The sequence below is a fragment of the Anastrepha ludens genome, chromosome 6 (genome assembly GCF_028408465.1).
Source record: "Anastrepha ludens isolate Willacy chromosome 6, idAnaLude1.1, whole genome shotgun sequence".
NCBI lineage: Eukaryota > Metazoa > Arthropoda > Insecta > Diptera > Tephritidae > Anastrepha > Anastrepha ludens.
In genome coordinates this window covers 58,358,499-58,419,476 of record NC_071502.1, presented here as the reverse complement: position 1 = coordinate 58,419,476, position 60,978 = coordinate 58,358,499, and the positions used below count along the sequence as shown (strand labels likewise).

The 60,978-nt window shown below is 37.3% G+C and overlaps 1 protein-coding gene across 1 annotated transcript; it reads right to left on the bottom strand.

Moving 5' to 3' along the window:
* Nucleotides 1–1,036: 1,036 nt before the first annotated feature.
* On the bottom strand, nt 1,037–27,234 carry LOC128867080 (uncharacterized). The gene is made up of 5 exons (XM_054108177.1): nt 27,142–27,234; nt 26,950–27,069; nt 26,758–26,892; nt 7,747–7,852; nt 1,037–1,263 (listed from the first exon to the last, which is right to left on the bottom strand). Exons 1-5 carry the CDS (start codon nt 27,232–27,234, stop codon nt 1,037–1,039), a joined length of 681 nt encoding a protein of 226 aa, XP_053964152.1.
* Nucleotides 27,235–60,978: the final 33,744 nt, after the last annotated feature.

The window sequence follows — 60,978 nt, the reverse complement described above, 5'->3', positions numbered from 1 at the left end:
TTGTTCATAAATCTTATATCACTAGATATTAGAAAGACTATTCTCTCCATTACTTTCTTTTTCGACCTAATAAATTATTGATGGGGAGGCTACTCGAGAGAATCAATCTCAATATTTCTCAGCGAAGTTTACGGAATCATGATTTTTTCTGGTTAGGCATGGTTAAAACTAATTATGCTTCCAATGCTCCGATTTCTAGAACTCAGGGTGATTTTAATTCACTTTCAAATCACACTGGCCTGAATTTTTCATCCACAAAGAATCACTTCAAATTGGTTCTATATGAATCGTTGAACTAAATTCTTAGTATTATCTAATAATCTTCCTCTGTAAATTATAAGAAATGTTATCTTTTTTTTTCATTCATTACAATTGAAACTAGTTAATTATAAGTTTAATTTTACTATGACTAATTTATTTAGCATTAATCTGTTTTCATAGTCTGTAATAAAAAATATATTTCCAAACGAATTCTTCGCACCGAAAAATCTCCAAGTGTAAGCTTGTAAAAAAATATTCATGTGTTTGTTGAGTTGATGCTAATCTTCATATTAATTTCGTAATAATTAAAAATTGTTTTTTTTATATTTTGAGCGGTTTTATATTTGGGACCCTTTTTCTTATAATTCTATGTAGAAAATTTGATTTCGGGAAAAATTGACCATCCCTAATATCCATAAATACATATGCATGGCCATCGATATATACAGCGCCTTACAGTTTCAAAATAATGACATCGTTCCAAAAATGTCCAACAAAGAAACCCAAAACCGAATTGTAAATCATGCCTTTGGATTAAGACGTTTTTGCGTTGTTTTTTCACGCTGTTGCATTATTTTATTCTTAATTTTTAGTTTTTTATTCTTTTTTTTTTTTTTTTTGATGACTTTTTGCTGTAGTGCAACTTAATCTGCAAGCCGGCCACAAGCAAACGCTCGCATTACACCCACATACGAGCAAAACTAAATGCTGGCGCACAAACTCAACGCCGTCGCGCCTGCGCAAACGCACCAAAACAGTTTTGCGCACCTACACTTTACTGTGATGCAGCACAGCGATAATATATATGGCTTTTGGTGATGTTGATGCTGCTGCCGCCGCTGCTGATAAAGACACTTTTTGCCTTTGCTTCGGTTTTTTTTGTCTGGTGTTTTCTTTGGCCTGCATACAACTGCACTTGTTTTTGTTGTTCTTCTGCTATGCCAACGTAATGTTGTTGTTGTGTCGGTGTTGGTGGTGGCATTTTATGTGTGAATTTTATGGCTGCATTAAGCGGTGATGCGTGTAAATTCGGGATTAGCGTGGCAAAAGCAACACAAAACCAAAAAAAAGCCAAAGCAACAAAGTGAATTTTTTTTATAAAAAGAGTTTAACGCAAAAATTGTGCACCTAACGCCAACCTGGTCAATCGCCCAAAACGTGTGTTTTAACGATAAATATTGTAAATAAATAATAAAAAGAATAATGCGTGAGCAATAAACTTTTGAAAGAATTGAAGCGAATGGAATTTAAGTCAGTTGCTTTTTATGGCACTGCAAGCGGGAGGGGTATAATGGGGCATTTTCTTTTTAGCTGCAATAAAATTATAAAATACACAAATTGCTGGAGATAAGAATTTTAATGTCAATTTTATTTACTAAAGGGGTGAGATAGGTTTCCTAGATGTACGAGTACACAAGTACATATATATGAGTAAGTGTAAATTGAGTCAGTCAGGTTGAGGCTATGTATGTATGAATGTACATTGGGCTGCGAACACTAAATGAGTAAGAATAGTAGGTATTTTAGACACGGTTGAGAGAATAAAGAAGATTGCGTATTTCGCTATGTGTAGCACTCGGTTCTAAGTGAATTTGGTAGAATCAGCCTTACAGTTCATGTAATTATATATTTAAAACTTTTTTTATTTACAAACAGCTTTTCTCTTTCTTTTCTCCTTTCTGTTAACTTCTCTATTTATAAGAACCTTAACTAACTTTGAGAAATCTTCGCCATTCACCCCCTGTTTCGGCAGTCTATCAGCTGGATCTGTCAAATTTGCTGATAGCCAGTTAAATGTCTGATAATTGCCAGACCTCTGACATCTTTTCACTATGATTTCGACACTTTCCTCTTTGTCCATTTCTTTATTGTCTACAATGATATCAGATTTTCTGTCATTTTTATTGTATTATGGACGTAAAAGTCGAAGATGATCTCCGTTATCTGGCAGATAAGACACGGTTGCATCGAGCGGACTGTTCCCGCTTCATTTGTGTAATTCGAGGGATTTTAGATCTTTGGCAGCAATCATTTTTGATGTGTAATTTTTTTTTTTTTTTGCTTCAGTCTTTCACAAGCTTAGTCATGGAGCGATACTCAGTTGAACAATGCGTAAAAGTGATCCAAATGTTTTGTGAAAGTGGTTGTTCTACAAAAAGTGTATTTCACGTAATATGGGATTGCACGCTCAGGCCCATTTTCACTTAAACGTATACGTGAACAAGCAAAACTGCCGCTTGTGGGGTACTGAAAATTTACATGAAACACTATGCACTCTCAACCACACACTGGTTGGTGTAGTTTTCCAGCTGGCAAAATCGTTGGACCGTGCTCCTTTGTAAATGATGTCGTTGTCGTGACAGGATGGCAAAATTTTTTATGACCTGAAATAGATGAAATTGACTTGGATAACAGGACAGTGCCACTGACCAACTATCGCATGAAACAGTGTCCCTATTGCGAATTTTCTCTCGAAACAACGAGGTCAAATGACCGCTGAGATCTTGGAATTTAACTCCATTGAACTTCTTGTGACCTCAATAATCCCGTAACGATTCCCGAGTTGAAAAATGAAATTATACTCGTTATAAATGATATACAGCCCGAACTATGCCGAAAAGTCATGGATAAACTTGATACACAGGATGCATAGTGTTGGAAGAAGAGTCGTAGAGGGCATATAATAGGCATGGTGTTTCACATATAAACCATGCACTAAAAAATATGACGAAACAAAGCCAAAAAAAGAGGTAATTTCAACGAATTTTGCTTTGTTTTATTTATAAAAGAAAATGTACGATCTTATTGAATCTCCCTGTAGGAGTATACCAACCTGAGTATATGCGTCATTTAGTATCAACCGTCTTCCAGAGATTCAAATGGGCTCTATGGCCAAATGCAATTTTTTATCTCCATCTTCGGCATTTCTTTTTCAGAAATATTGAGAAATTTGTACCCTTAAGAAATCGATCTCTGCAGCTATTTATCTTATACCGTCTTGTCAACAAAACTAATATAGTAAATCATCACTTAGAGGTATTAACCCTTAGCCCTAGCCTGCCAGTGCACTTGGGCAGATCGTTGAGTGCAAACTGTCATGTCTTACTACTGTGCGGGACTTATTTCCCTTTCTTTCGAGTTATAGGCCCTGATAGTAAAATCTCCTTCTTGTATTAGTTTTAATATTATGTATGTATATATTCTTCTTTTTGATTAGCGCGATAGCCGCTTAAGCGATTTTGCTCGAGTTTAATAAAGCGCCAGTGGGACACACCAAATTAAGCCAAGTCCACCTCCACCTGATCTTTTCAATGCAGCGGAGACCTTCCTCTTTTTCTGATACCACCAGTTGTTACCTCATCGAATACTTTCACAGCTGGAGCGTTTGTATGCATTCGGACGACTGGATCTTTAATAGCAGCGCAATGTCTATGGCGTTGTAAAGCTCATACAGCTCATCGTTCCATCGCCTGCGATATTCGCCGTTGCCAAAGTGCAAAGGTCCAAAAATCTTCCGCAGAATTTTTCTCTCAAACATTCCAAGTAACGCCTCATCGGTTATTGTCATCGTCTAAGCTTCTAAGCCATACATTCGTATACCTACAGTTTTAACCCAACTCCGAACGGCAGATATTTTTTTTTATGAGGAGCTTTTTCATAGTAGAAAGACACTCGGAGCTTTGCCACTGCCTGCCGAGAGGCGACCGCTATTAGAAAAAACGTTTTCTTTATTTTGATCTTCGACCGATATTACAACCTACGTTGTCTCTAAATTTCGAATGGTAGTCACGCACCAACCCATTCGGCTACGGCGGCCGAATATTACTTACTTTTAATAAACAAATAAATGATACTGCCATGGCCAGAACAGCTGGAACATCTACTTACTCAACAATCTTTGGAGGTAGTGTGAAGCAGAAATTCGCTCAGCACGAGAAGCAAAAAAATTAATATTAAATCTAAGCTGTGCTTTTTAGATTCTTGTATATTTGTTTTCACAGCTCTTTTCTATCTAGATGAAAGGTCAGGATGAGTGACACATCTCTTTTTAGTGAACATTTTGGTTTTAAATCCGTTACAAGCTTTGTGTAGTTTCACCCCACCATCGACTCTCTTCAGTGCAGGGCTTGAGATAAATATAGAGTTCAGCACAACAGAATCTGGTAAGTTGATGATTTCCAATGGAATTTAGTGCAAGTTACGGTGAAGTAAACATTTACTTCGACAGTCAAGGGGCAATTAGGGCTATGAACTTGTTGCGGGTGTGCTCAAAATTACTCAGGAAACGCTTGACTGCTCTCTCCCCTTCATCCAAATACTTCGATATCAGGCTCAATTGGGTTTATGGTCACAGCAAAATAGCGGGAAATTGCTGGGTGGATGAGCTAGCTAGATAGAGGACCTATGAGGTGGTACCAAATGGTCCACGTTTCGAGATATTTGGACAATCGTAAGTCTCGAGGGAACTTCCAAGGTAAATAAAGTGCCGCTCCTCTGGAATTTTAAAAGTGGCCCTTCCTGCCATTGCAGGTTAGGTATTAACCCGGTGAGATTTGGTGTTATTTTGAGTCGTTTCCACAGCAGCTGTCTGGAGAATGAGGTTTTATCATCTTAGCACCTTATTTTACATAAAAATAAAATAAATACATAAATAATTGGCGCGTGCATGTCTGTTAGGTATTTGGTCGAGCCCCTTTTACTATTTGTGGCATGCATACTGATGTTGTTCCCCAAATGGAGATGCCTACAGTTTTAAGCCGACTCCGTATGGCAAATGTTTTTTATGAGGAGCTTTTTCATGGCAGGAATGCCATCGCGTTCCGAAGAGCGAGCGCTATTAGAAAAACACCTTTTTCTCCATTCCGATGTTCCATGCACGGAGATTCGAACCTACGCACTCCTGAATGGTGGCCACGCACCGAATCGAATGGTATCGTCTCCTAAGGGTGATCAGTTTTGCGGTACCTCATATGAAGCAGTTAAAGCAATCGTAAATAGTTCTCGTTCATTATTCTTAAGTTCTCATACATAACCACTATCGCTGATCCTTTCTTTACTGTCTTTTTCTCCTTTTGTATCGCAAAGACTGAAAGTTGAATTTTCCGTCCAAGTGGGTCCTCGTATGGGCAACTATAAAGCTTAAGCCTGGAGTAAGTGACTTGAAAATCAATCGTAAAACAACTTTTGACAACGAAAGCTATATCTCATGCGATCTAAATCCAACTCCTCCAAGTCTCTTTTACAAATAAAAAATAGGGAGTTTGCTGGCCAAGTGACGCAATCTAGCCAATAACTCCTGACAGAAATTATGAAGTAAAACCATTGGAATAAACAACAACAGCAATTAGCAATGGTTTTACAATCCCTTTATGTTCAGACACTGTTAGTAAATGATTAATGCCCATACGCGGGACCAAACTGGCAGGGCAAAGAGTTGAGACCAAAACTTACCATGGCGGTACTTTACATCCCAAGAACGTTGGTGAATTGTCTAAATTCTGGGAATATGCAGCAGGGCATATCGCACCCAGCGTAAATGATGCAGACGCAACGAGAGAAGTTGTAACGTGTGATCGCCGCACACAGTTACATGACAAGCGCGAGTGGGATTTTAGGTATGAATGTTTATATGTATGTATGTAAGTACACCTTTATACGCGTACGAGTATACTGCTATATGGAAATGTATGCAATACTCCAGTGCGCATACAATAAATCTATGCGTTGACACTTAACTGCCGTTGGTAAGTCAGTTTGGTATATCGACCGCTGCGTCCCCCACAACAACAATAACAAACCAATAATCATACGGCCTTTGACTGCACTAAGTATGTGTTGGAGTGTGACAGATGAATTACCCCGTTGGGTTGGAATGTATTTTGGTGCGAAATGTGCAGCAGCAGCAGCAGCAGCAGGAGCTCGAACAGTCACGAAAGGAGGCGGCTGACTGTTAGCGGGAAACGTCATAAAATTTGCAAACAAATTGATGTCGTGCATTAAGCAGCCCGCCAGCAGACGAAAGCAAGGACATCAGTGTGCCGGTGAGGGGGAGAAGGCGCGGGCAGCTTGTAAAGTTTTCGGCTTATGCGCCGCACAGCCGAACTTAATCATGGTCAAAATAATGAGATCGACTGGAATGAGTGATGTTTGTGGCCAACAAATGGGCCGACCAACGGCGTAGCAAAAACAATAGCAAACAATCAATTTTTCAAAGGAACGAACGACAATGTCGCATAAGGCACAAAGCAGCAAAAATATTTTCGAATACGAATGCTCGTAAGTTAATGTAAATGAGCGTGTTGGGTTGATGTATGTGGTATGTGTGCGTGTAAATGTATGTATGTATGTTTTGGTTGCTTAAAAGCGATTGTCATAAATCTGCCTTCAAATGGTTGCGCGTATAAATTTTAAATGAAAATGTATGTATGTGCGTTTGTTTGTTTGTTTACGAATATAAATTTGACTGGCCGGTAATTAAGCGTTTCTTTTCGTTTGCTAAGATTTATGGTTAATTAATTTTGCTGTAAGGAAAAATTAAGTTGAAATGATATACAAGGCAAATAAAATGCTGAATAAAGACTGAAATGAATTTTGGAATTTTAGCGCTAAGATGAAAACAAATAAATTGCTTAAAAATTCAATTCAATAGTACGAGTATTGATTTCTTTCCACTCACTATGATTATTATGAAATGTTTTTCGTAATAAAAACTTTCGCAACAACTCGAATTGGAAATCGAGAAATTTTCATATTTATTCGATTCAATTTTTCACCTCACCTGCTCATCTGGTTAATGGCGTGCCTATGTACAAGTATGTATATTAGGGCGGTCCAAAAAAAAAGTTATCTTTATTTAATATTCACCCGTGGTGGGCCCAAAAATGATACCCTACGCTCATTTATTGGGTATGCTGATACTATTTTTGTAAATAAAAAAAAAATAACTATTTTTATAGGCATCCTGAAACTCCGCAGCATGCTACGAAACTGTTCTTTAAAAGAAATTAAAAAAATTAATTAAATAAAAATTAAAAGCACAAATATATTTTCTGGTTTTTGTTCACCTTTTGTAAAACTCTATGGAAAGTAATAAAAAGAAACTAACTGAGAAGATTAAATAATATCGATATGTGTACATATTTTACCAAATTTATTGAACTGTTTTACTAGTTTACAAGTAATCCACAAACAGAATGCTTTTCGCATCCCAAAAAACTGATGCTAACCTTCTTAGCCGAATTCTGGACACGAACTCCTTTCGGAGTCTTTAGCGTTTTGTTTTGATTTAGAATCATGGTGATAGACCCAAGTCTCATCCATAGTGATGCATAGACACACAAAACCCTCTTTATCCTTTCGAAAATGCTCTAAATGTTGCAGATAAAATCGCATTCGAATGTGTTTTTGTTCCGTTGTTAGCGAATGCGGCACCCATTGTGCACACGGCTTTCTGAAACCCAACACTTCAGTCAAAATATTGCTTACACTGTCCAATGCGTTGTATCTTTTCTACTATTTCTGTTGTTGTTGTTGTTTTTGGGCATCCTTGACGTGGATAGTCTACAAGGCTTCTAGGACAACGCACTATGGTCTGAAATTAAAATTTTTTGGCATAAATTCAAAAATTTTTTTTTCTTATTTCAAAAAAATTGGTACGCAGTATTAATTGAGACATTTCAGTGGTCTAAAATATATTGTACAAAAAATTATTTGGATATGGCAACTCTGTTCTAAATATGAGCTTTAAAACATGATGCTTCTGAAGCAACAACAAACTTGTAAACAGTTCTGTAAAATATTGTAAGAAAACAGCTGTTCGATAATAGTTAAACAGGAAAGAAAAGAAATAAATTTATAATGGAAGAATATAAGAAAGGTATCTATTTTTTAACTTAATGAATAAAAATGTGGTTTATTGTGTCATATATGTATAGTGCGGAGTTTTGTTTAATAGCTTTTTTAACCGAAAATTTCGTATTAACCTGTGTTCTGTGGAGTGAAAGTTGTGTGTATTGTCCCGTATTGTTCCAGATTTTTATGTTCGGTGGAAGTTTGAGGTATGTTCTTTAAAATCATGTATGTAACATTTGCCCGTTTTTGCCCCATTTAAGTATATTTGTAATTTTCAGCAACCTTTAAATTCCCAAAGGAAGAAATGCTTGGAGTTTGGATAGAGGGCGATCGCAAAACTAATGTTGTTTTGGATTGGGTTTTTTAAAAAATTAGTCCTAATGAGTTAAGTTTAAAGAAAAAAGATGAAATAAGAAAAAAAATACAAAATTTATTAGCATATGTTGGCGAAAAATTATCAAAATGTAATCGTATGGTTAATAGATTTAAAGAGAAATACCCCCAGTGGGTTTCCGCAACAACTATTATTGAAATTTCTGAAAATGATTTTGAAAAACCCTGTTCAAGTAAAGCAGAACGTTCAAAGGCTAGCTACACAGATGCAAAAGATCGGCTTAAGAGGAAGCTGCCAAGTGATCTTTCTTGTGAAAACAATGACGATGTTGATTTTTTGATTCATGCAGCTACTGTTGCGGCAAAAAAATCAAAACAAAGTGATGTATAATATTATTTTATTATTTATTATTTATTTTAAAGAAAACTGCGCATCAAGCAGAACAAAGCGAAATAAGAAAAGCTGTTACCTCCAAAAATGATTTGCTTGGTACATATAACTTTTTATATTATATTCAAGTGAATTTAATAATTCTGTAACTTCTCTCTCATTTCAGATGTACAGTTAATGTTATTAAAAAAATAATTGTTTCAGTAAAAACATATGTATAAATATTTGGATAATAAAATTATTTGACCACTTTTGCCTATCATATGCAAATTTTTCATTTTATGAAACTAAATTTTTACTATAGGTCCAAGGGAGGTACTCCTAGGGATTGGCCGATTTCCACTATTTTTGGTATCGTCGATGCGTATTACGAGAATAACATATTTACCAATTTTCGTTAAGATATCGCAATTTTTAGAGCTGAAATTCAAAAATTTTTACTATAGGTCCAAGGGAGGTACCCCTGGGGAATGACCGAATTCATCCATTCTTGGAATTTTTCTTAACTAAGTCATTTATAACCTGTGTGCGAAATTTCAATGGCCCAGTACCACTCCTTCTAATTTATGCCAAAAAATTTGAATTTCAGACCATAGTGCAACGTTTAAATTCAGCAACCTATCTTTCTATTGTACTGATTGATGGAAGTCCAATTTCAACATTCCTTCATACATTTCCTTTGCTTTTAAACTTTTCAAAAATAAAAATTCAATCACTTCACGATACTTGATTTTTTCCATTATAGAAAATACTGTGATGACACGTCGATACTAAATGGCTTGTAAACAAAAAATGATTCGACAGATTAAAATGAAACTTCACATACGTTCATACGAAGAGTGGCCAACATAACAAAACATTTTAAAGGTAAATTTAAAATTTAAAACATTTAAGGTAAATTTTCCGAAAAATACTTTTCCATATTCTCTTAATATGGGGCAGCGCGCCAGGAAATGTGCTATGTTTTCAAGCTCGCATAAATTACACATTGACCAAGTTTTATTTTATGTGCCAAATCTGTTGTTATTTAGAGTTACCATGTCACTTCTAGCCCTCATTATCCACATGCTTGATTCTATATCATATTTTTTAAACAAAAATAAAATAAACAACGCGCATCGGTTACGGAATACAGATAAATGTGTATGCATAATTAGTCACTCACAAAACGTTTACTAGACATCAAATATTACTATCTGAAGCCAACTGAGTTTTACTAGGAGCAAAGCAGAAAACTGCGAACTTCGCTTCAAATGCAGCTTTGCAATGCGTGGTGAGCCTTATTAAGCCAAATTACGAGTCAAACACAGGCTAACCATACAAAAAATTTCATTATAGGTAAGAATTTAGTCTTTATTTACCCCGACTTGCTCAGCTTCCCAGCGAATTTACTTATCTCATATCTTTCCCTATCAACCCAAAATATTTTGTTTGAAATCAAATCGTCCATGACGCGAGTCAATTAAATGCGCTCACCAGTGTTATCTACGAGCAGTTTACAAAAATATGTATCTGTATACAACAACAACAAATAGTAATAACTCTTTACAGCTTTAAACACACACGTTTTACGACGCGGACGCTCCAGCGCTCCAGCGCTGGGATGCATTACAAGTGAATGTGCGCAACCGGTCCCCTACACTTCACTTCACTACAATCCATTACACTTCGTTTCGCTTCGGTTCGGTTCGAAGTTCGAAATTAATTTGCAATTTAAATTGTATCGCATTTTAATGAGTTTTAATGATGACCGCGTAGGGTGCGACAGGCACATGCAAATGCGCTCCAAGTAAGCGCTTGCTCAATCAATCCTATGGCACGTATTCATGTGTGTATGTAAGTATGTCTGCTTGTATTTATGTACGTATGTATATATCTATCCAACTATGACTTTCCTGGCGGCCACTTCACACAAGTGCCGTTTTTCCTTTCTTCTACTCCAATGTTCTGTCCGTGGGCCACCCACGTTGAGCTGTTACTGTTGCGCATGTGCAAAACGTTTTGGCAGCCACTCTCAGACGACAATACAGTTGTTGCTTCGTTATTTGTTTTTGTATTATATTTTATGCTCTTCTTTTGTGACAAAATGTTTGAAGTGGCGATCGGCAATGCTGTTGTGGCAGCTTAACTTCATTTTTATGCCTTTCCGTAATTCGACACTGTCTTTGTTGTTGCTGGTAGTGTGTTGGGCTTGTCGCTGTGTTGTGACAGCTCATTACGCCTGCGCAGAAATCATTATGATTATCAATTTAATTAAATTCATCAAGTAGAGCAATACAAACGGAGAATTTCATCGATTCAATCAAACGATTTTAATTAAAATTGCCTGAATTTTCGGGTTAGATTAGCTAATTCAAAATATTATAATTGCAAAAATAAAAAAAATTAAGAGCCAACTTACCATAAGCCACTGAATTGGAATGGTCCAAAAAATGTGTAGCTTGGGCTTTAAGACTTGGAGCTTTTTAAATATACGAATAGCTGTTAGAACATTTTATTTTAATTCCGTAAATAATTATTTACTTTCAACCATTTTAATATACCATACACTCCTCCCTCCTCCATACCTACATAGCAAAAATGAATATTTCATTGTTCGATACAAAGCTGGAAGCCTTTTTCTACGACTTGAATGGAGTAAATATTTTTAAATTCTCATGCAGATTTCATCTTAGGGAGCAGATAGAAGTAGAACGGCGGAATATCTGTCGAATCAAAGGGATGTTCTAACACTGGATGCTGTACTTGGCTATTTTGGCAGACAATCATTAATGAGTCGGGGTATTGCTCTGGTGGATAACCCATGGTATGCCGTTCCACGATTTGAAACATTGTTTCCACGCTCTTTCACAAAGTTCGGCAAGACTAATATTGATGAATTGTTTGAAGGAAAAAATCGAAATCGGAGTCGAAAAATTGCTGGAATAGGAACCCGAAAAAAAATTACATGGAATAGGAAACCAGCGTGAATTGGTTTCAACTTCTACTCACTTTCTTGAAAACGTTTCAAAAACATTTTCCCTTCTCCCAATAAATTATACGTCTCAGAAGCAGTTTCCCAAGAATAATAGAGTAAAAGGTTACGCCATCCCAAGATCATGACATAAGTACACAAAATAAACAAAGAAAATAAGAGGAAGAATAAGAGAAAGTAATGGGAAACACAAGAATGATGGAATAATTCGTGCACACAAAGGTTGTTTATTTTCTATACTGACGGCAATTTTCAAATCGGTCAAAAACAAAGTAGCGGTTTTGTGGATGGCGGCGCCTTGTATTCTCTGATTTTCCAAGGTTCAAGTGAAATTTCACAACTAAAAAAAAAAAAAAATGTAGCACATACAAAAGCTATAATAATCCGAGTATAGATTTTTTTATATAAAAGAGAGGTTCTGCATTCGAAAGGAAAGGTTTTTCTCGCTGACTTGGACTTAGTTGGCAGACTTTGTTTGCTATTAGAGTTTGTGGAAACTTTATTATTTAACGGAAACTTTGGAGCATCTATAAGCATAGACACTTCACAAAGAAACTTTTAAGCTGGTGTGTATCGGAAGGTCTATGATTTTACACGACTTAGCGAACAGCTTCCAGTCAGAAGTCTTTGCCCTCCGATACACTTGTAAATTAGTTCTCTTTTCAGAATGTCACTAGACAGTATTGTTATATTTAATTGAGTAAGCAAATTGGCTCAGTAATGGTAACATCTAGTTCAGCAGTGTGAAGAGTATTTCATGCTGCGGTATTACCTTGATTGTACGAGTAAAGACGGGAGTAGTGTAACCATTAATGGCTGATGAGCTGACCGGATGGAACACACCCACTCTGTATTTCACAGAGTCAGAAGAGATTTTTGCGCCTGTGAATAGATGAAGCAATCGGATCTCTCAACACTAGTTAGGCCAGATTAAATGTAAATGGACTTAATGATAAATCTAATGGCCATAGCTGAAGCACAATATGTTCCCCAGAAGAGAACTGAGAACTTATTTAGCTTCACAGTAATATATTTAGTATCAATATTTTGCAAAAGATGTTTCAATACAAGAACAGTACTCAATAATATAGGAAACATAGAAATTTTAAGTGCATGGTGATCACTACAGTTCACTTTTCGTGGAAGGAAAACTAGAGGAGTTAAAACAATCATTATTACGGAGATGCCGAAAATGGCCTGATAAATTAATTAGTATGTATATCTTTTTATTACAATTTTCGGATAATATTCGAAAGCAGAAACACCATTCTTTTAACTTTTAATTTCCTTGAATGGGGAGACTGTTTGCTTGTGTTCTTGCTAGAAAAGATTATCTGAGTACAAACATGCACCCCCGAAATTTTTGCGAAGACACCAAATATTAACAAGTTTCTTAACTTCAATTATTTTTTATAAAAATATCGTTCAGTAAAGGCATAATAAACCAAGTTTCAAACTTTGTAGAAGAATTAAAAAACTCAGTGAATTGTCATTAAAAAAAATTGGGTACGCAGTTTTATAGCTCATTAAATTTTAGTATTTAAAAAAATTATTAAAATTTGTTGTTATATTTTGATAATATTTTCCTTGACCATGATACGCATTTCCTCCATATAAAAAACATGTCTGCATTCGTTATATGAAGAAAATGCGCACTTCAATGGGAAAAAGTATGAAAAATCTTCGAAAATTTTCGGCTACTTCAAACTTTCATTTTATTATACTGAAATTGAGTGGGCTATAAAACGACGCGCTTAAATTTCTGTCAAATATTCTGATAAATACGTAGATGACATAGCAATTGTCAGCAAAAACATCCACGCCCTAACCAAAACCTTCGCTGATATTGAAATTGTTGCTAGTAAAATTGGTCTTAAAATCAACGAAGATAAGACGAAATATATGATGATGTCCAGACAAAACAAACCAACATCAGGTAAACTGAAAATTGGTGATTTTTCTTTTGAAATCGTTGAATCCTTTACCTATTTAGGCTTTAAACTGAGTAGAGACAATTCAATGAGCCTCACCATCGATGAGAGAATTCTAGCAGCGAACAGACCGTATGCGTCGTTAACGAAACTCTTCAAATCAAAACTACTAAACAGACAATGCAAATTGACTCTGTATGAAACCATCATTAGACCAGTATTATGCTATGCAGCTGAATCGTGGACGCTAATTGAAGCAGATAGAACAAAACTGCAAGCCTTCGAACGAAAAGTACTCAGAAGAATTCTCGGAGCAATCAAAGATCACGGCGAGTGGCGGATAAGATGGAACGACGAGCTAGATCAACTGATAAAGGGAGAAAATGTTATACGTTTCATCAAAGCGCAGCGGTTAAGATGGACGGTACGAGGGCGCAGAAGAAAATCGTAGAAGCCAGAGCGTTCAACACTAGAGCAAGAGGAAGGCCGAGAACAAGATAGACCGACTAAAAAGAGGACGACATCAAGAAACTTAGGATAACGAACTGGAAAAAAGTCGCAAGTGTTTGAGACGTATGCAGCGGGTCAAAGCTCACAAAGAGCTGTAGAGCCAAAAAATGGTTCTTATAAAAAAGTTTGACATTTTGATGAAAATTTTTCCGGGACTGTATAAGTCGTAGTAAAAAGTAAAGATCAAGACGATTTGCTAGGAATGATTTTCACGATAATTACAATTTTCTTATGCAGTTCTTCGTATTCGAATTCAAAAGATCTTATCGAGTTCTCCTTCAAAGGCCTGAAAGGTTCTCCTTTTCAGTTTTTATGTTTTATGAAAGAGACTTCGGGCATGGCTTCTTCCATGACTAAAGTTACACTGCGATATTTCGAAAAGATCTTTGTTATTCAACCTCATGTCCTAGGCAGGAGGAGTATGAGGTTACATCCATGCATTGTACTACGAGGTGTGCTCAACAAATAAGGTGAAATTTTATTTTTCTCAAAAAATATTTATTTATTCATCAATTTCTATTTTATTTAGTTCAAAGTAGTTCCCCTCAGATATAATACACTATTGCCAGCGTTTTTTCCAATCCTCGAAGCAGTTCTGGTATGCACTTTTTGGTATGTCCTTGAGCTCTCTCAACGATTCGGTTTTTATTTCCTCAATTGTGAACGGGAAAAAGTCGCAGGGGGGCAAATCTAGTGAATACGGTGGCAGAAGCATGATAACGTTGCTGTTTTTGGCCAACTAATCTCTTACAGGCAAAGATGAGTAAGCAGGTGCATTATCATGATGCAAAATCAATGCAATTTTTCACACATTTCCAGGCGTATTACTTCACGCAAATGGCCTACAACTTCAACTTATTTACCGTACCACCTTGTGGTAAGAACTCCTGATGTACTACGCCATGGTCATCGAAGAAAACAGTGAGCAAAACCTTGACATTTGATCGAACTTGGCGTGTTTTTTTGGTCTTGGCTCCTCTGGACTCTTCTATTGGGGCGATTGGGCTTTGGTTTCGATGTCACAACCATATATCCATGATTTATCACCAGTTATGACCCTTTTAAACAAATCTGTATCATCGTTGACGTCATTCAACAATTCCTGAGCGTTGCTCATCAGACGTTGTTTTTGCTCAAAATTCCGCCATTTCGAAACGAACTTCGCTGACACACGCTTCATGCCCAAAATTTCCGAAAAGATTGCAGGGCATGAGCCAACCGATATACCAACATCCTCAGCCACTTACCTAATTGTGATTCGACGATACTCCATAACAATTTTCTTCACTTTCTCAACATTTTCATCGGTTGTTTATGAGCTGGGGCGTCCAGACAGAGCGTCGTCATTCCCGACCTTTTGTGAAAAGCTTGTACCACTTCTCAACATTTTTTTGACTCACAGTACCCTCACCATATGCCACTGTCAACATTTGAAGCGTTTTTGAAGTGATCATTTTTTACACAAAATTTTATGTAACTTCTTTTAAACATTTTTTTCGTTAGCAGAAAATCGCCGAACACGCAAAACATTTGTCTTATTTACATCTTTCACAAACAAACTAAACGTGGTAAATTGCTAAAACCGTGAAGATATTTGCGAGACGAATGTACCAACATAAAAAAAAAATTATAATCGAAAGTCGAATGCACGTAGTCCGCGAAATTTGAAAATTCACCCTATTTTTTGAACACACCTCGTATAACATATACAAATTTATAGTAGTGTATCCTTTCTAGTCAATACTTGATCGAAAGATTTGTTCAAGAAAAAGTAAGCATATGAGTAAAAAATAGCAACAAATGCCAGTATTTTTTTAATCGCGGTATAGAGCATTTCTGCGAAAGCTGAAAGTGTTTTCAATTCCAAGGCTACAACTATAAACAATAGTAGATTATTAGGTACGTGAATACCAATACCGCTCATCCTCGTACGCCATCAATGCTATTGTATTTGCATGTGACTATCAATGTGAGCATCCATTTTATTTTTTAATTTGCCGATTCGCCGATTTCCCAATGCAAGTATCCGATTCAGGCTGGACATGGCAAAACATCTCAAATATCCTCGAGTTTATAACAATCCGCGCTTCTCCAATGACTTGACGACATTTTTATTTGTTTTTCAAGATATTAAAGCGTTACATTTTTATTACTATTCGAAAGGAGTGGCGTATGGAAAAAAAGCAAAAGCCAAAAAAAACCGCTAAATATTTCCCAATTTCATGACAATCTATTCACAATGCGGCAATTTTATACCACTACGTTATTATGCGTTAATGTGTCAAAGTGTTATTTGCTTATTTGTTGGTTTGTCAGAGAAAAGGAGTTGAGCTACATAGTTGACAGGCGGTTAAAGAGGGTGGAGTATCACTAAAATTGGTTTCAGCTAAAGGCGTACATTAAAAATTTAACTGGACATGCGTGACGAGTAACATCAGACACACATACACATACACATACAGAGGCACCCATACCCACAATGAGTGGTGACAACAGCTGTTGGCCGAAAAAGTGTTATGAAGAATGGGTTGATGTTTATTGTGTGCATATAGTATGTATGTGTGAGTGTGTGTTTCGTTGCAATTGGAGCTGGCTGGTGGGTTGGTTAATGAATTAAATGTGGGTGAGTTCAGTAGAAAAAGCGTAAAGAACTAAGGTAGGTACGATATTAAAGCATAAATAATTGTATTTAATTTAATAAATCGTTTATAATGAATGTTTATACGTACACACTCAAGGGAATGTCTTGGGAGTGGAAGCGTATTTAGTGACAATTAAGTACCCTGACTCGTTTTCCATTAGCTATCATTTTATTATTATTTGTCACTAAATTTATTACTTGACCTTTTTTAATGTAGAGAAAAAAGCATTAGTTCGAGCTCCTTGAGCATGTCAATTCAAAAAGACTTGCGATATTGGAAAAATTCAGGAGAGCAAATGTTGTGTGAAACTTTAAAGTCACTCTTTGAAAATAATTATGATTTTGAAAGTTGTATAAATGCATAAATGCAGCTGCTGTGTAAAGTGATTGGGTATCCGGCTGGAAGTTTTACAATTAGCATAGCATGGGATTGCCTCAGGTCTGTTCTGTAGAAGCTGTCTTGAGGACGAAATGGAATCATCTCAACACCTTCTTCTCAGCTGTCCTGCTCTCGTCTGGCAAAGACTTAGACATCTGGCCTCTCACTTCTTCGCTACGCCTGCGGATATAGAGGGTGTAAATATCATAAATTTGGTGAAGTTTATCAGTAGCTTGTTGCGGCTAACTACGAACGCAAATCAGCCACCGTCGACGTCGTCGTAAAATGTATGCTCATCATCGTCTCTAATCCCAAGGTTTCTTCTTCCTTCCCTTCTCATTTCTCCTCTCCCATGTATGGCATCACAACGGACGAACTTTCAATATTTATCCAAGTGTGCCCTTAGCTAGGGCAGCCAACCTAACCTAGGTCGATTGGGGAGCCTACTATAATGGAGATATCATCTGTGCTTCTGGGTGAGCTCGTTTAGGAGTTTATCTATTTATTTCAGCTTGGTAGCTCGTAAGGTTTTTTAGCTCACTTTAATCTCAAGCGCCAAATTATAGGAGGATTTATAATTTTTGCAAATGGCGTCGTAGGTCTATCATATTTGACTCTTGTGAACTAGACCGCTGCAATATACAAATATACAAGCAATGGAGCACGTAAAGCACAAAATAGAGACTTCCATCAGTTAAAATTATTTTCTTTATTTGGTCAAAAAAATTAGTTCAAAAGCAAAATCGGATGATTCATTTTGCGTAATTAAGTGTTTTTTTGTTTTGACTGATTTAGAGTCGTTGAACTCAAAAATGAGTTTAATTTCTTTTTCCAAAGACGAGTTTCCGACAAGTAAGCAAAAAATTTGTTTTATTGTTTTTTTGGCTTTATTATCAACAAATGGGTTTATTCATGATTGTAATTCGGTAGGGTTTGGATTCGAAACTCACAGTGGGAATGAAACACCAAAATGTTAGAAAAAGTTTTTTCTAATAGCGGGCGCCCTTCGGCAGGCAATGACAAACTGCTGAGTGTATTTCAAGACCCACGCCACATATTGCAGGAAGAGTTCAGGATGTAAACACGTAACGTAGATTGAACGCGCCAGTTATATAGGTAGGTAGGTGAAATGGTTGAAGTGCCAATTTGGCACTCCTCAAGTAGCACTGAAGCGTCGTTTTGATACCATTATGAGGCCTCGAACAGGCAGATATCTACAGCCAGCGAGATCTGGTGATATAATGGAGAAGATTGATGGGATTTAGGTTGCCGCACTGCTCCAGGTTGTCAAAGAAAGGAGCTCTCAGTGATCTTATTCGTCTAGCTGCCAAACCCGGATATTTACAGAGAAAATGCTCAAACAGTCTCCTTCTTTGAAAGGTCCCCACAGCTTCCGCAATGGGGGTTAAATGGTAAACCCAGCTTTTCCGCGTATGTGCCGATCGTCCAGTGACTGGTAAACACAGCTACGAGTTTGGGAATTGAATGGCGAGGAGTCCAAAGGACTTTCTGGGACCTTCGTATATTGTAGTGGGGCCAAAGGGTTTTCGAAATAGCACATAAAGAAATGGAGCTCCATCTTTTCTGCGCTTTCCTGAGAAATAATTTGTACAGTTCCCCTTTAAGAACTATCAGGGGGATGCCGATGACCGGGTAGGAGGTCTCTGAGGCCAATTCAGTCCCTTCCTGGCAAGCTCATCAGCAATTTCATTTCTCTCTATGTTCCTAGGTCCGAGAACCTAAAATCTACCTCCAAGGAACCAAATCATCAATTCAGGGATATCTGCATACAAATTTATTTAAAATAGTTTCTAGACAAAGCAGTACTTCGACACTTGACAATAGAAAGTCTAAGTAATGTGGCTACCTCACCAGTGTCAGGCTTAAGGCCGGCGGGCCAATTAAAAGGTCAAAAAAATCGATTTTTTTTTTTTTCCTGAAATCAATAGCTTAGATATTCAAGAACATGAGACACAAATTTTCAGAGTTAAATTCCAAGTATTTGCAGAGCTACAGAGCCGAGCGTAGTACGGCGTCGAGCAACCGTGCGCTTATTGTTGTAGTGCTCCGCCCATTGACCATTGACTTTGAAGCGCGTTTTCTCGGCTTTTCATTTTCACGATTTTACCTAATTTATGTACACGATTGCAAAAAAACTAAACGAGCTATCCATTTCATTCAAAATGCGTTATCTTCAGTATTATTTTCTCTTCTATGTGAACTAAAAAAAACATCCAAAAACTTTTTTTAAGCGACTTTTTTACCCAGTTGAAGAGTTTTTTTTTTCCTTGAAAAACCACTTTTTTTTCTACCTTCCCCAAAAAGTCGAATTTTACGTGTTTCTCCCAATTTTCTTAGTTCACATCGAAGATAATTACATCAAAATTAATAATCTTTTTTTTTTTTTTGTTTTCAGATGAAAATTGCAAGTTGTATCTTGTACAGAAGTTGGATACTTCAGTGGCAAGGCGCTCTGGGAATCTATTGATAACTCGGCTTACAATATATTATTGGAGATTGTACAAATTTTTTTTTTTTAGTTCAAATATATATTAAACTATCCCCAAAACTTCATTTGGCTAATTGTTTTTTTTCTCATCCTACAACGCTTCGCGAAAACTACTGAATTTAGGACATCTAATTGGCCCGCCGGCCTTAAAAATCCAAGCTTGAGTGAGATTTCTACAGTTTTTAACATTTAAAATGAACAAAAAGGATTTAAATGTATGCGACAGAACCGTTACAGCCATCAAGAAAGACAAGAATAATATTTCTGGCAGCTTCCGACTTGTTTTGTAAGAGCTTGTGCGAGGCCTTCCGTCATATTTCTAGGAAAATATTCAATTTACGTTGTGTGTGTATGTAAGTGCGCCTTTATGTAAAATATGTTCATGAATGTGTATATAGTCGTACACATACATATCTACTTACAAATGTATACATACATGCAAGTGCATATTTTTTATAGTCAAAATCTTTACATTCATTTGCGCAATTACAACTTAATTAAGCAAAAATTATTAAGAAAACGAATGCATTGCTGTGTTGCTTTGCTGCTTACAAAATTACAACAATGAAACATTAGCACAACAATGGACGTTCATAAGAAGCGACACGAATGGCTGTCTGCACAAGCAATAATTTTGCACACATACATACATAATTATATATGTATAGTACATATGTATGCTATAGAGTATGGCCAGAAATTGCTTGGTTGGCTCTTCAGCGTTTTTTGGTTGCATGTAATTAAAATTTAACGAGCTTGTATAACATGCACTGACGGCAAGAAAAACGAAAAACACACTACTACAAGGCATAATATCCTCTACCTCTACATATATACCTACCTATGTGTATATGGGGTGTGTAGCCAAGTATGCCCCAGCTGGTCATAATGGCCCACCCCGTCGCACGGACGTATGAAACACGTAACACTTGCATATGTATGTACGAATATGTACAAGTGCAATAGGAAATAGGAAAGCCCACATACGTTTGTGTGTATGAATGTATTCCTCAGCAGTTAGTCAGTAATGTGGCGGCCGTTTTGGTTCGACTTTTGCATATTCATGCCAAAGTCATAAAGCAACTTGTTTTGCATGTTAACAAGACACTTTCGGCTCGCGACGTAATGACCAAATACAGCTATGCAACAATGACAACAATGGCAATAATAGCAACAACTACAACTACAATTAAATTACGAAACGAAATTAAACAAAGAAATGGCAATGGTTAGAGGAACATTAAGCGTAAATGAGTGAGTACTGGTGAGCGGCAAATGAGCTCGAAAAGCACATAAAAATTCCTTAATGAAATAAACAAATTTATTAGCAAAAAAACATTACTACCAAAAGAGTATATATCTATAAATAAAAATAAGTGCATTTAAAAAAATGAAAAAAAAATATATTAGTTGAAGTAAATGGCAATAAAAGGAAGAGAATTACATACATACTTATGGGTGCATCCATAGGTAGGTGTGGAAGATGTGCTGTAACTTCGCATTTTACTGTCACATAATTAACCCTTTAATGACCGAATCGAGCACTACCATCCACCCCCTTTTTTAGAAAGCAATGCGCATTACTTTGATAAGCTATTCGTGCGTGCTTCGATGCGCTAATAAAATTTATATATCCTGTACGAAAACCTGGCCGCACCTAAAGTTATATAATATTAGGGGAACTGAGCGTTAAGTACGTACGTAGGTAGTCTAGCTTAAGGCGTTGATCCGTTTTCGTGGGTTACCCCTAAAAAATGTCAACACGATGAAATGTCATTCAATCGCATAATGAGTAAACAAAACGTGCAAATATTGCTTTTAATAGCAAACAAATAGCATCGTAAAGCGCAAATTGACTGTTAATTGAAATTGAAAGGAAGGCATGGAACCTTTCGGAATTTTATTAGCTGCTTTCATTACAAAATGTTGCAGTGAAGTGCGCGTCCTGGTACAAAAGCAACATTCATTTAAAACCTAGGCATTTTTGGAGTATAAATTTTAGTACCGTTGTAATATGGTCCTGGACGCAATGTTACTGCGGAAGGTTGGTGTTCCCACATCAATGCTGATTTTTCGGAACAAACTTCTGACTTGAGATTAGTTTAGATTAGACGGTTGCACTTCATTCCGTTGTGGTATCATTGAAGGAGAAAGTAGAAGCAGGAAAAAAACAAGTTAGAGCGGTGTTTTAATGGTGATTATTGACCCTCTCGCGCTAATGGTAAAATTCAAGGGTAGTAAAAGAATGGGAGTCAAGAGGCCTTAAGGGGGGATTCTACTGTAACAATCAAATTTTCATGGATTTTGTTTTCATACTTGTATTAATTTAATTAGTAAAAAAAAGTTTAGGGTTACATAAACACAGGTCTTGAGTGTACAAAAAAATTTTTTAAATTTATTTTCATTTCAAAATGGCAGCTGTACAGCCGCTCCCCCGAAACGCCTTTTGAAATCTGCCCACACTGTCGCGCATTTAAAAAAAATCTGAAATGAAAAAAACCAAATTTTTTGTATTATATATCATTATTTTTAGTTGTTAAGCCTATTACTTGCAAAAAAAAAAATTTTTTGTAAAATTTTTGAAGTTTTTTAAAAAATCGACATTTTTTTGTTGTCATTTTGTTATTAAAAAAGGGGTTATAAATAATAAATTTTTTCCCACCATAGCTTTAAAAACTAGTAAATATTGTTAAAAATATACTGTCAAAGTTTGAGCTTGATATGTTAATTTTTCACGGAGCTGTGATGTGGGCAATTTTGAAAACGTGGTTTCGAGAAAAACACGCTTAAACAATTTTTCATACTTACAGCTTAATCAGCTAACATAACATTTCGTCTGCTCTTAATATTTCATTATCCTCTTCAAGAAGAGCCTCTGTACGAGCTTTTCGGGCTTCGTGGGTGGATTCAGAGCGACGTTTAACCTTTTTCTTCTCACGACGATTGTGGACGAAAATCGCATATTCATAGCATATGACCGTAAACCGCTCGAGCGCTCAGTTTATACCTGCTTTGCTAAAACTTTTATAACTTGAAAACTATTCAAGATTTCTTTTTAAGATTTTCATGGAACATTCTGGAGTTGTTTCTGAGTATGTTTCAACAAAAAGTAAAAAATCGATTTTTTTTAAGTTTTACAGTAGAGGCCCCCCTTAAAACGAGACGAGAGCAGGCAGTTGAGGAATAAGCGGAGCGCTTATGCCACCTCCTCCGTCAGACAGCAGGAGCCAAAGGGAATTGAATAATACCACGTTCCTAAGTTGGACAATGCTTGGTTACAATCGAGAATTGTAGCTTTGTTAGTCTTAAAAGTTCCCTCCAATGCACGCGCAGCCGGAAGGACTTCACGACCCTGCAAGTTAGTGTTCTTCCTCAGAACTTACTGAGTTAACATTTATGTAGATCACATTTCCAAGAGCAGGCCTCAGGTAACGACCGTCCAATCTTCCATTTGCACGATGAAGCTACCACGCGGACACCTCTGCCTAAACAGCTCAACAGCCAAGCGGTGTTGCTCAACAGCTGCGAATACCACATTTAGATTTGTGTTAAGCATTAGAGTAGTAGTGGCTCAAAGGGCCCCACTGATTCCAATGAGATTGGCACTCCCTCACGGATATTTTTGGATTCCATTGGAAATTTGCCAGAAGGTTCTTCGCACGATGGTAAAGAATAAATCAATGCTGAACTCTATGTTCATGTCAGACGAGGTCTATTTTGAACAAAATAAGTAGTAAGGTATATTAAAAAGCAGAAGTGTCGAATATGGAGTGATTGCAAGTAAACATTTTTTATGAGACAAAATTGCACTGCAACAGATACTGGATACCGTTATTTACAAATGTTAAAATATTTTTGTTTCCAGAACTCTGCAAGTTTATCATAAGCTTGCCTGTATTGTAACGAACATTTCATGATCAAATTATTTCCAAGAACTCCCAACGCAAATAAAAATAACGCTGATTCTCTACATACTTATTATATGGGGCACAAGCTTAGCCGAAGCGGAAGTTTAAGCCAGAAAACTAGACGCGTTATAAAAACCAGGAGCAAAAGAGCCCTGCTAAACTTGGTTTTCGTCCATTAGATAAAAGTTGGACCGAAAAAGAAATAAATCGAATGATCTTCAATCGTTTGAGTCATCAGTCAAAAATAAAGGCTAGTCGCAAAACTAGTGAAGATCTTGAGTATGCCTCAAACTACCCACCTAAAAAGGTATATAGGAAAAAAGTGGTAAAACTACTTTAGGGGTAATTTCTCCTGAATAGACGTTAACCCTTTTAAATCAATCCAAACATAATTCAATTTACGCCATTCAGACGCACACTTCGGTCAGCTCTTCTTTTCGAGGAGGTTTCTTGTTTGCCACCCTTATTCCACGCGAAGTAGTTCTTACTTGCTTGCTACACAAACGTAACTGCATACATACACTCTAGTATTTATGTCAGCCTGTCAGCGAGTGCACTTTATTAGAACGCCACTAAGTCTAACGCTACTTAAGTAAGTCCACCATAACACTTTGTGTGCAGTATCTAAATTTTAATACTACTCAGTGCACACGCACAAGATTACTTACAAGCATAGAAACTTATTTATGTATGTAGGTACAATGTTCTAGTTAGCTCCACTTTGGTGCGGCATGCCACATGCTCGTGCTCGCCCCACCATTGCCACCAATTTATGCGTTTTTGTCACGCGCCAATTCATTCGTATTTTTGTTGTATTTTTTACTAGGAAAAAGTCGCAAGGGGGAACTATTTCAATGTAGCGTAATAAAGGAAAAACTAAGGCATTGAAATTCCAATCATATGTTGGTGCCTCTGAACTACTTCGAAGCTATTTCCTTGATTAGCTAAGGGTAAAGAGGATGAGCTTATCCTTTTCGGAGTTTACTATTGATGGTATTGGTTTGTATTGAACGATTGCTGGTGCTACTTGGTTAATTTAAGAGTTATTTAGAGTGTAAAAAGGTGTATTTTTTTTTAATTACAAAAAAATATTTGTATTACTTTGAGCGAACCGTATAAATGGATAATAATACACAAAGTAGATTCTTCATATCACAGTGAAGCCATTTGGAACAGAAAAATAACTTTCTCAAATCTAGTTTTTTAATTTCCGAAAATCGTGTGGGGAGATGTTTATATAACCTTAACAGATCTAAAGACTTCGACTCCTTCAATTTGTGATCGGCTGTTGCAGCCCAAAAGTCAAATAGAAAGCTCGGCAGCTTACATAAGGTTTCAAGATCGGAGCAATGTTATGTTCAATTAAATAAAGAGAGGAAGTTCTGGAAGGAACACTTCTTTAACTTATTAAATAGCAACTGCAGTGGTAATCGCAGAGTCTATGAATTCTGGTGGAGTAACAATGTAGATGTGGTCTTAATTAGATTGGCCGCTTGAAAGTGGAACCATATAAGAAAATGTCGTTGAAACAGGCGCCTGTGTGCTGTATGCTGACAGTTATGATTTGGAGGTTGTAAGAGACATCTGTTTTTACGAACCAACATTAACACCGATAAAAATGTCATTCTTAAATTCCAACGGAGTGCTACTTTGGACTAAGTAGGGAATTGAGTTGTAAAGTCCTCTCTCGACGAACAAAACTAACACTTTACAAGGCTCTCACCATGCCCATCCTAGCGTATGGTGCAGAAACATGGACGATGACAATATCCGATGAAGCGACGCTTGAAGTGTTTGAGAGAAAGATTCTGCGCAAGATTTTTGGACCTTTTCACGTTGGCAACGGCGAATATCGCAGGAAATCGATGGGACGATGAGCTGTATGAGCTTTACGACGACATATACATAGCGCAGGGAATAAAGATCCAGCGGCCACGTTGGCTGGGTCATGTCGTCCGAATGGATAGAAACGATCCGGCCCTGAAAGTATTCGATGAGGTCCCAGCTGGTGGTAGTAGATCAGGTGGAGAAGGACTTGGCTTCACTTGATCTCTAGCACATAAGATTTGTTAACTTATTGTTAGTTTCTTATTCAAGAAAGATTCCGTAAATAAAGAAAGAAACATAAACTGCCTTATACACAGTAATTCCTGTAAGTTTCATAATGGGATTATAAATCCGTAAAACACTGATCGAGTAAAGCACAAGCATACTTAATCGGCGCTTCAAACGATTTCCATGCGCGTTAAATTTAGTATTTACTATACAGCGCACGCTCGATAACGTGAACTAATTCAAACCAAGGCAGTTCACGTTAACAAAAGTGTTCACGTTTTGGAATAGCCAAAAAGACTAAGTAAATATATTTTTTCACATTTCAATTCACATTTTATTCTTGTTTTCGTTACATATTAATTGAAAATGAAGTCATACGATGGTTTTATTTAAAATAATCAGTCATTTTTTCTTTGTATCTTCTGTTTTTCTAAAACTTAAAGCACAACTTTTTCCCTTAACCGTCTGTGTGTGTCTGAATGTGCTATCATATCATTTTGATGGACGTCTTCATGACCAGCCCATATTAACGCCTTGTTGAAAATGTCAACTGTCTTCGTTTCATTCATGAATGGCTGGTAACGTGAATTCAATCTGAAATTTTTAATAAAAAAAAGTTTTTCAATAACCCACATACTTATCTTTGAGCATATCTGCGAACACGAACGAACCTCAGGATTTAAACTACTAAGGAGATCGACGGTGTTGCTCATCAAGGTGCGAAGTTCAGCTTCCCATTTTTCTTTTAAAACCGCCAACGGAACATTATCTCGGGATCATCATTGTTTACCGCAAAATTTAAAATACTGTTCCAGCACTTAGCTAATGTTGCTTCACCAACACGAAACCAAGCCGCTTCCAAAAGATTTATAGCTGTTTTTAAGCTAATTTTTTTTTTAACGACTAGAGCAAATCATACTTTGTCGCTGCTATTGAAGCTAGAAGGCTGTTTCTGTAATCCAACTTAGTGATTTTTATTGCATTCTGATTCATCGGTTGAATGAGGGGAGTAACGTTTGGTGGCATAAACATTGCGGAAATTTGCCCATTCTCCGTTGTCAGTTCAGCTTCATTTGGGTGAGAAGGAGCGTTGTCGATTAGGAGGAGAGCTTTAACTGGTAAGGCTTTCTCGTTTAACAACGATGTAACCTTAAAAAACAACCAGTTAACCTTAAAAATCGGACAAAACTTAAAAGGAATATTCACCTGTGGAACAAATGACTCATGAAACCATTGCTTGAAAATAGCCGACGTCATCCAGGCGGATTTCGAGCTCTTATAGTCGGTGGAACACTGAAAGTTTTTAAAGCAGCGTGGATTCTTCGCCTTTCCAATTACCAAAAGCTTAAGCTTGTGGAATCCAGTGGCATTTGAACAGCATAAAACGTGATTCGCTACTTCTTGGACTTTACCCAGGGACTCTCTTCTCCAAACTTCACGCGTATGCTTTCTCTGGCAAGAGTCTCCGGAATAACCCCAAATTATCAGCATTATATAACTGATCGTTTCACAACTCCAATTCGGCCATTTTAGCTTTAAGTTTTTCTTTAAACGGATCCACTGAGGTTGCGAAGACAGTTTTTCGCCTGATATTTTAAGAAGACAAATACCGTACCTCGTCTTGAATCCTTGGAGCCATCCATCACTAACGAAGAAGTTTGCATCATTTTCTTTAAATTTTGCATGCAGTGTTTTTGCCTTTTCTTTCAACATTAGAGCACTTACTGGCCAGTTTTTATCTCGCATTCGGATAAACCAACGATAAAGAACTCTCCCCATTTTGGGCAACTCTGAAGAACGAAGTGTTTTTCTATTTCCAGGCCCGCAATACGTCTTGTTTACGCATTTTAAAAGCACTTGCTTTTTCGCTTTAATGTTGATTTAGCAACATTACATATATTTCTTTGCTAAAATCGTCACAAAAGAACCTTTTTTAAAAAGCCGAGAATTTTAGCCTTTTGTTTTAATGTCAAGCACACGGGCTTTTAAGAACTCATTTTCACCAGGAAACATTGGGGGTTTGTTCACGTTTTAAAGTAGTCAATGCACAAATCTGTCCGTTCACGTTTTGGGGTGTTCACGCTTTAGAGCGTTCACGTTATCGAGCGTGCGCTGTAATATTTTATAGCCAGAGAAACTGAAACCTAAGTATCGGAAGACTTTTAATTTGTGCAAATACTATAGCGTCGTATGCCAATTAGAACTGACACTTGTGAACTGGGCAGCTGCAGTATGTAAACAAATAAGCAATGACTCAAAATATTTTTTTATTTAGTAAAAAATTGATTAAAAACAAAATTGGATGATTAATTTTGCGCCGTCTTGTAATATTTATAATAATTTCTAATATAGGCATACATCTACATGCATGTGTAAGTGTGTATGTACACATATGAAATACATATCTTCATACGCAGCCGTTGAGCCCCTTCTTTCTTAGCTCCTTGCCTTTTGAAACATCTGTTGCATTTCCAGAAAAATATTTCTCAATTAGACATGCTACAGCAACGGAGCATAAAAGTATAAAGCGAGCTGTCAAAACATGAAATTGATCACAGCCCATTGGGGATTTGTGGGTGTTTGAAGAAAGCAGTGGAAACAATGTCGTTGTAGGTATGAACGCAGATATGTACATGAAACAAAATCACAAAACTACAAATATTTGTGTGAACCTCACAGTCAATGAGTCAATGAGTAATCGATAAATCGCTGATTTGTACAATCAAAACATTACTAAGCAGAAATTAAATGAAAAAGAAAAATTAATGATTGAGAGCCGCAGAGCGAGAGTGAGAAACTGGCAAATCCGTAAATGTTGGAATTAAAGAAAATAGTTTTCTTGTTGATACTACAGGCATTTCAAGCTACAAAAGGATATACACTAATGTGATAAACAAAAGCAGCCTGCATATTTCTATGTACAAAATGGAATTACAAGGTATAATGAATATTTCTAAAGGGTTTTTCAATTGGCGCGGGTCGATTTTGGCGCCCTGTGGCAGCCATTTTGTTTTGGTGACATCTGTCAAATCTTTTGTTTATTGTTCAGTTGTTTATGCCAAATCATCATGGCAAGTTACACGATTGAACAGCACGTTCAAATGATAAAACTTTATTATCAAAATGAGTGTTCATTAACGCAAACGTTGGGCGCATTGCGCCCATTTTTCGGTAGACATGGTGGCCCTTCCAATTTCTTATGGCCCATATTGAACCATATGGACCTAGACGACATGTGGTTCCAGCAGGACGGCGCTACGTGTCACACAGCAAACGCCACGATTGACATTCTGCATGCATACCCGCCCTTATTGAGAAACCCTTTATATCATTTTACTCACTTGCCACAACTGTACACATTTATTCACGTATGTGGTTCTAGCCCTTCAATATTTATATGACTGCAGGCAAGCAGGAGGCTATTTAATATAATTAATGATGTACCCTTTTTTACAAAGATTCTATGGAAACTGTCTCTAAACGGCTACCAAAATGGTATGTAATTGCAAGTAATGAAATAAAGGATTTCCAACCGCATGAGCCGCTCTTTGTGGCTTTCTTCAACAGATATTCTGCTTTTCTTTCCTTGCTAACATTTTTTACCTTTCTTTATTTTCATTCATTCTCCCTGCTCCGCTACTGTATGCGTGGACATTAATTCAACTCTTACCTGCAACGAAAGTACTGTAGGTTCCTTGTTATAACTATTCAGATCCCTTTTTGGTAGGTATGTATGTATGTATATATTTTCTATGATTAATCACCTGTATTGATCGTCGAGATTAACTAAATGAGACAAATTTAATATTGGTTTTCGGTAAATTGCTTACTTAAAGAAATTATGTGTGATTTGCTGATAAGCTTGATTGTTGGTAAAAATGTATGTATGTATGTATATGCCAACAAACCTAATTTGGTCGATAAGGAAATGAGTACTGGAGTAGAAAATTAAGGTAGAGTAGAAGAGGGAAAAGCGCTAATTAAACAAGAAAAAAAAGAGTTCGAGCACTAGTACAGGGTATGGCAGTAGCACTAAGATGTTTTGAATATATGAAAATAAGGAGCTAATAGTAAAAATATAATAGTGCTACTAATACTAGATTGTTCAATAAGTTTTGCGGTTCGATAAGAAGGGGTATTGCTATTAGCCTACATTTTTTTTGTTATGTTGGCACACTCTTTATATGAACGTATGCGAACTTTCATTTCAATCTCTGAACTCATTCTTTGTTCACAAGCCATTTAGTATCGACGCGTCATCACAGCATTTTCTACAATGGAAAAAATCAAATATCGTGCAGTGATCGAATTTTTATTTTTGGAAAGTTTAAAACCAAAGGAAATTTACGAACGAATGTTGAAATTGGATTTTCCCCATCAATCGGTACAACAAAAAGATGGGTTGCTGAATTTGAACGTTGTCCTAAAAGCCTTGAAAACGATCCGCATCAAGGACGCCCAAAACGGCAACAACAACAACAGAAATCCTAGAAAAAATACAGTATATCGTATTGGAAAATCGTCGAGTGACTGAAGGAGATTTAGTAGAAGCCCTAGGCAACTCATTGGACAGTGTAAGCAATATTTTGACTGAGGTGTTGGGTTTCAGAAAGCCGTGTGCACAATGGGTGCCGCATTCGCTAACAACGGAACAAAAACTCATTCGAATGCGATTTTCTCAGCGACATTTAGAACTTTTTCGAAAGGATAAACTGGAGTTAGTGCGTCGATTCATCACTATGGATGAGATTTGGGTCTATCATTATGATCTTAAATAAAACCAAGAGCGAAGAGTGGTATGAGCCTGGTTCTTCGGCTCCGAAACGAGTTCGTGTCTAGAAATCGGCCAAGAAAGTGCCCAGAACAGCTGTGAATTTTGGTACACGTGTATTTCAAACTATTAGCAACTGTATCAGCATAAAATATATTTTTCAAACTGGGTTGCCACCTTTTAAAAAAGTTAAGGTCATTAAACTAATGAGTCAGAACAAATAAATTGCAATGAGCAATATTACAATATAAAAAAATAATGAATAAAATATATTAATAAATTGTTAAACCAATTTTAACTCGAAAAATATTAATATTTAACAAATATTCTTCATGAACCCAGTTAAGCTAGCCGTTGTATAAATTATATAAATGTATACATATATATATATATGGGGCATTCTTCGCCAACCGGACACCCCCATCTGCCCAGAACAGTTTTTATAAAAAAAAATTTTCCCTATGCCGAAATAAAAGCTTATGTCATGTACTTTAATTTGTCATGTGGCACTTTTTAAATATTCAAGATGGACGACGAATATTGACAAATATGTTGGAAGCTTAACAAAAGATTCGAGTCTGCAGCACCAGTACCAGAAATACTAATATAAAAAGCCATTCCTTCCAAATCTCAAACAAAAAGGAAGTGATTATTAAAAGATTTTCCAATTCTCCAGAAGAAAAAAAGTTTTACTGTGAAAAAAATCCTGTATTATGAAAAAAAAATTCCAATTTCAGCAATTTCCTTCAATATTTATATTCAGCAGCGAACCCAGAAACCCCCGAGCATCATGTCAATATTCGTCGTCCATCTTGAATATTTAAAAAGTGCCACATGACAAATTAAAGTACATGACATAAGCTTTTATTTCGGCATAGGGAAAAATTTTTTTTATAAAAACTGTTCTGGGCAAATGGGGGTGTCCGGTTGGCGAAGAATGTCCCATATATATTTTTTTTTTGTAGAACAAAAACAGATATATATAATATATATATATATATTGATGCCTCGAATTACAGTTATAGCGCGCAAATGGCAGCCCTATTTAAAACAAATCTTGATTTTTTAAACAAAGAAATGTTTAAGGCTGCATCTGACGGCTTCATTTACAAGAAACCTTGAATTTTTAATATGTAGATACATTTTTATAATTTTTATATGGCAACTCTGTTAATAAGAAATACTCTATTTTTCTCAGAAATAAAAATTTAATTTTAAATGGCAACCTTATTAAAAATTACTATTAAAGGAATGATATTTTGTAAAAATTATTTTACTTAGAGTTTCTATTGAAACTTTGATCAAAAAATAAACTAAAATTTTAAATATGTATTTAAAAATATATCTATTTGTAAACAAAAATTTTAATATTTTACTCTTTCATTAGAATCCAAGATAAATGGCAACTCTTTTTATAAATAAATAAAGCATAAAAGGTACAAGGAGAGAAGGAGAGAAGGGTTTGGCAGGGTGCGATAGATTTGAATAATGGGGGATATGTAGGATAAATAAATGGCAATGCCTTCTTAAATAAACTAAACGTAAGTGGGTTATAATCGCCAAATCTTGCTTATGAAAATATAAATAAATTGATATTTGGAATTTTAATTGTTTTATTACAAATTCGCTTGCCAACTCTGTCAATAAAAGTGAAAAGTCAACGTTTAGGAATAAAAAAAATGTTTTTTTAAGTTTTTGTAACTTTCGCATACTTTTCACTGTTTGGGTGTTTGATCGAGTTGTTCCACAAAACAGAGGACCTACGGTTTTAAACCAACTCCGAATGGCAGAAGGTTAGTTTTATATGAGCAGCTTTTTGATAGTAGAAATAGTACAATCGGAGGATTGCCTTTGCCTATCAAGGGGCGACTGTTTCTATCAATTAGTGTTTCGTGGCCGAGGTTTTGCACCTGCGAGCCTCCAAATGGTAGTCCCGCACCAACCCATTAGGCTACGACAGCCGCATAAGTATATGTATTAAAAAACTTAATAATTATTTAACCTACTTCTTTGAACCAGCTCGAAAAAACAAAAAATCAAAACAGGTACCATTAGAGTATTGTTTTTTAGCCCTCTTGACTTTCCATTATTTTTGCACATTTGATCAACGTTTATCCTGTAATATTTTCAATATAAAAAATATTATAAAAAAATCAAAAAACTAAAAAGTACAGCGACTTCTTGGTGGTCCAGTTTATCCATGTCATACACGCATCGGCACACTCACACTTTTCTGCACGAGTACACTAACAAAACAGGGAAGCCAAACAGAAACGGCGAATGAAGGGCATAACGAGCTACCTGTGCAAGGAATTGTAAGTGCCATGAATCGAAAAATAAATAAAAAACAAAAACACAAAAAAAAAATTCAAAGGAAGCAACAAACCACCCCATGTTAAATGAAGCGATGAGCATAAAATATAAATTAAGAAAGTCATAGCGAGTGTGAGGACGTGGGATCACAGCAGCAGCAGCAACAGCGACTTAAAAAAGGAAGCCATCACACGTCGCTTTCTTGAATTGTCTAATGAACCACCAAAAATGTCACCAAAAATTATGAAGGGTCGCATGCCAAACCAACTCCGATGTCCATTGCAGCAATCGCTGTTCGTGGATGATCGCGAGGATCACTCACACGCTGTAGTCATTTGCGTTGGCGTGGCTCGCAGTAAAATGCGTTTTAATTATGCACCACACGTTGCCCCAATTGGCGGCAAGTTGTGTGGTGGTTGCGGTTTAATTGTTGTGGTTGTTGTTCTTGTAGCGCAGCACCAGCTGTCGCTACATGGTGTTCAGGTGGAGGGGTGCACTTTGACTTTGACTTGATGAGCAGGAACACACACGAAATTATTGTAGAAACCGTGGCAACCTTATTACGCGCTGAAATATTGCTCGTTCATATACCTACATTCGAGTATATCGATGGGAAGAATGGCATTAAAAAAATGTTGGTTCCTGTCGCGCACTCTGTGTTGTTGATCCCATTGTTATTGTACGAATGCGCGTTTGCATACTAAACCAAGGAGTAGAAAATGTGGTATAGGAGCGGACAGGAACAAAAGGGTGCATGAAGTGTGGCTAGTGATTCGATGGTTTTGATTCATAACTATTGGCCTTTGGCCAAATAGGGCTGATGGTGGCAGATAGAACTTTTTCTGAGAGGAAGTTAGATAGAATATCATAAAAGACAGTAGGGTATAGGGTGGGATGTGATAGGATATAGACAAAGTGGCATTGGACAAGGGCAGGATAGAGTAAACATGAAAGAGTAGAATGCTTTTAGAGACAACTGTATGAAAAAAATACTGGAAAAAAGCAAGAAATAGGATCAGATACCATAAAACATATATAATATATCCGATAGGATGGGGTATCATAGAAAAAAGGGGATATCAGAGGATAGGATAAGAGAACAGGTAAGAGTAAAGTGGGATTGGAAGGTTAGAACTAATAAGATGCGATAAGATAGCATAGTATAGACTAAAATACGATAAAATATAAAATGTCTATCTTGGTCTTATCCCTAATAAGTCAACGTAACTCAAAATGGCTAGACAAGACTTGATAGATAGAATTAAAATTTGGATTTGTGTATCAAAAGGTTTAAAATAATACTGCCCACAAGTGGATATAGGTCGAAAAATATAATTTATTTTACTTTTACTTAGCAAACTTTCAAATTATTATATATTTAATAGTAACTGTGCGTTGAAATGTTTAAGAGTAGTTTTAATACGAGTTTCCTTTGAAAAGTCTGAGCAAGGCTATTTTTAGTGAGTAGCAACTCCTAGAAGAAGACGCACCAAATTGCAGCGAGGTCGATTTATTTATTTGTATTTATTTATTTATTTCACATTCGTTTGAATCGAGGAAGTCGAGTGATTTTTCTTTTCTATCACGACACCGCACCCGCTCACGCCCCAGCAGTTGTGGTCGCAAACTTAATGGAAATAGGGTTCCAACTCGTTTTACATCCTCACTATTCTCCAGACTTGGCTCCCTCTGGTCTCTTGGACTATTATTTGTTCCCCAATTTGAAAAAATCGCTGGCGAGAAAAAGATGTTATTCAAACGAAGAGGTGATTGCAGAGACGAATGGCTATTTTTCAGACTAGAACAAATCCTATTATTCGGAAGAGATGAATAAATTAGAACAGCGTTGGATGAAGTGTATAAGCCTGAAAGCGGACTATGTCGAAAAACAGAAAATATTCACTGTTCATACCTTTTTGAAATTATTCTGTTACTGGCCGGTTAAAAATTTTTTTGTGCCATTGCCTGCTGGCTCCTCAAAAAACACAGCACCGGACCTAAGACGTTTCTCTGTTTATTTTCTGCATAGAGTAACTCGGATTCGATCATAGGGCTGCGGCTATCAGTAGATAGAATGGGACACAATAAGATAAAGCAAAATAGGGCAGAATTATAAAATAAAATAGGATGCGATAGGATATGATAAAATATATAGATAATAAAGCTTGTGCAAAATAAAAGAGGTAGAAATGGGATGGCATAAAATAGGATATGATAGGATAGGGTAGAATAGGGTAATATAGCATCATATAAAAGGATACGTATAATGGGATAATATAGGACAGGAAACGATAAACACAATTGTTAGGATAGAACTGAATATCATAGAATAGGTTTGGTTTACTTTTCTGGCAGATCCTAAGTCAGGTTTGAAGTCTAAAAGCATAAATGTAGTTGATACGTGCACTTTCGAAAGTTTTAATCAAATTTAATATACTAAGCTTTGTAGAAACAGGAAAGGCAGTTGGCATCAGATAGTCCTTCTCCATTCACTAATTGCTAGCTATTTAATAATTCCCAACTATGGAGGCCCCGGTGGTAAGAGGCGTAGTTAGGGTTAAGGTTAATTTAGTGAAAGAAAAACATGATTTTAGGAATTAATTTAACGAGAGATAATATTGGCTTACTACTCTAATCTCCACATTTGAGTAATATTCTAAATTTTTTTAGCAAAAGATGTCTCGAAAAGTAATTCTTAAAGGAGTTGTTCCTAGAGGTATCTTTTGGAGAATATTTCGTTCAATTTCTCGTAGCACTTGCAACCTAAAAACCATTTTTCTCTCACAAAATTCCTCCAATTCATTATTTTAGGATTAATAAGGGATATTATTACTATTATGAGTTGACTTACCTCTGCGACCTGAAAGATGTAAAGTTTAAGATCTATTGTGCCTCTTCAGGGATTCAGAGTATTTCTCCAAACAGAACTTCGTCATTAAATTTTAGTATTTGATATATTTTATTGAGTTTTATTGAGTTTTATTTCCTCCGCTGGTAAATTGTCATTGTGATCAAAAAATTCGCGGAATATATTCAGAAAATTCAAAATGCAAGTTTATTCCTCAAAAGTGATATTTTCGCCCTCAAAGTACTTCAACCACGACGCACATTTACCGGCATTTGATCCAGCTCTCGAAACATTTCGGAAACCCTATTTTCGGTAAAGCTATCTGAGACTTCTTCGATTTTTCTATTACATCCTTTCGGGTGTTAAAACGCGTGACTCGCTCAAATAGACAAAAATCGCAGACATACCATATCAGATGACTTCGATGTCTGTTTCGTTCTTGTTTAACAATTGACATATAAAGATGGCACAGTTCTGTGTGTTATCATGGAGCAAATCCACGTGTTATTTTCTCACAAATCCTTTCTTTTCTGGCGAATTGCTTCACGTAAACATCTCATAATGCCCAAATGGTAGTCCTTATTAACCCTGTGACCTTCTAGCAAAAATTTTTGGGCGCAAAATACCGTTGAAATCCATAAAAACAGTGAGCATCGTTTTCTGTTTTTGACTGAAAAGCACGTGGGTTTTTTGGTTTTGGTTCATTCGTAGCTCTCTACTCAGTGGCCTGCTGTCTGGATTGGGTGTCGACTCATAAGCCCACGTCTCGTCTCAAGTAATAACGCGTTTCATGAATGTTGAGTCGCATTCAGCCTTGGGAAACATTTCTTTGGGGACATCAACGCGCCTCATTAAGAAGTTTCTGAAAAACGCTTTAAAGTCGAGCCGGCCTGGATAAACGGACGCTCGAATACCCAAAACATTGCTTCGATATTGAAGTGCTTACACAATTTTCTTGAGATATAATGCAATAAGTTAAAAAATACAATTTAAATACCTTACCGATCCTTAACGATCATCTCTGATAGCTACTCTACTTATACCTACCTTCCCATTTACCCTCCGCTCACGCTTGCAGAAAAACACACAAATTGTTGAAGCAGATTTTAAGAGCCAAAATTTATTTAACACAAATACGCTTGTACGTTTGCCACCTTTCTATATTTGCCATGGTCGTATTTGATGCAAATATTCCAGATTATAAAAATTTTACATCAAGCGGAGAAGGCATACTCCAATATACTTAAAAGCAGCACACAAACAAAGTGAATTTTCGTGGAATTTGGGAACTGATTTGAGATCAGCAAACTCTTCTGCAATTACCCATACAAATCGCACTGCGCTTGGTGAAGATCCGATGCAGAAGAACAGCCTCTCAGTCGGATTCAATTATCAACATCAGTGTGTTGGTGGCGTTCCATTTGCTGGCAGCTGATGACATTGGCGCCCACTTAAGTGTCAGCCAAATTGAGTAGTGTGGCATATGTGTGACAGCAGTTAACCAACAGTTGATCCTTTTCATATAAAATTTCACAAGTGGTTTTAATATTAGGAAAAAAACAATAACGGCCACACGTGTTGAACTCTCACACGCTTGTGCTGGATCTTTTTCGTTTGGTATGGAACAAAGAATGATGAAAGTGATATAAAGGTTAAACTGAACATGCGCACAATGACATGACATAATCGAGGTGCATAAAAATTATAAGTATACTCGTATTAGTAAGTATGTATGTGTGCACAGGCATCAAGTTGCTCATAATGAGTTAGTCCTTTTTAACACTTTTTTGCATTCTCGAACTTTGGATGATGGCTCAATTTTTCGTTCACTTGTGCATTTTTTTTTTTTCTCGAACCTTTTTTTTTGCCTGTCGGTTTTGTTTTTTTTTTTAAGGCTGGAGCATGGATGTTAGCATTGCTGCATATTGTACACATTTAAGTGATTCGCAGATCATAACATCTGATCTTGTATGATTTACAGTCTACTCCTTGGTGGTCCTTGGATGATGAACTTATTTTTTTAGAAGTGTAAGAGGAAAAGTGCTCTATATTTGCTTACTACTTGGGAGTTCCTCTTTTAGCAAGAGTATGAATCGAAATTAGGGAACCAAGTCCATTGAAGCACATTATTGAAAAATTTGTTTGCCAACAAGGATTTGATAAGATTTGATGAATATTTATACGCTTTATTTTTTACACACAGAACTCCTGTATTACATTCAATAAATAACCTTTCCATGGAAGTGCCTTTTGGTGCATTTTAAGAATATCTTCCGCACCGATAAGCCGTAAAGTGAGCGCTTTTTCAATGTCACTTAGCAGACATTGAGTGTTGACAGCCAGCATTTAGTCATTGAGCCGGCCATGTCAATCAAGCGCCTTATAAAATTACCATCGAGTAATTACACTTGACTCTTTCTTTCATTTTCTGGTTCAGCGTTCTTCAGTGATTATCACTCGCACATGATTCTAATGTACAAGCATCGTTCACTACTTCTTTGACCTCAACATCAGGCATGACAGATGAACGTGTCATCACACAAAGGCATATTCGTTATGTATGTTGGTGTTATCTGCTCAATTATTGATACCAGTGATCACACAAATGCCCATTTGCTTAATGGCAAGAGAGTTGAGATCAATGCGTGAGTGGTTTACTGAGCAAGGTTTTATTGATGAAGACTAATTGCAAGTGTCCAGTTGGACTTTTCAATTTCTGTTTATATAATTTAAATAATTACTCAACTTGAGAAAGATATTATACTTGTTGAAAAGAGTCAATGACGAATGTTCAAAAGGGTGATGAAAATTAATCAACATTTTTTTTTCTTAGGTCTAACATGTGGTAGACTTTGATACGAGATCATGGAAAATGTTGCAGTAAAAGTGGGATAAATTTCTGCACTTAGCTATCTATTATGCGGAGCCACTTTTGATAGCGTAATTAGGAACGATATACATACGAGTATGTAAGTAATTTCCTGTCATGAAAATTAAGGTTATGAGAAAAAGTTCGAGAACAGTCGGCTCTGCCCTTTAGGATAGTCTCTGCCTGCAAGTACTGCAAGAAGATGGACCACATCCTCTGCTGCTAATTTGATATTGTATTCATTAGGACAAGACTAAAAATGCGAATGCAAGAGTCTCTATTTTAATCTCACTAACACACATCTAATTTATAGCGACATTTTAAGTCCATACAAAGAAAATAAGCCTCATTTGGTGAATAATATTTCGACACATTTCGCGATGATCTAAAAAAAAGTGGCATAATTCTGCAAAAAGGCGTAAAATTAATCATCTAATCTTGTTTTTAAATACCTTTTTACTAAATAAAAAACTGATTTTGACTGATTTAAATCTTTATTTCGACTTTTGCACGCTGCATCGCTTGATTGTTCATTTCACAAGTGTCAAATATGATTTTTGCGACGCCGTTTGCAAAAATTATAAATCTTCCGATAGAGTGACTAATTTTGTGCCTTAAAGTATTCTAGTATTGTTTTTTCGCATATTTCTTAGTGATTTATGTGACAACAAATATTCTAAATAATCTGGCGAAACTGCATTGTGCAAGTTAACTTTTCGTTACATCGTTTGGCATTAGCGTAGCTTTTCAAGAAAAAAGGTCGAAGCTTCAAATATTGATTCAAAATCAAAAATTTTAATATTTTGCTGAAAAATCATTGGAAAGGATTACAAATTCCTTTAGAGAATCTAATTAAAAAAACAACGACATTGACTATACTGTTTAAGAGCAATCATCTTCACTATAATCTTTCGATAATCTTCTATTTCTTCTTTATTGGCTTATTGGCTCGATATCGCTTAAGCGATTTTGGCCGATTTTAACAAACCACTCCAGTCGTTTCTTTCTCGTGCTACCGGCGTCAATCGGACACACCAAGTGAGGCCAAGTCCTCCACCTGATCTTACCAACACAGAGGAGGCCTTCCATTTCCTCTGCTACCACCAGCTGGCACTGTTTCGAATACTTTCAGAGCGCTTGTTTCCATTTCCAAGCCATCGGAGCCGCCGAGTTTGTATTCGCTGGACTATGACTATTCCAGCATAAAGCTCATACAGCCCACTCTTCCATCGCCTACTTTTACTCTTGGCCGTAACGTGCAAAGGTCCAAACATCTTCCGCAGAATCTTTCTCTTAAACATTCTAAGGAATGCGTCATCGCATATTGTCATCGACCAAGCATGTGCGCCATACGAAAGGACGGGCATGATGAGAGCCGTATAAAGTTTTAATTTTGTTCATTGAGAGAAGTCTTTACTATTCAGTTGCCTACTTAGCCGAAGTTGTTGCCAAGAGAGACTCTCCGTCGGATTTCAAGGCTGACCTTATTATCTGTGTTAATGCTGGTTTTTAAATAATCGAAGTCTCTTACACCTTCACTTGCCTTACTTCTTTATCCAGTTTAGCAGAAGTAAGGCCGATGATTTTCTTTCGATAAGATGGCACAAAATTTTGTTATTTACAACAATAACAACATAAATTGAAATTATGTTAATTTTTTTTAAATTATTTGTATATGTATGACATACGAACGTCATATGAAGTCATATCTGTTTTCATTTCGTTAATAAAAATTCCATACTTTATAATTTATTGGATTCAAATAATTTTTTTATTTGTAGTTTTTACAGCAATAGTAGTTTATTTCTTGAGCTTACAAAACAATTGCAAGCACATAAAATTTGGTTTTTGGTGGAGATTTAGCTTTGTCTAGTCATCATATGCCTGACAATAGGTCTGAAAGATGATAGCTTAGCGAGCAGTAAAAAAATACCAGGGCTAAGACTAGGAATTATAGTTAGAAACTTTATTACTGCAGTGCTTGATGCTCCTTATCTTAGCTCCTGCATGTCTCAGGTTATTCCTTCTAAATATTAAAGCTTGTCTTCCGCTGAGCAATACCTGGTCAGTCGTATGCGATACCGCTCTCAAGCCGGTACTGTGAAGTGTGTTCGGCATGTCCTGTGAGTAATAAGCTAGCTCCTGCTAGTTACAAAGCTAAGGAATCATCCACGAATTTCGACTCTTTTACACGCGAATTTCGTCAGATGATTTTTGCCGGACCACTTCTTTAAATACTGAATCCAACATCATTAGGGATTCCACACATGATCAGTATGTGAACCTTTACGTTCGGTTAGGCTGTAGCGATTGGCCATTATGGGGTAGACTAAAACTCATGACGCGTGGGAAACTTGCTCCAATCTTTCCGGAAATCAATGCGAAGTGACCAAATATGTAGAAGATCTCTGGTGTCCACCGAGCTGATGTGTTCCTTATTCTCATTGAAGAATTGTCTACATAGAATGGCGGATCTTCGTCTGGCCGTCGTCAGCCGCAAAATAGTAAACTCCTCGTCCCTACATAATACATCAAATGTAGTGGCAATATGATGAAAACACCTAGCCCCATACCTGTGTCGACCATAGTTACTAGCCCAGAGCTTCCTACTCCCTAACGACAAGGTCCGCAGTACATTTGTTCGTGATCACTGATCACTTAAAACTTATGTTGAAATGAACCTTTCAAATCCATACATGTCAAATATACAGAGACTTTCAGAACAAGATTTTCGAGCCTAAATCTGCATCCTCCGCGGAAGCGGTCAAAGTAATAGAAGGCCTGGCCGAACCCGAAATAGACTTGCAGTCACCTTCTAACAAACTGGACACTTTCTAGATTCCCATAGCTTCTACACAAATCCCTAGCACGAGTTTGAGGACAAGTGTGCTCAGGAAAGTGAAGTAGTTTGTTCTTAATCTGTTTTACTGCTGCGTTTCTGACACCATCAGGGGGTAGTGAATGAAATACCGTAGGTAAAGCATAACAAACCCAAAGGAACCCATGTATTTTTATACGTATTTAGTATTTTTATACTAAATCTTTCGAGCACAAAAATATTCGCTCAAAGTGCATAAATCTTCCGCATAATCTTCTTTCGTTTAAACATTCCAAGGGTCACCTATTCCGATGTTGGCATTTCGTAAAGGTGTGACAGTTAATATATTAGGTTTTTAGCGTCGACAGCGGGATTTGGTGCTGTTTTGTTAATGCTGTTTTTCAAATAAACCAAGTGTTTCAGTTGCTTTCCACCTAACCTGAAATATGAAAGCGCAAGCCTCGTAGTTTTCTTACTTTTACTAATTCATGCTTAAGTGGATTTAAATTAAACTGCAGTTCAAAGAACGAAAAGTCGGTTTATTCATTCATTTATTCATTCTACATCTGAGTATTTCTACTAAAATATATTTGTCAAATGCAGAGCAAGCTGACCTACCTCCATAGTTTGCATACCTTGAAGCAGCGCGCGAGTCGAGAAACAACAAAAAACCAATACTCTTTGGCCAACTGTTTGCTGGTGGTCCAATTAGAAATAAACTTGTTAATTAGACTGCACCATTGAGATTTCGTGTACCATGTCTTTCAGCGTTCTTAAATTAATTTTTTGTCCCTCGCTGCATTGGCGCGATCAGGAGACACAAAGTCACAGCGAGCAGACAGCGGAGGTTAGCAGTTAACAGTTAGCAGAGCGCGGTTGTAGACTCCATGGTTCAGCAGCTTCTGGCTTGGCATAATGGTCCAGCACCGATGATCGATGCGCTACAAGCCCCACGTTTAAGCTGAATCGTACAGACAGTGGCAGTGGAGGGTATAGAAGGAGAATATTCTTTATTCAGTGTTTTTTTTTACTAAGGTGCAGGCAGAATTTTCCCAGGCGTATAAGTTGGGCATGCAAGCAAACAAACTAACTTATATTTAAGCAGTGGCATGAGTATGTGGACCTGTTGGCTTGTTTGCGGCTGACTCATCAGTCATTCACGCGCACATACGCCACATACATGTGCCTACCACATGCACATACAAAAGTTTAAGTACCCTGAGGAAACTCCACTACTTGCCTAGTGGGAACACCTCCATTGCATTAAGAATCATGAACAGGCGTTCTTTCTGTATATCATTTATAAGCAACTGGTGAGCTCGACACGGTAATATCCTAGAAAGTGCAAATTGTGCCCGCCGCATACCTTTTTCGATCGTTCGAAATTAGTTCTAAATTCGATCTAATACATATATACTTAGTCTTGCCATAAATTCTGTGACAATTTTAGAATGAGTACAGCAAGAACGAATTGCTGAAAAGAGTTCCCTTAGAGATGTTCTAAAAGTGAAAGTGAGATTTACGAGTTGTGGGAAAATCTTCATATTTCGAGAATGTTTGTCTGCCGCGCGAGCACTCGTTTTTTCTAACGTCGACCAAAGAAGTGGCCGTCATCGCGTGGTTCGGACCAGGGCAGCCGTAAAAGGCGTTCGAGAAATAATTCGCAGAAATCCCCTTAGAAAACAGAAAACCATATCCAGGGAAATGAATGTATCGACCAGATCCATGTCAAGACTAATTAGAGATGATCTCCACATGGAAAACTTCCGTCGCCCAATAGGTCATATTTTGACAACGCGCTTGAAGAAAATTAGACTCAGGAATTTCGAGCAGCTTCTTCGGTGGTACGCGGTTAACGGCCATGAAAATTTTCTTTTCACAAATGAAAAAACTTTCACTTTTGAAGAAGTTTTTAATAAGCAAAACAGCAAAATCTATGCTAAAATTTCTAAAGAGGCAAAAAATGTTGTTCCAAGAGTTCAGCGTGGCCACCATCCATCATTTCTACGAAAAAGTGGTTAAGACCGGAGCAAAGGTGTATCAGGCGTCGTAAAGCAGTGAGCAGTACTCTCTCCATTGAAGAGCATTGGATCTGCCAGCAAGATTCCGCTCCAGGTCACCAGGAGGCAGCACCCGCCACAGGTAATGGTTTGGGACATTGTAAGCGAAGACGAGCGCTCTCCAATCGATTTCATTGAACCTGGCGTCAAAGTAAATGCGAAATATTATCGGGAAAGTATTCTGGAGATTGTTTTGAAGCCATAGCAGACAAACATGTTGGTGGCAGACCTTGGACGATTCAATAGGTCTCGGCACCTTCTCACAAGAGCTCGAGTGATCCAAGAACGGCTTGAAAACAATGTTCCGAACTTCATAACGTCCACACAATGGCTCACAAATTCACCAGACGCGATTCGGATAGATTATTCTCTTTGGCCATTTTGGGGAGCAAGGTCCGAACTAAAAGATTCACCAGTCTCGAGGCGCTGAAAAAAGCCATTGTCCGCGAGTGGGCGAAAATACCCGCAAGTCACATTCGGTTAGCTTGCGATTAGTTTCTGGACTGTTTTAAGGCCACAGGCAAGGCAAAAGGTGGTCATATCGAGCAAAAGTAAGTTGATTCTTAATTTTGTATTAAAAATAATAAATAATTGGCGCGTACACTTCTGTTAGGTGTTTGGCCGAGCTCCTCCTCCTATTTGTGGTGTGCGTCTTGATGTTGTTCCACAAATGGAGGGACCTACAGTTTCAAGCCGACTCCGAACGGCAGATATTTTTATGAGGCGCTTTTTCATGGCAAAAATACACTCGGAGGTTTGCCATTGCCTGCCGAGTGGCGACCGCTATTAGAAAAATGTTTTTATTAATTTTGCTTTCACCGAGATTCGAACCAACGACCTCTCTGTGAATTCCGAATGGTAATCACGCACGAACCCATTCGGCTACGGCGGCCGCCGTATATATTTCCATATATTTCTTACTTTGAATTGAATAAAAGTAATTTTCCAAACTAAATTTATAACTTTTTTTAATTGTTTACACTTCGAGTGCCGGACTCTGTATCACCGCTCAGCCAAAACTAATGATGTCGAAACAGCTTATTGCTTTGGGCTATCGTTATATAACATCCACAACTACAACTGATGGGCTACTAATCCAAGGTACGGTTTTGATGAGCAACTTAAAAAAAGGGCATGGCATACTATTTAGAATAGTTAGGTTGGATCAGGTGGATTTCTCTTAAAGAGAGACCACTCGGCGAACACAATGTCGTATTGTAAGAAAGATTTCCACAGGAATGCGCCTTTATATCTTTAAGCCAATCCGAGCTTTTGGCAAATCTAGTCAATCCATCAAGAGAGGATGTGTCTATGGTTTCAAAAACATCGAATAAGACTCATATGAACACGAATTTGGAAGTGTAGTAATGCGTAAAAGAAATTTTTGAATAGATTCCATATTTTCCCACGCCTGCTACTCGAATAGGCGATGTTTCTGTGGCTCACTATCATTCACGCTGCTTCTGCCTTTTGCGAGCCACAGTAATTTCGTGTTCCTCGTTGATCGAATGGCGGTGAAAGTAAATTCGATATTCTACAGATATCGAGAGTAGGCTGTCTGTTGTTACTAACTGCTCTAGCATTCTATTCAACATATCGCACCCTAAATACAAAAGGGTCACAACTCAAAATTTTCCACACTCGAGCTTGACTTGTTTACAGTAGCACAGAAAACAAACTATGTGACATATAACGCTGAAATTTGCCCTGTAAGCTTATAACAGTCCTACCAAAAAACAAAAAATTTATTTTTGCCATATGTCGTCCGCGGACCGTTTTATTGATAACGTCTCGTTCATATTTGAGCAAAAGGTACATTTTGAGTTGTGACCCTTTTGTATTTAGGGTGCGATATGACAGCAGAAACAAAACACGGTTTGCAAGCTTGGATTCGACTACCTAAGTCCAAGCTAATACCCTGCACAGTTTGCTTGCTGTTTCATGAAACATCTCTATCGTCGGGGACTAGATACAGCTTCGACATTCAATTGAGCATTCTGGAAAATCTCTACTGGGTACATTTACGTTTGGGGAATTCATATGTGTGCGCATGCCCATACAAACAAACAAATATATGTATGTGCATATCTACATTTGTTTTGTGGCCTTAAGCATATGGATGTTATTGTCCGCTGCTGCAGGTGATATGCTTTTTTCAGTGGAATTCCTTGGAATTTTCGTCGCAGAACTAATGACGGTCATCAGCGGTTATAACGCTACTGTTTGCTGTTTTAGTTTATTGGCTGGTTGTCGCGCAGGAGCAGTGGCACTCGATGACGCCGCAAGGATTTCCATATGTATACGGGAACGCGTATTTAAATACATATGTGCATGCGTGGTGTGCATCTTTAGGCTTTTACATCTGGCTTATAGGCATTTTTGTTTACTTAATTTCCTAAGAAATTTAATTAATTCATTTCATACGTATAATTTGGTGAAAAATTACGCTCATTACCAGTAAAATATTTCCAACATCGACCGCGCATTCCTACACCAGGATGGCATATTTAATACAACAACTCGCATATGCAGTGAGTTTGAAAAATGCTCTCGAATAGACTACTAAATATCGACTGTTGAATAAATATTATTTCTATTAAATTATTTTATGGTAAGCGGTGCAGTTTTTCTTGCCGCATACCACAATTCACTGGGGCGCTTCAATGAAGCACTTTTCTTTACTACTTGTATATCTTTATATGTGTGTATGTATGTTTGTAACTACATATGTACGTACTCCAGAAAAAGTAACAAAAACTTGATAACGTTCTTATTATTTTTTTTTTCTCCATTAATACCAGTGCTTGTTCTACAATTTACTCTCATCGCTCATATACGGACACTTACAAGCATACACGATATGCTGCAGTACTCGTGCATTGCTGGGTTACTTGGTTTTTGTGCTCTCGCCGTTTTGGCTCCTTATCCGCTTACATAAATATTTTACGTATTCATCCTTCGTTGGGCGTCCGTCGTCACTCAGCGGCTCTGTGGTGGCTGTGGCGACTCTGGCGCTTTCGGACCACCCAAGTTGCTGTAGGCCAAGTTGTTGTTGTTGCTTCGTTGGTATTTAGCTTAAACGCCAATATACAAGTGCGCCTATTAAACAGTGAAGTCGCTTGCTGCCCATCCTTTGCCAATTGTTGTCCGCCAGGCAGTTATTCAGTTGCACAGGCGCGCAAAGCGGCCACTACTTGATGATGATATACACAGGTTGCAATTCAATTGCATACCATTAGGAATGGAGCAGCACATTAGCTTAATGTCTGATTTGCTTTTTATTGTTTTTTTTTTTTTTTGATTTTTGTATCTCTGTGTGACTATGAAAGAAAGAGAATCTCCGACTAAGGGTTGGCTGCAGAAGAGAGTCTGTCAATAATGTAATGAATCGAAGCAAAGAGAATCGAAGAGTACAAAGGACAATTGATGTTAAATTTGCATCGTTTAGTACATGCTTTCAAGGTTTAGTACTTGCTACTTAATACCTTTTTAGTACCTTCATATTTAATTCTTTTTATACGGTTTTCCAATAAGCGGTGTTATTTTGATATTCAAAGAAAAATGCAATTTTTTAATTTAAATGATCTGCTGTTTATTTCATTATAAAGAGGAAGGTATGCCGTTAATAGTGGAAAATAACATCAGGCAAATGACCATCGTGACCGCGCTTACTGGACAATATCCTTTTCATCAAATTTTCCATAACCGAATTGCAAAGTGGCTGCCCTATATGCTCGATAGCCTCACGAATTCCATCTTTGAGGTCTTGAATCGTCCCTGGGCTGTTGGTGTACGTTAAATCACAAGATCTCGGTGGCCAATTGTGATCACCTCTTCGAGAGATAACACGTTGCGGAAACTTTTCCCACAAAAGATCAATGGTTTCGTTTTCGTTGCTTGTGTGGCATGTAGCGCCGTTTTGTTCAAAATAAACGTTGTCCAGATCAATACCATGCAATTTCGGCCATAAAAAATCGTTAATCATCTCTCGATAGCGCAATCCTATTCAAAATAAGACCTTTTATTGGAAAACCCTTTATTACCGACACAGAAAGTTCAACTTAGGCGCTTCTTGTTTTCCTAATAAAGTACTTGGCCTTTATATTGTATATATAAATTTTCGCTCACACCTTTTTTGCTAACCTCCGCCGTCTGCTCGCTGTGACTTTGTGTCTCCTGATCGCGCCAATGCAGCGAGGAACAAAAAATTAATTTAAGAATGCTGAAAGACATGGTACACGAAATCTCAATGGTGCAGTCTAATTAACAAGTTTATTTCTAATTGGACCACCAGCAAACAGTTGGCCAAAGAGTATTGGTTTTTTGTTGTTTCTCAACTCGCGCGCTGCTTCGAGGTATGCAAACTATGGAGGTAGGTCAGCTTGCTCTGCATTTGACAAATATATTTTAGTAGAAATACTCAGATGTAGAATGAATAAATGAATGAATAAACCGACTATTCGTTCTTTGAATTGCAGTTTAATTTAAATCCACTCAAACATGAATTAGTAAAAGTAAGAAAACCACGAGGCTTGCGCTTTCATATTTCAGGTTAGGTGGAAAGGAACTGAAACACTTGGTTTATTTGAAAAACAGCATTAACAAAATAGCACCAAAACCCGCTCTCGGCGCTTAAAAACCTTACATATTAACTGCCACACGTTTACCAAATGCCAACATCAGAATAGGCTACCCTTGGAATGTTTAAAAGAAGGAAGATTATGCCGAAAATTTATGCACTTTCGGCGAATATTTTTGTGCTCGAAAGATTTAGTGCAATATGTATATATGTATGGCGCTTACACCATTTTTAGGTGTTTAGCCGAGCTCCTCTTATTTATTGTTTGGGTCTTGATGTTGTTCCACAAGTAGAGGGACCTACAGTTTTATGCCGTCTTCGAACGGCGCCTATTTTTTAGGAGGAGATTTTCATGGTAGAAATAAACTCGGAGGTTTGCCACGGCCGAGGGATGACCGCTTTTAGAAAAAACTGTTTCTATAACTCTGATGTTTCATGCACGGAGATATGGAACTACGAACTTCCGAATGGCAGCCATCAATCCGGCTACGGTAGCCGTTACTTAATTTTTTTCGCAATAGAGTAATTTCGACTTTAGCATATCTCTTTTATATTTAACTTTTATATTACCGCTACTTACTTTTCAATAGAACTACTACAATTTAGTAAAACACTCGCAGGTTTAGCACTTCTTTCACAAAACAGAAGACCAATCTTATATACATTCCCTTTAAATGTAGTACTTTTTTGGTACTTTGACTTTTAAATTTTAATTTTTTATTTCCCGTTTAAAGTAACTAAAGTTTTAGTACATAACTTTCACATTCATAATTTTTTATTTTCCCTATAGGAAATTCTATAGCTTTGTACTAGACTTTCGGGTTTAGTACTTTCTTTCTGAAAGAGAAAGCTAATGTTAAGTAAATGCTCTCTTCGATTTATGTATGTATTATCATTTCCTCAAAATATCTTTACAATTATTTCCATTTATTACACAGAGAGCTAAACTTTAAGTCCTCACTTATAGATTTAGTACCTTTTGTTTTCCTAAAAAAAAGAAAGGGAAACTTTAGTACTTGACCTTAAGATATAATACTTGTCCTTTTCCATAAAGGCGTGTGGCTTGGATTTAGCACTTACCTTTTTCTCACCAGAAGAACTGAAACTTTACTAAATAACTTTTATGTTTAGTACTTTTTATTTTTTTTAGAGAAAAACTAATCTTAGTATGTGACTTTTTTATCTTTTACTATTTAGTTACTTACATTTATTTTCCCAATGGAAAAAACTATAGTTTAGTACAAGATTTTTAGTTTAGTAACTCTCTTCCAAAAGACAAAACCAACCTTCGCTACAAACTCTATAAACTTAATCATTTTTATTTGTCTATAAGAGAAAGCTAAACTTTAGTACATGACTTTAACATTTAGTACGTTTTGCTTTACAGTTAAAGGAAACCAAATTTAATTCATACATAACTAGTATATTTATTACTTTTATTTTTCGAATAGAAAAGTGTAAAGCTTAGCACAAGCTTTTTCCAAAAGAGACTACTACCTTTTAGTACATGCTCCTAAGATTCAGTATTCAGAAATGTAAACTTTAGTAAAGACTTGTAAATTTAGCACTTCATACTTTACATTGCGGGGTTCAACGTGAGTATTCTCCTACCAGAAGTAGGGTATTCGCCTACTAGGAGTAGTATTTGGTATACAATTTTGACAATTTGTACACAGAGAATCCCCCTTCATGGTTGGTTTGGTTGGTTTAAGTGGTGATTCTTCCAGAATCCAACTAGCGCTTCCGCACCATTTTGTTGCCACATCCTCGTTACCAACTTGTTTACCAGTTGTTTACAGCAAGACTATATTCATTCTGTGCGGTTCAAGAACCTTATCAGGTTGTTGACATCTAAGCCAGACAGCTGTTCCAGACTCTCGAACAGCGGCTTACCTAGGGTTAACATTCTGTCGTTCCAGAGGGCAGGGCATTCACAGAGGAAATGGAAGATTGTTTCCTTTTTCTCCGGTTGTTTACAACTGTGACAGTATGTATTGTGTCGGATACCCATTTTGGCTGCTTGTTCTCCCACAGACCAAAAGCCAGTTATGACTGCTTTTAGTCTCCAGGCGTCCCGTCGTTTCATGTTTATCAATGTTGACGATTGCTTAAGGTTGTAGGCGGGCCATAACGTTCTGCTAATTTTGCATTTCGTCTGGTCTCTCCATCTACAATCCGCGATTCGAAGGTATTTTAGGGAAATTGCACTCTTGACTGCACCTAATGGTGTGAATACCGATTCTGCAAGAGCGTTATTCATGGCAGATCCTCTTCTTGCCAGTTCATCCGCTTTTTCATTACCTTCGATGCTCCCCTTCATAGTTTTTATGCAATATTTTCTGACAAGTTTCCTCAGCTTAAGGTCTCGCCTTCGGTACTGCTGTTATACAGTTCGTAATATTATATGGATAACAAAAGTCATAATATTTTGGCACAAACTGACAGGTCGTTGAGCAGTGACGCTCGTTTTTAAGTCCCTCCAAATATGCTTAATCATCATTGGGTCGTTGTCAATTGGTTTTCGACACAATTTTTGTTGATTGATTATTAAAATAAGAATAACAAAATGTTTAACTGATGTTATCAACTGCTGGGTGGGTTATTTTAGTGATACTTTTTTTCTTCTGAAAAAAAAGAGGCAATTCCTTAAGTAAAGTTTAAGTTTTTATTTTAGTTGCAAACTGAATTCACTCCTAAACATTCTTTCTCCAATATCATCAATAACGGTTTTGAAAAATCAATTAATTTTTATTTAACTGTTTATGAATATTCCCAGTTCTCCTAATAAGAATAAATTATACAAAGTTTTCAAGAAAATATAAATTAAAACTAACAGCCATTATTTTCCCCAATGGAAGTGCTCTTGCATTATACCATAAGAGCGTATTCCCCATGGTGTCGTCTCTCCCCTTTTTGACTCTTAATTGATGAATGACTCCAACATTTATCACATTTTCGCATGAGAAAAATTACAAGTTTTGTGCATTCAGCCACAATCAAAAGCCTGTAAGCCAGCAAAGTGGGGGATACATGAAGAAGAAGGGAAAAAGTGTAGAATTTAAATCAAAACACACCTACAACAACAACATTTGCTCTTCCTCGCCATCGCACATCAGCATTGCAGTTAGTCGTCGAGTGAGCGCACAAAACATGCGCCAGCTCAATTGCAGTGGGTACGGGCGGCAGTCGCCCAAACCAAAGGATCGGACCACACACGTTGCGGACGTCATGGGCGTTTGTAAATAAAGCACAAGCGCAAGCAGAGAATCGCCGACTGACGCCGTGGACGTCAACAGCAATTGCAACAGAAAAAGGGCACGAGTACACGCGAGCACAGTGCGGTAAGAGAGAAAAAGAGAGAGGTGTTGCTGAGAGAACTGTTGTTGCACATGTTCGTATTGTTGTTGGTGGGTGCTTTGGATGATCATACGAAGATTATTGTGCAACATCTGCACTTGAAGCTGACTCAATTACGATTACAACAATAATAAGCACACGAAGTTAGATTGATTTTTCACTTGTTGTTATTGCAGACACTGTCCGCTGAGCATGAATTTCACACATGACTAAATGGCCAAAGCGCTGTGTTGTACGCTTTTATTGCTGCTGTTGCCCCCGCTGTAGCAGAGTGGGCAGTTTGGTAGGCAGCGCATTAAGTCGTAGATGAAACAATTCAATGGGCTCGCTTTCTGGTTACTTGGTCTGGCAAAAGGGCGAGGTCGGTGCTGAGAGACGTCTATCTTTGTAAATATGTAAATAGAGTGATGAAGTGACAAAGGTGCCAGATTTTTATGCGCCATGTAATGACTCTGTATATGTACATATGTGTATGAGATCGTTCGTTTGCTGGAAAGTAGGAGGCAATAAACACTCCAAACAGGCAAATGTGCAAGTGAGGTGCAGTAGAGGGATCTTTAATTTGACTACGCTAGTCAAACTAAGAACTGGTTAAAGACATATCGATGATAACAGCTCACATTGCGAAAAGAAATGGATATCCTTTGCAGTCAGATTTTAATTTAGGTATAGACTTCAATGAATTAAGTACCTACTTTGCAATCAAGCACACAAAAAAATTGGATTAAAATACAGCTTGTAGACGATTTTTATGGATTCCCACAAATTTCACAATGATTGAACTAATCCAACTTCAGCTAATCAGATGTTGGTGAGAACAAAATTGCCATTACGGCTGTAACACTAGCCTATGGGCGGGCTAAGGTAAATATGGTGGTATGATAGGTATGAATCAGTTAATGGGAAAACTACTCTTAGATATTAATAAAAAGTAACTATCATGGCCATAAAAGCATTGCAACAGTATTGGAAGACATTGAATAAATACATATTTAGGTATATTAACAAAAAAAAAACTTTCCTGAATCATTCTCGATAAAATAAAATACGCAGGTCATTTGAAAAGTCCGTGCACAAATAAAAACTACTTAGTTGTTTGGACCGAAATCCTTTTTATTTTTTTCGACATAGTCTCCTGTTAAGCTCAAACACTTTGCCTAACCGTATTGTAGTTGGCTGGTTCCTTCCGGATAATAGGATTTGCGCAAGTCTGGAAAATAGCCCTTTCACCTCTTCCTTTAAATAAAATCTTTTTCCAGCCAGCCAGTTCTTTAAATTGGACACCAAAGAGTAGTCCTAGGGATCTGAGGAAATCAAGTCTGGAGAATAGGGGGATGTGAAACGAGTTGGAACCCCATTTCCATTAACTTTGCGACCACAACCGCTGAGGCGTGAGCTGGTGCCTTGTGTTATGGAAAAGGAAAATCACTATCTCGACTATCTCGAGTCAAACGAATGTCAAACACAAATAAATAGATCGACCTGGCTGAAACTTGGTGTGCCTTCTTCCAAGAATTGCTACTTGCTAAACAGAACTCTCTAACTTTGCCCGGATTTTTCAAACGACCCTCCTAAATTTTCTTGACTCGGAATCTCTCAAGTTTCACGAAAACATGGTTTAAATAAAAATAAATACAATAATTAGCGAATGCACTTCTATTACGTGTTCGGCCGTGCTCATTCTCCTATTTCTGGTGAATGTCTTGATGTTGTTCCACAAATGGAGGGGCCTACAGTTTTAAGCCGAGTACGAATGGCATATGGTTTTTTACGAGAATCTTTTTCATGGCAGAAATACACTCGGAGGTTTGCCTTTGCCTGCCGAGGGGCGACCGCTATTAGAACAAACCTTATCTTCATTTTGGTCTTTCAACGAGATTCGAACCTACGTTTTCTCTGAATTCCGAATGGAAATCACGATTTTATGTTGAAATTAAAGATTCGTAGCTTACATTTGACTGATTTGAAACCCATATGTTGTACAACTGTGAAAATGCTGTACGAGCTTTGCTGATGCGGTGTGCGATGTTTTCAATCGTCCCGCCTTCGTGTGTGATTTTACTTTCGAGGTAGCAAAAATCCATCTTACGATCTCTCTCTTCTCCATACACAGTAAACCGGGGATCTCGATTTGTTTGCAGATCTTACCACTTGACGGACAAAAGCGCTATGTAATCTGCATGAAATTTGAAATTTGAAATTTGAAAAGGTCAAGCCCAGGAGCACCAGGAGATTTGGTGGCTCCTAAAACACTCAGGCTAAAAATCCCATTGTATTTAGAGCTCAGGAAAGAGGGTAGATAGTCAAGGAGGAAAGTATCAGAGAAAAAGATAGGAAATAAATCCGTAAATATCCTCCAGTTTTAGAGATCGAATATTATTCATTCTAACGACATCGGTACCCAAAACTCGTAGCCGTGCTCTAGCAAAGGAAGGGTACTCACAGAGAAAGTGCTCAGTGCTATCCGCCTCCTCCAAGCCCCACAGGCACATTGGGTCTTCAATAATTCCAATGGTGATCACAGAGAAATCTTCAAGTTGCTGTCTGAGCAGTATCTGCTGTTTTTGGCACCTAAAGACGACCTGATACCCATAGTTTCATTTGGAAGGTAGTTTGATGTCAGATTTCCATTGTGCGAGCAATGGAGCAATCCAGAATGCATGCAGGGCGATTTGACGGATATTTGGGTCCAAGAATGGAATAGGGTCTGGAGCCGGATGGTACTTAAACGATAGTAATAAGTATCACTATGCTATGGGGGGAATGGCAACTGTTTTCCAAACAGAAGTTTTTGGCATCCTAAAAGTAGCCGATTGGATAATCGAGAGGAGATGGAGCGGGAAACAGATTGGAGTTTTCAGTGACAGTCAGGCGGCACTGAAGGCCCTGGAGAACGCGAAGCAAACCTCAAAGATTGTTCAATAATGTAAGAAGAAGACAAAACAGGCTTGTACTTATATGGGTTCCAGGACACTCCGGTGTTCAAAGAAACGAGATTGCCGATGAATTGGCCAACCGTGGATCAACGGTTTCCCCACAAGGCCCAGAGCCAATAATCGGAATCAGTTCCGCCGGAATCATGAATTGGATCAGCGATTATGTAGGCAATCTACATAAAAAGCGATGGTCCGGTCTCAAACGCTGCAGAACTGCAAAGTGTTTTGTGACAAGGGGGGTTTCGAATCCGTGCACCTCCGAAGGACCGTCCTTTCGGCTCGGCTACGGCGGTCGTCTGCTTCGCTATACTAAATGAAAACATCTTCACGTGCCAAGTACTTATATGTGTCTAGTAAACTATGTTTTATATAATAAATTCCTTCGAATAACATCGAAAGCAAAGCAAAACAAAAGCAGTAAGATTTTCACTGGCACTCACTATAAATTGATTTTGTCACAAAAAAAAGTTGTTTTCCTCTTGATAATTTTAAAAGGTTCTGTATGCATTGGAATGCACCTTGAAAATGATTTTTGATAGATTACCTCGTCATCCACGAAGAGGCCTGAGTCCAACTTATTGACAGACTGCTGTTAATAAACAAATTCGCTAATTTCTCATAAAATTTCTAACGTCTGCTAACAAAGTATGCTCATTTTATATGCGTATTTAGAATTCTAAAAATAATTGAATAAAGTTTTATTTTGTGAAAAAAGTCAAACCATAACAATCATTACTACTTCAATAAAGTATAGGAAAAACATAAACAACTAAAAAAAGGCGATTTACGAGTGCACTTTACAATTCCATAAAGGAGAAGCATTTGCTATTACGTTTACAGGGCTGAACTTTGACTGCAGCTATTTTAACGCGGTCAAGACAAATTAAACCACAATAAAATATGCAGCGTGAAAAGAAAAACAAAAACAATACCAAAATGCACACAAATAAGTTTGTACTACACAAACTCTGTGGCAAAGTAAAGTACTAAAGCAGAAGTCCTCAGCTATCAACTCTCGCCACCTCCCAGTTGCGCGTAAAGAGCAACTTTATTCCATGGGAGCAAAGTAATAAATAAATTTCTGCTAAATCGCCGCAAAGATCTGGGAGGAGTGCAATGCAAATAACGGCAATATTCCCGAAAGGAAAACTGCGCCAGGATTTGCTGCGGTAACTGGTTGTCTGGTGAAAATGTAGCAAAAGCGTGGCTGTACATAAAAGTAGAAGTAAAACGAAGAAGCAACAACACGATTGTAAAATTTCAAATTAAAAACGTGATCTCAACGCGAATTTAAAAATGCTAAAACCAGAAGAAAAAAACACTAAATAAAAAATGTTTATATTTGAGTCTCCCTTTAGACATTTTTTCACGCTCGCCTTTATTTGAGCAGCGAGATTGGGTTCACAAAGCAATGCTATTGCTGTGACATTGGCGTTATAAAGCAGCAGGCAGCAAAAAGGGGTGGCAAAAAAAAAGCGGAAATAAAATATCAAAGCTACGAACAATTTTACTTTTGCTTTCGAGCATCCCTTGAAAGCCTCTCATTTCTAAAAAAGCAAAAAAAGAAAAAAATATAAAAAATCTAAAGCAAAAAATAATAAAAAAAACGAAAAAACGCCCGTGTCGGCAATGAAAAATGGCACGGCAGGCGCAATTTGCCGCAGTTATCTCTCCATTCAGACTTTACAGCAGCAGCTATAACTGTTGCCTTTGCTCTGCCAAATTATTGCCAGCCATTGTCATGCATTCCAGCACTTCGCACTTCTCACTGCTTCGTCTTCGCCGCAGCCTTTGTAATCATTGTTATGGCGCATGCTTTTATCTTCATTCGCACAGCCAGCGACTTCATAAAAGAAAATTCGGAAAAGCAAACACACCCGAAAAACAATTTTTTTAAAGGGTTAGTCGCCAGGCGCGACAGCTATTTAAAAAATTGAATTATTTTGTGTGAATGGCGCATAGGGTTTTGTAATAGGGAGTAGTCGATGTTGACAAGTTTTGGTTGTTTTTGTTTATTATTCAATCACTAATGTCAAATTTCTATGGCAAGTCACTCGATTGTACAGCAGCATAAAAAAACTTTATTATACAGCAATGATCTGAGGGTAGGGTTTTGTTCATGGAAGTCAAATTGTGCGATTTGAGCACTTCGGACTTTTACTTGTGTGATTTTCTGAAGTTGCAGGTCTATGTTAGTGATGATATTTTAAGTACAATAAAATCGGTTTACTTTGTTACGTGGAAAGGAAAATATTTTGAAGTTTTATAAAACGTTTTGGAAAAGTTAAAAAAAATTGAATTTAAAAATGAATATTTTTTTTCTTACGATTATTGGGCGCCGTTTATGTTGTACATAGTCAAAAGAGCAATTTTTTTAACAACATTTTTTTTTGTGATGCCTTAGTACTTTTGCTTAGTATTTTTTTTTTTTTTTGATATCACAATGAGCTTCCAGACGCAAGTGGGCGCCTCTATGTTCTCAAGGAGAGTGGCAACCTTCGTAACCTAGTGCAGTATTAAAATCTCATACATCATCACTGGTCTACGCTAATAAGCTGCAACCGATGTATTTCCTAAAAGTTGGCATTAGTTAGACCACAGTCAGATCATTGCACGAATTCAACCGAAGCCACATAGAGAATTGGCCCTCTCGGATCCGTGCGAGCCTAGCACACGTGGATCTTTAAAACAAAATGAGTTGCGTTAATACCACATACACAGCTTATTTTATCCCATCTAGACTCGTCCTTATTGGAACACCCTATAAGTGTGGTGAATGGGTGCAGGGTTGTGTGGGCGGTTCACCGCCAACGCTTAAAAGATTTTCACTTTTTCCTTTGGCAGTTCTTTTCTCTCTTTACTTTTGCATATGTCTCACGCCCATTTTTGACATGGCGTGTGCTTGATTATTTCCTCGCTATCGACTTTTTGCCAGTGCGTTGGCATCGCCTGTTGACCGCCCTTAATTGAGGTACAAATTGTACTTCTCTTTTTATTTTTCACTTTTACAATTGTATTTGTAAAATGCTATGGCATTTTGTTGGCTTTTCTCGCTGTGTTGATATGTTGGTACTTGACGCGCCAGGCGGCAAAGTGTGATTTCTCACACAATGGTCATTCCATACATACATACATATTTATTTCCAGTGAACGGGCGTTTTTATGAGGTTTGCTAACTTCAGGTTTTGCGTGCTGGTTGGAGGAGTTTCTGCAATTTAGTAGTAGAAAGCCAGATTGCTTTTTCTTAACATCATATCTCCATTATTTCTTTGGCCTTAAAACTTTATTTTCAACTTACGTGGCTCGACAACTCTTTATCGGTTCAAACCAACAAACTATAATGATTTCTTGTCGCCGATTTTAAGGTTTATTTATATTATAAAATATATTTTTTCACTTTCTTTTTATGTTAGTTAAAGGGTTCGATATTTTTTCTCTAGCATGGTGATATTATTGTTATTATTGATTGGCTATTTGTGCACTGCGACTTAAAAAAATATATTGTGCAGCCATGTAGCCTACTCGAACAGTTTTAGGCTATTAATAAATTCTAAAACTGCTGTGAGCTTAATTTCCACCAGGAGGTAGAGACTCTTTGCAGAGTCTACAAGAATCGTTTTCTATAACACCCATCCTTTTCATGTGATAATTAAGTTTACAATGTCCTGTAAGTATTTCAGTGTAAAGTTGTATGTCCTTTCTGCTAAGGTTAAGGATTGATTCTGCATTCATCCGCTCCGGATCTATGAGTCTTTTCGATTGCCGCATGCCCGATTGGACTCTCCAGTAATCGGTTAGGTCTCGTTGTTCCTGCTCACGTAGAAAGGCATGGTGATATACTTGTAGAACAGATTCTTGTACTCCAAGCCGAGCGATGAGTAAGTGTTACAAAGCCAATGAAGACTACTGGCATGGTTGAATTTATTTAGCTTCGATATATCTTCGCCTGCCTAGCTGGGCACCAAGGTAAGTGATATAGTCATTTTGTAAGCTTTGTACTATGTGCAATATCAATGGTAGGCAATTATGTTTATTTAGCGTAAAATAACTAGCATGCATTTTGCTCGTTTATTTGTATGCGGTCGCCCCGGCAGGCGATGGCAAACCTCTGAGTGTATTTCTGCCACGAAAAAGCTCCTCATAAAAAATATCTGATACTAACATAATCTAAACGTCATAAACCAAGTTTAGACATATGGTAAACAAACTGCTTCGACATATTAGTGATTTTGTTTTGGTATCATATACTTTTGGTTTTATGAAAATGTCTGATTTTGTGCCGAATAATCGTCATATGCGGGAAGTGTTGATTTTCCTCTTTCATTAAAAAAAAACGGCGGCTGAAGCGCATCGAGAGCTACAAAAAGTTTATGGAGATGCTGCTTTAAGTTAAACAACGGGCCGAGATTGGTTCCGTCGCTTCAAAGACGGTGATTTTAATGTGGACGACCGTACGCGTGAAGGAAGGCCAAAAACCTTCGAAGAAGCTGAATCCGTGAAGGATCCGTGTCAAACGCAAGAAGAGCTTGCTTCAGTGTTAGGAGTTACCATTTCCAAGCGATTGCATGCTGGGTGATGAAAAATTGATTCATTACAGCAATTCAAGGAAAATAAAGTCATGGGGACTGCCCGGTCATGCTACGCGATTGAGCCAAGCACTGCGCGAGAAGCGGCCGCAATACGCGAAGAGGCATGAAAAAGTGATTCTACAGCATGACAACGCTCGGCCTCACGTTGCCAAAGCCGTTACAACCTACCTGGAAACACTGAAATGGGAAATCCTACCCTACCCGCCATATTCTCCAGATATTGCGCCGTCTGACTATCACCTATTCCGATCGATGGCTCACGGTCTAGCTGACCAGCAGTTCCTTTTATATGAAGTCAGCAAAAAATGGCTTGATCCGTAGATAGCCTTAAAGGATGAACAGTTTTACCCCGACGGTATACGAGATCTACCCGAAAGATGGGAAAAAGTAGTAGCCAGCGATGGGCAATACTTTTATTGATTCCCTTGTGACCATTTTTTCAGAATAAAGTTGTACTTGCGAGAACTTAGTTGCGCACCGTATAAATGCGTATATATATATATTTGTATGCGACTTAATTGATTGATATTTTCGAATATGAAAAAAATATCGTTTTTCTTAGCCTTAAATTTTCTGTTCGTCATATTCGGTTATTTTCTATGATTTTTATTGCTTCGACCACATTTGATCAATACTTTGAAATATTTATTTCGGGTACCAAAAGTTGAAGTTATTTTCCGGCGCAAATTTTTTGGGATTCCATTTTTTGGATTATTTTTTATCGTTATTTCAGATTAATTAATATTTTTCTATGCACTTCGAGTACTATAACAAAAATACGGTGGGCCAACTATCGGACAGATTTATGCTACGTCCACATCAAATTCCTTGGCTAACATATTCAAAATTTTAGCTAAATGGTTAATTGGTTTTCGAGTCGATAGAGGCACACAAACAGGCATTATTTATATACATGAGAACTGTCGATATTGATAACAATAGTTTGACAGCTCAAAACGCCAAACTGTGTTTGGCAAGCCATTATGAATCGTTTAACAACGCTTCCCTACTCTAAAAGTTTACTTAGAAAAAAATGAATCTGTTCGCGAAGTTCATAAAGTGTTAAAGAAGACGGCAAAATGTCGATTCGTCATCGTTCTCAGCTTGTCGCCTTTTGTTTTCGAAACGGGGAAAATTTTACGTAAGGATCTTGTCTTACGTGCCTACAAAATAGAGCTCATGCAAGAATTGAAGTCGTGTGCGTCGCATTTACGCTGGTTGGACTCATTTAGATTTATTATTTAGATTTATTGGAAATTCCACAAATTGTACTGTTCGAATGGGCCGTGTAACTCGTAGCCGCGGCGGACATATGCCGGATATCATATTCAAAAACAATAAATTAAATTAAATTATCAACCAGATTAATTCATGGACTGAAAAGTTCCGGCCTTAACAAGGAACAGCCAGTAGTCGCTGGGCGAATACGGTAGATGTGAGAGCAATTCGAAGTTCAATTCATTCCCATTGTTTTGATTGACTTGTGACATTCTGCGTGGTCTTGATAAAACTAAACAGTCAGCAAACGCGGCACCTACTTTGAACAGAGTTTTCTCATAGAGCTTTCTGTCTCAAATGCTCATGCAATGTAAAGCCAACACATTCTTTTGAGATCTTTACGATATTAGCTAATTCACGCAACTTCAATTTTCGATCATTCAAAACGTTTTTCTGGATTTTTTTGATGTTTTCTGGTATTACCACCTCATTTGGACGTCCACTTCGCCTACGACCACTTTTGAAATCAGCAAATCATCCTTTTATTGTTGTTTCTGATGGAACGCAGTCCCCATAACACTTTTCAAGCCATTGCTTTGCATTTTTGCCGAAAAAGCAGCAGTGTAAAATTATAACACGAAACTCTTTTCATCCCTTGCTTTGAAAATAACAAAAGTCGCGTCACTCTTAGCACAATAACTCACGATCTAATGCACAGAATATTTTAAACAGGTGTCTTTTTAAGCTTAGTATAAACTGAAAAGGAGGTTAATGCAATAAAATAGTGCCGTCTATGGGTTGGGTTTGGGACTTTTCAGCCCATGTGTTATAATAAAAAAAAGTTCCGACAATATTTCTGTTTTGTAATATCATTTAA

Excerpts from the sequence above, each read along its gene's own strand:
- LOC128867080 (XM_054108177.1), bottom strand. The coding sequence starts at position 27,234 with ATGCTGATAATTTGGGGTTATTCCGGAGACTCTTGCCAGAGAAAGCAT. Across the intron at positions 27,070-27,141 it reads CCCTGGGTAAAGTCCAAGAA|GCGAAGAATCCACGCTGCTT; the intron begins GTAGCGAATCAC and ends GTAATTGGAAAG. Across the intron at positions 1,264-7,746 it reads GATACAACGCATTGGACAGT|CCATAAAATTCACACATAAA; the intron begins GTAAGCAATATT and ends CGCTTAATGCAG.